We start from the raw sequence: 60,948 nt of genomic DNA, 5'->3' as shown, positions 1-60,948 counted from the left end.
ATTTTTCATATTTGTGAATCTTATGATAAATATAAGCAGTTGACCCTTAAGTTCTCAGATTACTCAAATCTAGTTTTATACTTGTCCAACGTTCATATGGAGTAGATGGAACAAATTTAGAAGGCATCGGTTAAATATATAGATTGTTACTAATAACATATATCCCCAATAAGAAATTAGTAAATTAGCTTGAGTCATCATAAACCTAACCATATCTAGAAGAATTTAATTTTTTTCTTTCAACAACTCCATTTTATTGTAGAGTTACATGGATAGTTAGTTATCCAATAATCCCTTCCTTATTACATATTATCTTAAACTGATCAAATAAATATTCACCTCCACGGGCAGTACGTAAAATTTTAGTCTTACATTCCAATTAATTCTCAAATTTGTTTAAATAACGATTGAAGCAATCTAATATTTCAGATTTATGATAAACCAAATATACATGACCAAAATGTGTGATGCCATCAATAAATATAATGAAATAAGAACTTCTATGTCTAGCCTTCACATTCATTGTACTACAAATATCCAAATAAATTAATTACAATGGTAATTTAGCTCTAATAGCCTTACCAAATAGTTTCCTAGCTGATTTTATAGCAAGATAATACTCACATATAGGCAAGTTAACTTTAGCATAAGTGTCGAGCGGACCCTCTTTGGCTAATCTATTCATTCGTTCTTATCCTATATATCCTAATCTAGCATGCCAAACATCATCATTTACATCAGCATCCCTAGTAAGATCAATGTTTGAAAACAACCATTAATGTCATAATTAATATCTAGTTCTATATCAAGAATCATAAAACTATTTGATATATAACCATATCCTATTAACACAGAGTTAATACTTAATTCGACATAATGACTGTAAAAGTTTATACAATAATCCAAATTAAGAAAACTAATAATGGAAACCAAATACAGTCAAATCTCAGGAGCATACAGGACATCATATAGAAATAAAGTACGCCCACCATGTAGGTTGAGTTTGCAAGTGTTAACTCCTTTGACTTCAATCCTTGCATTATTGCCCACATATATCCATTTGTTGCCAGCTAGTATCTGATGGTACTCCACGTATGTAGCTTGACCATGAGATATATGATTCGTTGCTCTTGAATCTATAATCCACAAAGGATAAGAATCAGCTAACAACACTGAACTAACAACATAATTCTCATGAAAAAAATAAACATGGATCTACCTTTTTTGGTTCAATATATTCCCAAAAAAATAGTATTTCTTGTGACAGTTATAACAAGTTAACTTGCTTTTAGGTTTCTTTCCATACTTCTTTTCTTTCTTCTTGATTGGGTCTTGCTCAGCAGCAGCGCCAACTTCTTTTCCCTTTCCCTTTCCCTTTCCCTTTCCTTTTTTGAATAATTTTTTCTTATTCTTGGATCTTGATGCTCCAACAAAACCTTCAACTATAAAAGCTTATCTAGAAATCCTTATGGATTCAATTCTCTCTGCCTCAAGTTAAACATAGTGTAAAACATCAGTGAAAGTTTTGATACTTTCATTGTATAAAAGGTTTTGTTTCATTGTTTCCCAAGAATCAGGAAGGGAATGGATTAATGCCTTAACTTGTTGTTCATCAATCAATTCATGACCAATAACCTTTAAATATTGAATTATATTTGTTATTTCCCTTATATGTTGGGTCATGGATACATTCGAATACTTTTATAGCTGTCAAACATATATAATTGTTAGCTAAGGAAGTTTACTCAGGCTAACTCCACTATATTTTTCTCTCAGGGCAACCTAAACAATATGAGCTGATGATAATGACTCATACTTAAATACTAGGTTATCTACTATTGAATTAATCAATCTTTCCTTAGCAATGGAGTTCTTTTTTCTTCTATATCTTATAGGCATTAAGATCACGTTATTATTGTGCTGTAGAACAATCAACGGGTTTCTCCCATAAACTTATTTATAGCCTCAAGAACATATTGTATCTTGAGATGTCATATTTTATAGTTATCCCTATATAGTTTATCTCCCTTATTGAGTTCAATTACGATGTTCTTAATTGTCATAATCTATCATAAATAAGCATATTATTCAATGTAATTCATATGTATGTAATTAATGATTGACTCAATGTAAATTTAAGTTGGCTTATAAAATCAAGTGGTAACTTTGTTTCGACTCATCATTCGTATGATCCAATATAATCAACATTGATCAATTATATTATATACATCCCATCAAATGAACTAATCATTTAAAAGAAATAAAATGAACTAATCTTTAAATAAATTAATCATTAAATTAAACATGAACTAATTATTTTTAAGTTTTTCAACATATAACATAATTTTTTCATAAAATAGCACTCTTCCTACATAACAACAGTTTTTACCATATGACTTTCACAAACAAAATAAGCTAATACTGTTTGTAAATAACGATAGTAACAACAACAAAACTTTAATAAACTAGATAAGCTAACACCACTCTCACTAGGGCAAACACTAGTGTAGTGGTCAACATTATCCCTTTCATTCTGGACTTGGTTGAAATAATTTTAGGTAGATCAACTTCAGAATGACCTTGATTCAGATCCACTTCTAGATCCTCCTAAGGCATATAATGTAGTAATTGTAAGTACCCTGAGTAAGTTTTGATGTGATCAATTAGGTTAAATTAGATCTTGTTGTATTTGATCCTTATGTCTAAGTGTGCAGGAACTTAGGAATACAAGAAGTCGAGAGGAAGATGCAGTAGACGAGAAGGACGGCATGGGAAGTGAGTTGATGAGCTTGGTACATCTGAAGGACGAGAAGTTGAAGTGGAAGATTGCTTGAGGAGAAAAGGTCATAGTTGGGTTTGGGTAAGCTCAATTATGGATAGTTGGAGCATCACCCAAGGGACCGGAGTGGAAGACTGGATAAGTCAACACTATATTGACGTGTCTAAGCGCCCGGACTCTCCTGGCACAACAAGGGTGCCTCGGCGAGCCGTTACTGTTGATGATGTGTATGTCCATGTCAACAATACTCCAGACGCCCGGACCCATTCTAGGTGCTCGGGCGAGGATAAAATTTTATCCTCAGACCATTGCGTAGCTGTTACGAGCAGATAAAATGCACCACTAGGGGTGCCTAGATCAGATCTAAGGCCTAGAGTTGTCACATCATCAAATGACTATTTTCGATCAGTGGACTATAAATAAAGTCCTGATCCTCATCATTCAAATAACACATTCTTGTACTTCTCTTGTAATTCTGTTTTAAAGTGCTCGTACTTTCATTGTTGTGAGAGACTTCTCCATCTACATCAAAGGAGAACTTTATTAGTGCTTTCAATGCCTACGATTAACAACCTCTCCGGTTGTAACCAAGTAAAATCTCTGCATCATCATCCGAATTAGAGATTGAAGTCTACACCGGACTTGCACTTATGGCAAGTCGCCAACAAGACGATGAGACTTCATCAGAGATGAGCATCGACGAAGGAGGAGACACTTTAGAAGAAAGCAACGATGAAAGGAGAGTGTCTACCAATGAAATTGACTCGGTAAGTGAGGTACGTTCTCTACCTCCCTCGATAAATTATATAAATTTATTAAAATATTTTCTAAAAGTTCTTGTAAATTAGAAATAGAAAATAAAAAATTAAATAAAGTAAAATTTATAATTAAGATTAACCTAAGTAAAATCATATTGATGGGAAGATTTCGACAAATTAAAAGTTGAAAATGAAAAATTAAATGATCAAATAGAAAAAGTGGAAAATGATCATTCATGCACACATATTCAAAATTCTAAAAATTCTCAAAGACTTAACTGATATTTAGATATCATAGGGACTAAGCTAAAAAAGTGATAAGAAAATATATTCCAAGAAAATTCTTAATTAATCTAATAGGTAGGAATTTATATTGAGTTTTAAAATTATGTTTGGATTAAATTGTCACTAATTTAATGTTTTGCTGGGTTAGAATATTCTTTTTATTTTTGTGCAAACTTTCTTTTAGAATTTTTTATTAAAAAATTTATAATGATAAGACAGTATATAGTATATATTCCGTCCGAATAATTTTTTTTAAAATTTTTTTTACCATTATTTGATTTATTCTGAATTATTTATCAAAAATAATATTTTTATAAGTATAAATTATTGAGATATTATTCTTTAAAATTTTAAATCTTTTGTGAATAAACATTATATTTTAAATATTTAGAAAAAATATCATGAATTTTAGCTATCAGATTGTATTTTTAAAATATTCAACTTCAAAAATTATTATTTCTGATTAAAAAAATTCATACTAATCAAAATAAAAATTTATTTGTCATAAATATTTTTACTCTGATCTTTTTATTTCTGTTTAATGTTGATAAAATTTTTTATAATTTTTTAAAATTAAAAATAATTTTTAAATTATTCTTGACAAATATGATATTTAATTTTTAGAAATTTAGATATTCAAAAATAATTCTTGAAAAATTTTATCAAAATTGGACATTTTTACTTACCCTTAGAAAATGTTTTTGGATTTTTTTTGATATTTACCCCTAATTTTTGATGTGATAAAAGGGGGAGAGAAATTTAGGCGTTAAGGAAATTTAGGGGGTTAAGGGGAGTTAATTAATTTATAACATTTTAGTAGTACTTAATTGTAAAATTCATGTTTTAAATTGTCAATGTATTTTTTTAAATAAATTCTATGTTTATTTTATCCTAACTTTAATTTGGGTTAATACACATAAAAATGGAGAGATTATAAGTGCCCCGGGTAAGTTTTGATATAATCAACCAGGTTAAGTTAGATCTTGTTGTATTTGATCCTTGTGACTAAGTGCAGAAACTTAGGAATACAATAAGTCGAGTGGAAGATGCAGTGGAGGAGAAGGATGACACGGAAAGTGAGTCGACGAGCTCGGTGCATCGGAGGGACGAGAACTTATGGAAGAGTACACTGGTCGAGCGAGAAGGATGCACGTTGCACTTCTGAGGGAAGAGAAGTCAGAGTGGAAGACTGCTCAATGAGAGAAGGTCGGAGTTGGATTTGGGTGAACTCAACTCTGAATGGTCGAAGTATCACCCATGCGAACAGAGTGAAAACCAGACAAGTCAACACTATGTCGACTTATCCAAGCGCTTGGACCATGTCCAAACACTCAGACTCTGGGCGCCCGGACAGGGTCTGGACGCCCCAGACTCCCCTGTCATAGCAGGGGCCCCTCGGCAAGCCGTTGCTGCGGATGACATCGTATGTCCATGTCAGCAACACTCCAGGCACTCGGACCTATTCCAAGCGCCCGGGCGAGGATAAAGTTTTATCCTCAAATCATTGTAAGCAGGTAAATAAACCGCTAGGGGTGCCCAGATCGGGTCCAAGCGCTCGGAGTTGTCATGTCAGCAAAAGACTATTTTTGACCAGTGGGCAATAAATAGAACTTCGGTCATTTTCATTTCAAATAACACACACTCGTACTTTTCTTGTAATTATGTTTTAAAGTGTTTGTACTTTCATTTTTGTAAGAGGTTTCTCCGCCTACGTCAAAGGAAAACTTTGTTAGTGCTTTCAACACCTTAGACTAACAACCTCCTAGTTGTAACTAAGTAAAATCTCTGTCTATTCATTTCTCTTATGTTAACTTATTTTCGTTTAATTAGTGCGTGTTGTCTTTGCTAAAAAGAAAGCAAAAGATTGTAAATTCTAACTTGCAGGAAAATTCACCCCCTTTACCACCTCTCCAATAACTATAGGGTTGATGCACTCATGCACGTAAGAGAGAGGGGGGGATGAATCACGTGATTTTAAAAAACTTTGCTTTTGTTTTAAAATCAAGTACGCAATGGAAAAATTAAACTAAGATGAAAAAACAAAAGCACGTGTTTGATTACTTGTTTCGGAGCCTTTGGCGACTCCTACTCAAGACCTAGTCCCTAGGACCTATTGATGGGAAATCCACTAAATTATCTTCCGGAACCACCGAAAGAGTAATTTGAATACAATAAGAGACATAGGAAAGTGTAACAACCCTACACTTTCCTTTATCAAATAAAGTAATGACTTTTAAAGTGAATGCTACCCAACACGTGAAGAAAAGGATAGATAGTCTAACTGCAGCAATCGGGTGTAGTAGAGTCGCAACGGAGTGATAACACGAAGTTGGAGCAACTAGATAGTTGAGAATAAGCGTAGAGAAGTTATTTTGAGACTCCTGGTCGAAGGCTCTTTTATAGGCATCCTCGGGCGCCTGGACCACCCCGAGCGCCTGGATCGAGACCTATCTGATCCTGCTTTGATGCTGACTTATCCATGTCCGAGCGCCTGGATCTAGTCTGGGCGCCTGGACTCTGACGTATGCTAGCCAATCAGAGTGTGCCACCTCAGCAGCTAGTCGCTTAGTTTGGACCCTTTTAGGGCACCTAAAGTCCTTTTTCTAGCCTGCATTACAAGGTTAACACAATAATGTATAACCTACAAAATCGAGTTAGCACAATAAAAATATAGCATTAATAATTAGATATTGTCTTACCAAGACTAGGATCTAGTCATTGTCTCAATTTAGATTTTCAAAATGGATCTACATTGGACCAATACTTACAATCCCAACTGGGACTCGCCCTCACTAGACCATTCTCTTCTAGTGTCTTACCTTGCTTACCATTTGTAGTTACTTGATTTGCCTCTTGACTCACCATGTCTTCTTGACAGTTGTCAGGTCTGAAGACCCAATTGGACTTTGGCCAGCCGTCAAGTCTCGTAGACCAAACTAGACTTCCTGTCAGATATCGGGTCACTACTTGACTTATTTAGAATTTGTGCTAGTTATCAGATTCTCAGACCTAACTGGATTTCAGCATGGTGTTAGGTCCTCTAGACCCGTAAATTCCTGTATACTTGGTAAAGATATCGGATCACAAAGAACCCAACTTTAACCATTTATCATTTATTAAAACCTGAGTTTGACCATTGGTGTTAATTGCACTAACAATAATTATATGTACAACTCTGCATATATTATGCGTCATTCATAGCACCCTTATACATGGTGTGCAACCTCCTTGGGATGCCCTAGTAATGATTGAATTAAAATCCAGATCCTCTAGTAGTCTAGGATTAGAAACTCTTCCTCCTCGAGTTTCTAGAATAATCGATCAAGTCATCCAATATGTCCCCTGACTTCGTGAATCGAGTTATACTCTATCTCTTGAATCATCTCCCTCAACTCATTTCATCGCACATCGTGACAAGTCATCATGTATATCATTCGTGGCATGCGAAATTGAAAATAATAATGTCAATACAAAACTTACAAACCAATAATAAAACTAGTTCAATTCAATTCACATATATGCATAGAACAAACATATAAAATCTATAAGAAAATAAAAAAAAAAATCTTTATTTGAGGAGCTCCAATTGACTGACACACTAGACTAGTCAATTGAGAAATCAGATCCTAAGCATTAGCTTAGTCCCTTATCCTTATTAGAAATGATCTAATCAGAATGTCTAGTTATTGTTATTTAACCTAAGCTCATTTAATTCAAACTCAGACCTATTAATCAAACAAAAGCTTATTTGATCAATTTTGGCCCATTAGACCGTCTAACCTAATTTTGATCAAATCTGACCTATTAGAACAAATGTGACACATTTGATCATATCCGGAAAGATCCAACCCCTATATATCTAACTGGCCTAATTTTAATTAATCCAGACTCATTCAATTAAACTATCCCAATTAGATTCAATCTGGTCTGAATCAAATTGATCTAAATAAATGAATTAATTTAAATCAGACCAGTTCTAATTTAGGCTAAACTAATCCGATTAAACTAACTAATAATTTGAATCAGATTAAAATACAACTTAATTTGATTCAAATGAACCAAACTGGTCTAATTCAAATGAACCAGATTGTTTCTCTTAACCTTTTTCTTTTGTTTTGATTTTTAAAATCAAACAATTCCTTTTCGACGAAGGAAGAAATTGATTAATTAAAAAATAACATCTTTTCTCTACACTTCTCTGTCGCGACGAACGTGATCCATGACACATGCGTGGTCGCCGACCATGCATGTCGCCCAATCGCCAGCCCACTGAGGTAGTCACTGGCACTTTTCGGTGCCGGACGCCGATAGTCACTGGCTTGACGTGATCACCGATGCCCGCGCCACGCAGAAATCGAGAGAGGCAGTTTCTCGCGTTCGCCGGTCATGGGCACGTCGCTGGCCATAGGCGCGCCACCAGCCACCTGAGATGTCATCGTCTGCCCTAGAATGTCATCGCCGGTGTCCGCCTGTGACGCGAGCCCGGTTGCAGTGGAAATCACGAAGCTATCACAATTTCCCATCCTGACGCGATGCGCCTCTGCAACGACGCTTATTGCGGTGAGCGACACAATCAGTAACTCACAACTCTGTCGCTGGCCTCCCAACAACAACGTTAGATCTCGCGCTACTGTTCAACGCTCGCGATATGTTGAAATCACGATAAAATCATGATTTCTCGGCACACGGGATTTCTTCCGTTCTGATTGCTCTGATACCATTCTAGAATAGAACAGAAATACTATAAAAAAAAAAAAATCTCATACCTTACTCTAGAGAATAAATTGAAGAGAAGAGTTTGTCGTCTAGGAGAAGATCACAATGATCAATGAACCTCCACTCTTGATCCACGAACCAAATTCCAAAAATTAACCAACCTCTTGACTTGTTCTTCTGTCTTTTTCTCTGATTTCCTTGACTTGTTCTTCTGCCTCGCTCCTCATGTGCTAGCCATTGGATTGTTCCAGAGAGATTTTATGATTTCTTTGGATGCTTACTTAGAGGAGTGTTAATGTGTACAGTTAGCGTACAGTACAACAGAAGAGGAATGGACCAGTAAGCTTGCTCTCTCAGTAACATGTGTAGTAACAGCACGTCTGACGTAATAGTCAGGGGTCGATTTTTAGGAATTGACGACCTGGGGTTTATCCCGTCATGTGCCTATGGCCTGTGTACCTGCATGAACCTCCCTCCATATCCGTAAAACCTGCACTAGGGGGGCCGCTAAGGTTGTGGATCTACCTATGTGTAGTAACAGCACGCCCAACAATTGTAGAATTCATAGATGTTGACGATGAAGAAGGCACGAGTTGTTAACTTGAAATTGGAGATTGGACTCTTTCTCGATCATAATCTCGATTTAGAGCTTCGAATTGGTATCTTGAATTGGTTTGCTGCTATGTTCTCCATTTTTATTATAGCAATTTTTGTATTTCTTTCTCCTCTACTTAATCATATATGCAGTCTTGCACTAATGAATATAAAATTAATTTAATTCAATATTTTTTCAAATAATAATAAGTATATTAGAAGACAACGAAACTTTATTTAAAAATTGTTGGCCATTTACATGGTGACACTAACAAAGGTATCAATTTTGTTAGCTTAAATTAAATTAAAATGTTCATCAATTTTTAATTATAAATCTTTTCCTACAAATCTAGAAAAAATATTAAATTATAATATCAACTCATCTGCTTTCAAATTTTGGTTCTTGTTTAGAAATTATAAATTTAATAAAGTGATAAGAAATTGCATATAACTTTGTTAATATAGACACCTTGTCAATGGAGATGGAGAGAAAGATAGTCAAAGAAGAGGAACAACTGAGTAATTATTGTGAATTTGCATCTCACTTTTGCCTCTTAGACGAATCACTTCTTGCCTTTTGTTGACCAATAATTTTTAGTCGCATATATCTATATTTATCTAGGATCATCATATCACTTGGACAATTAAAATTACATCATTTTCAAGCATTAGTTCATATATGACTATATATTAATTTAGTTGAGTTAAACTTTATTGTATTTAAGATTGTTCATTGGTTTGAACTTATTTATTAAAAATCTTATTAATTTGAATTAAAGTTGAATTTATTATCAGACTTCAATTTGAAATATTATTGTAAAATTATATTAAAATAATATATTATTCATAAACTTTATTCTTGATTGTTTAGGAAACAAACTTCATTAGCTTTTAAGCTTATTAATTTAATTTATTTTAAGATATCAAAACAACATAAACATGGTATTCACTTTGTTCATAAACTTAAACTCATATAAGTTTGTCGGATAAACTAACCACACGGGAAAGTCAAAGAATAATTACATCACGCATTTTCTATGTAATTTTAAATTAATTGGAAGACCAGATTGAAAAATCTTCAAAAGTGAAACTCATACTTGCCTGTGAAAGTTTTCATATTTTTTAATCGGGCAAAAGTTAAAAGAGAATTGGCAAGGGAACGCCTTACATTAACTTTTTATCAAAGGATGTCTAGTAAAATTACATAACTGTCATTTATTATCTTATTTATATATCCTGTCTAAATCGGATACATTATAATAGTTATAAAATTATAGGTGCTACACACATGTAGTAATTATGAAATTATAACGATTACAATATAATTTTTTTTAAGACTAGAATTCTTCAGGTATACTGAAAAAATTTTAAAAGATATTTTTTGAACTTAAAACTAAATTATATGAGTTTCACTTTATAATTAATTATAAATATCGGAGTGAACTTTAATTTTATATATTATATATTTTGTAGTTCAATCAAAGTAAAAAATTACGATCTCTCAAACTTTAAAATTTAACATGTTATAAATCTTAAATTTTGATAGAATATATTAAATCGAACTATGTTCAGAGATTTACAATTAATTATAAGGTGGAATTCATAAATGATCCAATTTTAAGTTCAAAAAATATTATTTAAATATTTTTCGGAGACTCTAAATAATTTTAATTTTAATTTTTTTTTATATTATAATAATTATAAAATCGTAATCGCTACAACTGTATATCATTACTGAACCATAGCTGACGAGAGATAGAATAATAATAAAAATAATAATAGAGAATAATTATGTGAGGGTGAAATATCATTTTAATAAAATATCAACATAGATGGCTTCTGTGATCCGGTAAAAAATGACATCCATTTTAATTTTGCCCTTTTTAATTTATCTTCTCAATTTACAAAAATCAGTTTTGAAAATGTAAAATTTGTCTATTCAAATTGAAGATTGAAATTTTATTCAGTAAAATTATTAGTTTTTTTTTTCATTTTCTAAAAACAATCTGTAAAAATATGAAATTTATAAAGCAAATTGTCCATATCATAAACTAAAAATAAATATTTATTAATTTATTTTTTTTCTTCTTCCAGCAGCTAAACACAGACCGAAAACACTCGTCGTTGGAGGGACTATGGAATCATATCCCGCTATCTTGCCGTCCAATGGAAACACGTGGTATATCTTAGCCGTATATCTTCGAGACCACTGCCTCCCGTCAGAGTGAAAAGACTACAAAGTGAGGGCCCCTCTTTTTCCCTTACTTGGACGCCCTCCTACCTCCGCTTTTCTTCTTCCCGTCCCTTGCCCTTACTCTTCCCCGACGCCTTGAGCCATGGGAATGCGGGGCGGCGGAGATCGTAAGCGGAGATGGCGCTTTCCCGTCCATGGAAGCCGCAGCTTCTGTCTGTGGTGATGGCGTGAAGGAATCTGCGCAATCCATCCTGAGTGGGGCGGAGGATCGGGGATGGTAGTCTTGGAGGTGGCTTGCGACTATCTTTCTTGCTTCTAGGTGTGCTTTCCGCCTTTCTGGCGGCTGTCTTCTTTATTTTGGTTTGGAACTGTTCGTTCTTGCCGGATCTCATCAGCTGAGGATTGAATTGGGACGGGAGGAAGGAAAAGAAGGTAAGGATTTTTTGATAGTAGATCTCTAGAATTGTTTTTTGCTATGAGTTGATGAGCATCTTTATTTCTTCTCTTTGATATTTTGGGAGTCAGGTCTGTTAGATTTGTGTTTCGAGATATCATCTTTGTTCTTTTTTGGATTTCTTTGGTATTTGCTAGCATTTACTAGCTCTTCAACATTTCCTCATGCTCCGTATGGGAAAAATAATTGAGTTTTCGTTGGTACTCCTTGACCACTTGATCGATCATCAGAGTTATGATCTCGTAAGTTTCTTGGAGGTAATGGTAAAAGCCTTTTTACATTTCATTTTCGTATGGGTATTGGTGTTTTTTGTTCAGATTTTTTTTTATTCATCGGCAGTTGAAGTAACATTGGTTGTATCTTTTGAGGCAAAAGATAGGAATCAAACGCGGATTAACAGGACAAATCTGTGCCTTGGGGCCGGGAACTTCAACTTTGAAATTGTTTTAATGCACTTCAATATTATTGGGTTAATGTGGTTTTAACAATTTGCACTCAGTATTTGGGTAGGAATATTAGTATTGGGGTAGGAACAGTCACATACTATTGCCACCTAGATCTTATATTCTCTGAAAAATCTCATATATGTTCTCTATTATTTAAGAATTTTTATGGTAGCTACTGAGAATGTAGACAAGATGGACATAAATCCAGGGTTTTTTAGATCTAACTTGTGTTGGATCAACTTCAAAAACATTGATTGATTTATTAAGGAGATTGAACTGCAATAAGTGTTCTCCAGATTAATATTATCTTATTAAAAACAACATGTGTTAAATAATGAACAATAACTTAAATTCATGGTTGGAATCTTCATCATACAACAAAAAACAATTCTCTCTTTGCTCAGCCTCCCTCTTAGACCACTTGTCCCTTTGTTGTTCCTCTAACCTAATGATCTTCATTTACAGTTTCTGCTCTAATATGAATAAGATAAAATGTTTTAACGAACTCCTAAGGTAAAGGCGAATCACTTTGGATTCTAATTTCATGATGATCTACCCAGATGTTGGTTGAATAGAGGAGAGATATTCTTGCTGTTTGCTGTGGAGGGATGGGTAGGGATGCTTGATGACCAACAATGCTAGAAGGAGAGAGGAGATTCAGCATCATCCTTCACTGACTAAGAGAGGCGATGATTTCACTCATCTTTGGATCGAACAATTTCAACCATGCAAGAGAGACTCAATGCTGCTGACCAGTGAGAAAGAGAAAGGTCGGCCAACTGCTGCTTGACAACCCAGAGGAAGAGGCTCCTTGCATTCTTTGATTGCTCACCCAAAGCTGCAGCACATTAGAACTGGGCAAGAATTGATGATTGCTGCTGACAGAGGTGGCAGGAGGAAGCAATTTGGCATGAGGGTGGCACTAAGAAGGAAAAATAGGAGAGAGGCGTTCCTCCTAAAGGGGGTAGGGCATGGTTATGGTGGGCAGGGGATCATGATGCAAAACCTGTTGCGTAGGAGCAACAACGACCTAGATGGGAGATCATCATGACCCGACAAACTGCTCCTGCCATTGCCCATTTCTCCCAAGAATGACAGTCATTGCTGCCTTGATCTCATGGCTTGGTTGAGGTGAAGGTCGGGCAGAGAAAGAGATGGTAAGGTATTAACTGCATGAGATGGGTGGGGTAGGAGGAAGAAGCATAGTACGAAAAATAGGGGCTGTGACGTATGGGTTTAAGAGATGTACCGCCCAACTAGGTTTCATTTAAGTACTGAACTATAGTGGAAGCTATCCAAAAGATTATTGAAAATTTTCTTTAAACTACCCTATAACTACACCGTTATCATTATAAACAAATTAATTCATATTTTAATATTTCTAAATAAATATATTAGATGATGATTCAACTTTTATGTATTATTAAATTTAAGGAGGATAATGTTTTCAATTGTTGTAAGTTATTCCTGCTTTGCCTTCCACTTGTTTGATGATTTATCAACTTTGTCCCATACTTATAATAGGTAGCAATGACTACATTTACTTTTTTTTTCTGAGCAGTCAGCACTTATTAGCATCATGTATGGTCTTCTTCGGTTCAAAATCTAAACACCCTTCCTTCTATTTATTTATTTATGAAATGTTGCTTGTAATTTAATGCAAATTTTTATGTGAGTATTAAGGGGTAGCCCGGTGTGCGAAGTTCTCGTTAGTGTGGGGTCCTGGAGAAGGGTCAAACCATATTGGGTCTATTGTACGCAACCTTATCTTATATTTTGCAAGAGGTTGTTTCCGCGACTTGAACCTATGACCTCAAGGTCACATGACAATAACATTACCTTTGCGTCAAGGCTCTTCTTCTGTATGTGAGTATTAAAATGAAAAAAATGCTAACAACAAAGTTTGGATAATGTTTGTGTTTTGTACACTAGCAAAGCATGCATTTTACCAAGGTATTATTGGCTTGATATGTTTCTAAGTAAAGTTATCTTTTCTCTTTGTTATATGTATCCTAGTGAATATTGGTTTCTTAATAGGGACCAACATTTGCTTTGCTATGGTCTTTATGTGAGGCCTAACTTTTAATCCTTGTATATATGCTATCAATTAAACCTTTAAAATGTGGGGGTTTATTTTTGGAGCCTCTAGAACATTGTACATTGATTTTATACTCCACTTTATATATATATATAACACTAATTTGTTATGGTTAAGTTTTGTGATTACATTTTTTAGGCGGAAAATAATCATAATTTTTGCATAACTTGATCTGGTTTAAGTTTGCATTTTGGAAAAAAAATAATTTGAATACCATATGACATGCTCCTAAAGGGAGCCTTGTCGCAATGGTAAAGTTGCGTGTGACCTAGAGGTCACAGATTCGGGTTCCTACAACCTCTGCCTCTTGCAAAGCAGGGTAAGGCTGCGTACAATATACCCTTCTCCGGGACCTTGCATTGGTGGGAGCTTCGTGCGCAATACTATTTTTTTTATCATATGATATGTTCGCATGCATAGGTAACATGTGGGATTATTCTTGGAAAACAGAAAGAAAAGAAAATTAAGAATAAATTATCTTATATAGGCACATAATTCCATGGTGGGAATGTCTAATTTTGATTTTAAGCACGTGATATACTGTGTCCATCAAGGTTTTAAAATTTGCTAAGCGCTAGTCGGGCGATAGATCAGCGCCTAGCGCCTAGGCGGGGACTAGGCGCCATTAGGCGGATTCCTCGATATCCCTTGTTTTATGTGGACTGTCGACAATGTCATATGCAAATTTGAATGTTGTCTTAAACAATTTCACAGCAATGGAGATCTAACTATGTATGTTGAAATAAATGCATATTTTCCAATATCAAAAAATGAAAAAATAGAAAAGAAAACTAACAATTTTGTGCAAAGGAAATATAATAGACTCGGTAAATACAAGCAAAAGAAACAGTTGAACAGTAGAACATATAGTAAGTCATCATAATCATGTAGTAAACAATAGAATATATATTCAACTCGAATTTTAAAACCTTGCTATAAACTAAAGCAACTTTAGTGGTGGAAAACATTAGAAAATAGTAGCAAGAGTTCAATTCAAGATTACATCATTGTGAACCATTAAACAAAATATAATTGTTCAATAACATAAATCATGCCTTAACAAAATGAGTTCAAAATTACACAACTAATAATATTTCATAGACTCATATAGTCATATTTATTCTACTTCTCCATAATTTTCAAAAATTTGTTCTTCATCGAACGCAAACTCAATATCATTATTATCATCCTCCTCTTCTTCTTCAGATGCAAAATCGTTTTCATGAAGTTCTCTCACTTTAGAACTTCTTCGGGGTTGTAGATTTTCATCTACTCCACTTGCTTCATCAACCATTTGCCAAGTGAGCCCGGAACCTAGTTCAACTTCATCATCTTCCTCACCTCTACAATCCAACCTTATACATTTGAAGCATCTTTTGCAAGAAGGACATCGACATTTTTTTTTCTCTTTTTTGTTTGTTCAACAATCTAGCATTAAATTGGACAAATACTAGCTTGTTCAACCTGTTGACATCCAACCTATTTATTTTCTTTGTATGAATCTAGAAAAAATATAAAGTAAATATTATAGTTAGTACATGAATATAAACGTTAAAAATTATAGCTACTTTAATTAAAGGCCGAAAGTTAAAACTTACTCCTTCAAATGTACTCCAATTTCTTTCACATCCAGATAAACTTGTAGTTAATGAAAGTATCCTTAATGTCACCCTTAGCAAGTTGGGTGTGTGAGCACCGTATGTACTCCACCATGCACATGAATCAAATGCATCATCATTTTTTTCATATGTTTTTGCTGCCAATGTTTTTCCAAATAACCCAGTCTTATCTCTATACTTTGCAAATTCCTTGTTAATAATTGTATCTTATAGATCTAACTCATTGACATGCAAAATTTCCATGCATTCAAAAATTCCTGTCGCAACTTCCTCATGAAGAGCAATAGAACTATCTTTATAGTAAAAATAAGGATTCAACAAAAAGGCATTGATATGCAATGATATATCAAGCCTATCCTTCATTTTGACTTAATAATGACTATGATAGGTTGATAATTTGATTCCACATTGTTCAGTGCTACCTTAATAGCTTCTTTAGCTTGAAGAAGCTTCCCGTATTTAAACCCATCGATGACTTTCTATCTTCATCTACCAATCGAAGAACTCTTACCAAAGGAGCAAATATTTTCAAACAAAGTGTCACACCATTCCAAAAACTCATGCTCATCATTATAGAGTAAGCTGATTTTCCTTAGTTTGATTTTGACCATTTACATTTCTTCCACATATCACTTGTAAATATGACTCTTAAACTAGTTTTTTTTTTCAATTAAACTTTGCAATATGAGGAAATTTGATGCAAGTCTAGTAACTCTTGGTCGGACTATATCTTTCTTCTTCGTGAAACTTCTCATAAATGACAAAGTCTTATGGTGAGCATAGATGAAAATGGTAAAAGACTTGAATTGCTCAATAACCTTTTTATATCGTAGAAGTTTGTCAATACTTTCAAGCATGAGATTATCCGTGTGAGTTGTACATGAACTCAAAAAAAATCCCAGGTCGTTTTTCTCTTATCAATTTAGCTGCAGTCATATTGTTGGTGACATTGTTTGTTACAACCTGAACAATATTCTGAGCTCCTACTTGTTCAACACATTTGTCAACATACTCAAAAATAAGTTCAGCTATATGCACCTCGTCTGAAGACTCCTTAGACTCTAAAAATGTAGTACCCTCCTTTCAATTAACACACAAATTTAAGATGTTTTTTTTATCACTCCATGCATCTTTCATGATTGAGCACCCATTCTTTGCTCATTCTCCTTCATGCTTCAGCAATTATTTTATTCTTTGAACTTCAGCTTTCAACAGTGGCTCCCTAAGTTGATATTGAGTTGGAGGCTTGAATCCTGGTCCAAATTGACCCACTGCCTCTATTAGTTGTTTGAAGCTATCATTATCAACAATATTTAATGGGATTCTATTTTTATAAACCCATCTCCTAACATATTGTTGAACTTGTTGAGTTCTCTCTTTGAAAAGAGTCTTATTTATATTTTTTTGGCGAAGCACTTTACTCCCACTTGAACTTATATTTTCTGGAGCAATTATTGATGCATATCTATCCATGGGGCCAAGTGGAAGAGGTTTTTTAATTCCATCCATCCCTTTAATTTCAAGACCTTCTTCATCTAGAGAAATAGCCACTTCTACTCTACAATTTTGTTCTTCCATTATTTTGTTCTTCTTTCAGTTCCTCCCTTCTAAAATAGCTTTTTTGCACTTATTTTTATCTTCTTGAAATGTTTTTCGACAACCAGATACATTTCCATGTATATTTCCAATGTGCTCCTTGATCTTATACACTCCCCTCGACATTGTCTTTCCATACAACTTGCATTTAATTTTGTTGAGGTTCTTAGGATCAATCAACATCTCAAATTCTCATCCAATGTCATTTGACTTTTTTCTAAGAATCCCGAATTCGAGTTGAGTGACAGATACTGTCGAAGATAGATTGCTTGCCATTATGATAACAGATAACCTGAAAAAAATTATATATAACATAATGAAATTAATTATACCATACGATACAAAATATAGCATTAACAAGTTGGCGAATATTTTTTATATATCTTAATCTAATTAATAAAATTTATTCGATATTTATTAAAAAAAATTAAATTTTAAATATATTTTTTATATTTTTAGATCTGATTTATATAAATTAATAATATTTATTGGAATTTTTTAATTTTTAATTTAATTTTTAAATATGTTATATAAATTAATAATATTTATTAAAAAAATAAATTTTAAATATATTGTTTATATATTTAAATCTGATTATATAAATTAATTATGTTTATTAGAATTTTAAATATAATTTTTATATATTTAAATCTGTTTTATATAAATTAATAATATTTATTATAAAAAATTTAAATTTTAAATATATTTAATGGGATAATTTAATTAGGTTTTATGAAACCTTACTATTGAAATTATCCCAATTAGGAATTGCTTTATTTTATTAAATCCTAAAAAAAGAATTATGCACCGTAACAAAAACCACGCAATGGTGCGGATGCCACTGGATGCCTTGCGGGAGGCGTTCGGCCCCGCCGGAAGTGTTGCCCGACGCGTTCGGCGCGTTCGACGAAGTTCGGCGTTGCTTCCAGCGGCGCCGGTCTAGTGCCATCGAAAGTATCATGAGATGCCGCTCGACGGGTCCTGCGACGCTTCCAGCGACTGCGGATGTCCCGCAACGCATCCAACGCCGCCGGAGACTTGCTGCGACGACCACGCATCAAGAGAAACAAAAAAAGAATTAACAACAGCAATAAAAAAGTAAAAACTTACCGGAAGCGACGAAGCCCGAAGCTGCGACGATGATAGAAGACGAAGAGCCTCTTCATGCAAACAAGCAAATTAGGATTTTAGATTTAGTCATATTAAAAGCCTAAAATATGCCTAAAATATCTGCGCTGAGGCCTGCCAAAGCCGTCGAGGACCGCCTAGGCGGCCCAACCTCCTAGGTCACCCGCCTGGTAGGTTTCTGGCGTGGCTTGCCGCTGCACAACACCTAGGCGGCCGCCTAGGATTTTTTTTCGAACACTGGTGCCCATATTTTATTATAAATTATTTTGACCATATATTTAGCAGACATATCAATTTTGCTTTCTATTAGTTGAATGCAAACATGAACAAATAATATGAGGTACAGTTAGAAATTATATTATAGAATGTCATAGCTTATTAATGAGATGTTACAAATATGCTAATAATGCTGTGAACAAATAGCTTTATATTGATATATACATTTATCATGCAAGATCTTATTTATTTTTGCATACGTTGATAGTAGTGCACATGTTCAATTTTTATTAGCATGCTTATTTTTGTGATGCCAAAATTTTAGATTATATAATACACGGTTAGTATTATCATGTTATTTATTGGTATTTTAATTACCTTATCTGTAGATCAATTGACTTATGAGAATACGGGTCCTTGATCCATTACTTTGCTAATTAGCTAAAGTTATGAGAAATTAAGAAAAAAAAAATATACTGTCTTATCAATGACAAATAGGGATAAAATACTGATTCATTGAGTGGGTTTAGTCTGTAATCGACATTTTAGTAGGCCTTTAGCATCATAATTTCTTTCTTTTATTATCTTATTAGATTTATTTCTTAGTTTGATAGAGGATTGCTGGACAAAGTATAAAAAATTCTAATTAATTAATTAAGGACATTGTATTGTTCTTGACATTGAGGTATAATGTTCACCTCAATGTTAAGAATTAATTAAATAAAAATGATAGATTTAAAATTAATATTTTATGATATTGCATTTCACACTAATGGAAAAGCTTTCACAAAAGAAGACATTCTCTCTAACAAGATCATGAAGCAAAGCCTAAGGAAATTTTCCTCTATCATTTCTTATTTCCCCGATTTCTCTTGATTTTGCTGCTCTGCAGCAAAAGGAATTTCATTATTGTCTTCATGACAGTGCTCATAGGGAGGTGAACAACGATTGTATTGTGAGGAAACTTGATATCATGCACAAGGACCAGTAATTTTCTATAGGATAATATTTATGTTCTTCTGAATTTGTATTTCTGACTATTTTTTGTTCTTGTTTATTGTTATATAACTTTGGTTAGACTATTTATTGGGATATTTTGCACTAACAATTTGTTAATGGCATGTAATGCCAAGTATTCTTGAATTTGTTTTCCCACTGCTTATTAGAGTTTTCATTTAACTTAGAGTGTAGGAATCTGAGAAGACTCTTGGAAGACTTGAATTGTTGGGTTTTAGTACTGTGATATTATTTCCAATCTGCAAACTCAGGGGTGTTTATCCATATGAAATGAACCCTGTGTTATAGCTCAAATGTTAAAATCATTGTGCTATGGAATTCTATTCTTTTACTTGTTATCATCTGCATCTGCCATCGAGATAGGGTATCAACGATGCCACTGCGATGGAGATGGTTTTTGGGCAGTTGAGAACATTTTCCGATGTCAGAAAGTGAGCGATCTTTTGATAGCTGCTGCCTACTTCTCCATTCCACTTGCACTCTTGTATTTTGCTACATGTTCCAACCTCTTCCCGTTCAAATGGATTGTCATCCAGTTTGGTGCCTTCATAGTCTTATGTGGACTGACACACTTGTTGAATGTGTTCACATACGAGCCACACTCATTCCTCTTGATGCTAAGCTTGACCATTTCCAAATTTTTTACAGCACTTGTATCATTTGCCACAGCAATAACGCTCCTGACCTTGATCCCTCAGCTTTTGAGAGTGAAGGTGAGGGAGAACTTCCTGAGAACAAAAGCTCGGGAATTGGACAGGGAGGTTGGCCTAATGAAGAGGCAAGAAGAGGCTAGTTGGCATGTAAGAATGCTTACTCAAGAGATTCGCAAATCACTAGACAGGCATACCATACTATATACGACTATGGTTGAGCTTTCAAAGACATTAGGCCTACAAAATTGTGCAGTGTGGATGCCAGATGAGAATAAAAAGTTGATGTACCTAACTCATGAGCTAAGGTCTAGGAACGCCCTTAATTTATACAATAGCTCTATTCCTTTTGATGACCCTGATATATTAGAAGTTAAAGAAACCATGGGTGTGAAGATTCTAGGTACTGACTCTGTGCTAGGTTCTGCAAGTAGTGGAGACAGGGTTGAGTCTGGAGCAGTGGCCGCAATACGCATGCCAATGTTAAAGGTATCTAATTTCAAAGGTGGAACCCCAGAAGCTGTTAAAACAAGCTATGCAATACTGATTCTGGTCCTCCCCAAGGATACTTCAAGGGATTGGAGCAATCAGGAACTAGATATTGTTGAGGTGGTTGCAGATCAGGTTGCTGTTGCCCTCTCTCATGCTGCAGTTTTAGAGGAGTCACAAATTATGAGAGAGAAGTTGGAGCAACAAAATCGAGATCTGCTTCAGGCAAGACAGAATACTTTACGGGCAAGTGAAGCAAGAAATCAGTTCCAAGTTGCCATGAGCCAGGGAATGAGAAAACCCATCTATTCTATCTTGGGGTTGTTGTCCATGCTGCAACAAGAACAATTAAATCCTGAACAAAGACTGCTTGTTGATACCATCACAAAAAGTGGTAATGTGGTTTCAACATTGGTCAATGATGTGATGGAAATTTCTAGAATAAACAGTGAACATGTATCTTTGGTAATGAGACCCTTCCACCTGCACTCTATGATCAAGGAAGCTGTTACTGCTGCAAGATGTCTTTGCGATTCTCGGGGATTTGGTTTTGGATTTCAAGTGGAAAATGAAGTGCCTGATCAGGTTGTTGGGGATGAGAAGCGAATTTTTCATGTGATACTGCATATGGTTGGTACTATTCTGAATCGGTGTAATACTGGAGGAGGGTCTCTTATAATCCGAGTTTTGAGGTATGATCGGATCAAAGACAAAGAAGAGCAGGAATGGCATGCATGGAAATTGGACTTCTATGACGGTTATGCTTGTGTGAAGTTTGATATTGGATTAAGAAAATTAGAATTTGAAACATTTATCTCATCATCAGTTCAGCGTTCTCAGATCACTGATTCTAAGGGTTTGGAGATGGGCCTTAGCTTTAGAATGTTCAAGAGGCTTGTTCAGGTAATGTTTAAATCTTTTCTTTAGTTTCAAATTCATTTAATATAAGATAATATCCAATTTTGCTTTAGTGGAACCATATTAGTTTAAAGACCCTGAAGATGCTAACCCATTATGTTATGGACACAGCTAGTGTATATTAATTCACGCCTAGTTTGCTGTTTGTCATTTATAGGTTGCTGGGCTACTCCAAAAACTGAAACATTTTGAGTGGGAATTTAGATCTTCTATCTATCCTCAGCCACATAATTGAATTTAATTATTTTTTTCTCATTTGTTGCATTTTGTTACAATAGCCTTGTGTGCAGCTTGGTCATCCAATTTCCTTCAATAACTGATCTAAGAGGATAAGCCTTGCTGCCAACTATGTTAAATCAATTGGCTATATGGTTAATTTCTTGTAAACCTATCGCTGGGTCTAATACATCATATCTTGGGTCTGCCATAACCTGGAATGCTTGCAGCTTGCATCTAGTTATCCAGTTATATTGTCAAGAGAAGTCTGGAGATACTGAGTCACTAACTCATGTTCATTGATTCCTCACTCTAGATATCATTTCAGTTGCATTACTGCATTAGATCTATACCCCTATAATGCTGATGCACCAAAAATATCCTGTCATTGGTTGAGAGAGGGCCTGAATGATTCATGCAAGAAAAATAGAATGAAAATTAGCAGCTCAATGACACTTTCAAAGGGATGAAACTGAAACACTGCACAGAAAGCCACATTAAGTGTGCTTGAGAACCTGGCACATCAAAGAGGAGAACCTTATTGGTAATTTTGATTTGTGGTTCATGCCCTTAGGGTAATGACAGTTAACCCACTAGGGCAACCAACTTATAGTTTAACCAATAACCAGCGATTAGCTTTTTTTACTTCATGTAGTATCTTAACTGTAAGCAGATAAGCAGTTTTAGTCCTTAATAACCAACTTAATTTTGTCTTTTCATATAAAGATGATGCAAGGAAATATCTGGGAATTTAAGAATCCCAAAGGTATCACGGAAAGCTTCACACTCATTCTTCAATTCCAATTGCAACGGTTGACCACAGTACCAGAGAGCAGAGGATCTTTTGAGTTGCATTCTGTATCTTCCACACCCAATTTCAAAGGTCTCAGAGTTCTGCTAGCTGAGAGTGATGATACCAACAGGGCAATTACTCGTAAACTCCTTGAGAAACTGGGTTGCCGTGTGTCATCTGTCAGTTCTGGATTTCAATGCATTAGCTCATTTGGCAACCCCGTCACGCCCTATCAAGTCATAGTATTGGACCTTTGCATGCCCCAAATGGATGGGTTTGAAGTAGCAATGAGAATCAGGAAGTTCAGGAGCAGGTCTTGGCCTTCGATTGTGGCTTTATCTGCAAGCACAGAGGGTGATATATGGGAGAAGTGCCTGCAGTCGGGGATCAATGGCATGGTAAGAAAACCCGTAACATTACAGTCGTTGGGAGATGAACTGTACAGGGTTCTTCACAATTCATAGAGGCTTTCATGCAACTTGGCACTGATGAGGTTCATTCCTGCTCAAATCTCAATTTTCCGCCACCTTCTGTATTCGTTAAGAGTTTTGTAACAGCCAGTGATGTACAATTATGCACTCAAAACGTGTATACAGGAATCAGTTAATGTTTTTTTTTAATTTAGCCAGGGTAAATCATATAATTGGAATTGAACAGTCTTCCAAACTCACTCAAATGATACTCGGTAGATGCCGCTAAACACTTCACTGACTCTCCCTCAATTTTCAATATTGTAATCGATTAGTTCATCGCCCGGCATTTTGTAATATATTTTGTTGTGGTGAATATATTATTAAACTATATTATGGTATAGAAATTAGGTTGTTTTCTTTTCCTTTTTCTGTTTTTTTGGTAATGTATAAGAATATACAATGACCAAAATGACATTGATTGGCAACCCAAAAGAATGTAATGAAAGATATTACGTCATTAGAATGCTTCAATACTGAAAAAATTAAGCCCCGGCACTACGATGCGATGATAAATGATAAAATGGGTTTCCTAGATAATAAGAGTTCGAATCACACCGACATAAATTATACATGAGAAGTGGAATTACTGCGTTATTTATAAAAACCAACTGTGAAAAAAAAAAATAACAACTAAAAGAAATCCCAACCTTCAAAACGTGAAGCAATAAAAAAATTATTAGAAATACCATAAAATCACTCCAATATAGTTTTGGGCTGTCGCTCTTCCAATTGGGCCAGCATCTAACCCGAATACCCAATATGAACATTATTCATTTTCTAATTTTCAAATTTCCTATTTAAAAGAATGGAAATTAAAATAATAATACTTGTGATAACAAATTCTAGTCTTGACATCATTGTATATAAAATCATTTTTTTTAATATGGAAGATGCTTCATATATATCAAAATGAAGAAACTTATCAGGAGAAATATTGAAAAACACGCTCAAAACAAAAAACAAAGAGTCAAGTTTTTATAATCTAAGTGTATGGCCTTCAATTAAATTAGTCATGTAGTGAACGATCCAATCCCACATATCAGCAATCAAGCAAATTTGAAAGTGAGAACGACTCTTCGCCCAACATACTATAGTTGAAATTCGAATTACTTATAAAATTACTTGAATGCCTTATCCTTAGATCATAAACTCTCCTATACTTTGAATTTAATAGAACAGCAAGGACGAGATTTTTTTTTACATCACAGATAAATTGGTAATTTAATCATTTGGCGAAGAACTTAGATAAAGTCTTTCTCAAATAAACACGACATTAGATACTTATTCTGTTAGTGTGTATACTTATGTACTAAAATATTCTTTATATATTTTATGGATAATTATTTCATAAAGGTAAGTATTTATTGTTAATTATTTATTCTCTTTTTTGTACGTATATGATTAATGATAAAGTTCCATAAATTAATAGTTATATTAATTTAAAAATAATCCATGATCGTATAGATATTTTGAGGGGACATAAATATCTAGATCAACGCTAAATATTATTAGGTCGAGATAGATCGAGGGATGAATATTCAAGTTGTACTTGACAGTGCCTTGAGTTTAGAGGTATACTGGACACGACCGGCTTAAGAGGAGACCACATATTAAGAATAATTCATTATTCCTCTTATAAATGAGTGTAAATGATTTTTTAACTTGAGGCCTTTATTTATTTTATGCATAAAGATATGTACTTTGATTTCGTTAAAGGTAGTCTTTAATCAGATTAGGATTAATATGGTTGTTGGGTATATAGCAAAATATAGAGAAAATAGTATTGAGTCAATAGAGGATTTATCATTCTATTGTATTATGAGTTAACATCCTAGCCGCTTGATAGAAATATTAGTGGCTCGAAATCCATGGCTATGGAAGGAATGATTTATCATTCAAGAGAGGTCTATTATATCTTGAAAATCAAGTAAAATAATTAATTTGGTAATGATGCATAATGCACCAAATTAATTGGGATGTAGGCTTAGATGAAGAGATTAAATTACATAGTAATCGGTTCATGGTGATACTTATTCTGTGTATAGATTTATACTGTCTTCATGTATAAAACTTAGAGGATCGTATAAATAGCAAGTAGACATGAACATTATCTATAATTGATTATTTTAGTAGATACTAAAATTAATCAATTATTATTTATGAATTAGAATTAATTAATTCTGAAATATCGGAAGCTAGAATAGATAAAGATCAAATATGAATTTATTTGATTTAAAGAAAGATTAATGGAGAATTTGAATAGTCACAATCATGATTAATGAAGAATTTGAATAGTGAATATCATGATGATTAATGGAGAATTTGAACAACCATCATCATGATGATTAATAGAAAATTTGAATAGTCATACCTCTTCATCTTCCTCGGAGGCTATAAGTAGTCATCCTTGGAAAATTCTCTAGAAGATGAAAGACGAAACTCTCTCTCTACTTCTCCCATGAAGACTTCTTCGCTTTCTTTCATTGAAAGAGATCGATAGTGCTTCAAGATTTTGTCAATCCAAGAGGATAGCACCTAATGGATCGTGTCAGGTTTGTGATCTAGTGCGCATAGATACCGCTAGAGGAGTCATACGTGGGGTTCTCATTTGTTTGTAATTTCATTCACTCTATTGAGGACTACAAGGTATGTTTTATTTCATGTTATTTTATTTAAAACTATATGTACTACGAAGAGATCCATGATTTAAGAGAAAAATTTAATTTTAATATATATATTCCGCTACGTTCTGATTTCAACAATGGTATCAGAGCCAATTCGTGGTTGGATCATATAGTACGAAACTTCTTCTTCAAAATTTATTTAAGAAATTAGTGGTTTGAGAGATTTCAAAGAAATTTTAATTTCTTTATTTCAAGTTATGCCTTAACCATTCATGATAGAAATGAATCTTGTCTAAAAATATGTAAAGTAATATATTTTATAATTTAGATATAAATTTCTTATGACAAAAGTATATTAACATATTAAAATTTTCAATACCTATTTGTCTTAAAAGACTATAAAGATTAATGGAGATAAATCTTGTAGTGAGATTGTGTGAATGCAGAAGAAGTTAATTAATGATGCGATATTTTAATAATTATAAAATCCCTTAAATATATTAAGGTCAAGATTTGTTAAAAGCTCTCTACTAATAACTATAATGATAGTTAGAGTTTTTACATAAGTCGGTACAGTTCAGCCGTATGCTTGTGTCAAAACATCTATAATTTATCATAATTATTAGTGGGTCGACTTAACTCAAATTCATTGACTTGTTTAGCTCAGCTAAGGTCAATTGATTTGATGGAAAAGTGTTGAGAATATAAGACTCGATAAGAATATACCGAAAGTCACATAGATTTGTGATTGACAAGTTAATGTCTACCTGATAAATGTAGCATGTAGGTACAACTCAGTTGTGTGTATACTATATGATTCAGAGTTTTGATTTTACTAGAAATTGTTACCAACTAATTCCCGATTCTAACAGTGGGGGTTGTTGGACTTGAATAAAATAATAGGAGTTATACAAATTCTTTATTAAATATATTCCACAGATACTAAATTTTGCTTTAAATTATTATATTTTAGATGGCAAACACAAATACCTTTTCAGTGCGAAGCATTTTCGAGAAATAGAATACCCTCAGTTATAACTACCTAGATTGGTATAGGAAACTAAAAACCATCATGAGACATGAAAGAAAATTTTATGTGCTTGAAGACGAACCAATGAAGGAGTTTGTGTCCGACGCTTCGGACGAAGATTAGTCATATTATTCTCAATATATGGAAGATGCATTGGATGTGCAATGCATCATACTATCTTCTATGTCTCCCGAGTTGCAGAGAAAACATGAGAACATGAGTTCTAGGGAGATTGATCAGCACTTACGTGAGCTCTTCCAAGAAAGTGCGAGAGTAGAGAGGTATGAAACCTCTCTACTGGTGGAAGGAAACCAGGTTGGGTCTCATGTACTCAAGATGATAGGATACATAGAGAGGCTTGAGACCTTAGGTTCCAAATTGGACCAGGACTGGACTATTGACCTGGTCTTGTCATTACTACCTCCATCATTTTTTCAGTTCATATTAAACTTCAACATGAATAGCATAGACAAGTGTTTGACTAATCTGATGACAATGCTGAAAACTACTAAGAAGGGTATGAAGGTAAATCCTTCACTGCATGTAATGATGATTAGAAAAACAAATAAGCGCCTTAACACTGGGGAGTTTAATCCCAAGGCTAATGTAGTGAATAATCCTAGATATCAAGATCATAAGAAGCTTAAGAGAGGGATGCATGTATCCCAATCTAATGAGAAGGAGGTCATGTGTTTCATATTGTGGCAAGAAAGGTCATTGGAAGAAAAACTGATATATTTTCATATAGTGACAGTAGAGCGGATGCTTTGGGTATCTTTACGATAAAGTACAATCTTTCTATTTTTTCACCATGGGTCATAGATTCTGAAAGTAGTTCTTATATTTGTGTGAACATACAGGGTCTACGTGATTGCAGACGGTTGTCCAAGGGCGAGATGGACTTATGAGTAGCTAATGGAGCAAGAGTTGTTGCGTTAGCTGTAGGAATTTATTTAATAAATTTGCCTAATGGACTTGTTTTAAATTTAGAAAATTACTATTTTGTTTCTAGTTTCTCAAAAAATATCATTTCAATATCGAGTTTGGACACCAAGGGATTTGTTTTTCAATTCAAGGACAAATTATGTTCCTTTTATTTGAACAATATGTTCTATGAGAATGGTTTATTGAATAATAGTATTTATGTTCTTAACTTAGATGAACCAATTTATTGTATTGAAAGTAAGAAATAAAAATTGCATGACTCAAACTTGACATATCTCTGTCATTGTAGACTTGGTCATATAACTGAAAAGCACATCGCTAGATTACTTAGTAATGGGTATTTGGACTCTTTTGAATTAGAGCTCATAGATATATGTGAAGCATGTTTATAAGGGAAAATGACCAAGAAGTCTTTCACCATGATAGGTGAATGGGCAAAGGAACCATTAGAACTCATACATAGTGATATTTGTGGGCCATTACAAGTTCAGACTACAGGAGTGTATACCTACTTCGTGAATTTTACTGATGATTTAAGTAGAAATGGATATATCTACTCAATGTGACATAAATCTAAAACTCTAGACAAGTTTAAGGAGTTTAAGAATGAAGTAGAAAATCAATGTGGCAAGAAAATTAAAGCCCTGATCGAGGTGGTGAGTATTTAAGCTAAGAGTTCATTGATTACCTAAAAGAGTGGGATAATTTTTCAATTTACACTTCCTAGAATGCAAGAGTGAGCGGTGTTTTAGAAAGGAGAAATCACATACTCATGAATATGGTTAGATCAATGATGAGTCATATAAGTCTTCCAATATTGTTTTGGGGCTATGTCTTAGAAATAATGGCATACACACTTAACCGAGTTCTAATCAAATTAGTAAATAAGACTCCTTATGAGTTATGGTTTGGAAAAAAAATCAAATTTGTCTTACCTTAAGATATGAGGTTGTGATGCTTACATGAAAAATGAAAATTCTAATAAGCTTGTAGTAAGATCCATAAAATGTATGTTTGTAGGTTATCCCAAAGCTTAATGGGATACTATTTTTATTTCTCAAGTGAACACAAAGTTATTGTTGCTCAATATACTACTTTCTTAGAAAAAGTGTTTATTTCTAAAGAAAGTAGTGGGAGTAAAGTAAATCTTGAAGACATTGCAAAATCTACAAATAGGTTGGAAGATAAACAGTTAGATGATGAGACTGTCATAAGTACAAGTGTCTCCTTCATCCGAGACTGCTCAAGAAATGCGAGATCAATGTAAGTCTACAAGAATACATCGACAGTCAAATAGATATGGTTGGTTGATAACCCAAGATGAGGAAGTGCTACTTATTAAAAATGATAAACCGTTGACTTACGAGGAAGCTGTTGGTGCAACCTTAGGTCAAGGTTGACCTGGTTGACCCGACTCGAGTTGACCTGACTCGAGTTGTATTTTGATGTTTGACGAGAATAGTGAAGTTGTATTTTGATGTTTGACAAGAATAGGAACTTGGGAGTGTGGGTGCAACCTTTGGTCAAGGTTGACCTGGTTGACCCGACTTGAGTTGACCTGATTCGGGAAAAGTCCAAGTATGGAGACTTGGCACGGGAAAAGTCCAAGTATGGAGACTTGGCACGGAAAAGTCCAAGCAGGGAGCTTGGCACGGGAAAAGACCAAGCAGGGAGCTTAGCACGGGGAAAAGTCCAAGTATGGAAGCTTGGCATGGGAAGTCAAAGAGGGCTCGGTAGCTCGTTCTCTGGACCGGACGTGGAAGTCGGAGAGGGCTCGGCAGCTCGTTCTCCGGACTAGGTCAGAGAGGGCTCGGGAGCTCGTTCTCTGGACCGGACGAAGTCGGAGAGGGCTCGGTAGCTCGTTCTCCGGACTAGGTCAGAGAGGGCTCGGGAGCTCGTTCTCTGGACCAGACGAAGTCGGAGAGGGCTCGGTAGCTCGTTCTCCGGACTAGGTCAGAGAGGGCTCGAGAGCTCGTTCTCTAGACCGGACGTGGAAGTCGGAGAGGGCTCGGTAGCTCGTTCTCCGGACTAGGTCAGAGAGGGCTCGGGAGCTCGTTCTTTGGACCGGACGAAGTCGGAGAGGGCTCGGTAGCTCGTTCTCCGGACTAGGTCAGAGAGGGCTCGGGAGCTCGTTCTCTGGACCAGACAGAGTTGGAGAGGGCTCGATAGCTCGTTCTCCGGACTAGGTCAGAGAGGGCTCGGTAGCTCGTTCTCTGGACCGGATGAGGAAGTCGGAGAGGGCTCGGTAGCTCGTTCTCCGGACTAGATCAGAGAGGGCTCGGTAGCTCGTTCTCTAGACCGGGAAGGCTGGGAAATTGGATCGGTCTGCAGACCGATCCAGTGATACTATGGGTTATCTGATCGGTCTGGTGACCGATCAGTAACCAAACAGTGGCTCACTGTAAGGTATCTGATCGGTCACCAGACCGATCAGGAAACGATCAGGAGGCAGAAAAAGGTAGGGGGATCGGTCTGTGGACCGATCCACCTATAGCCTGATCGGTCCACAGACCGATCAGGCTTCGAAGCCAACTCTCACAGAGAGTTGGTTGATCTGTCTGGGGACCGATCAGCCTAGGGCCTGATCGGTCCACAGATCGATCAGGAGACTCCTAGACCGATCAGGGATGTCCTGGACCGATCAGGCTATGACCTGATCGGTCCAGGCCTAGCCGTTGAGACACAACGGCTAGATTTCTGTGTTGTTCTTTGTCTTCTTCACAGGTGCAGCAGGTGCAGGATATATATCGAGGTCGAGGGCCTCTACAGTAACAGTTCTTGCTCTTCCTCCTTACTGTGATTTGAGCTTTGCTGAGCTCCTCTTCACTGAAGCTTCGTGTGAGCTTCCCTCGATTGGTTGATCAGCTGCTGTTGGCATCATCTGTGAAGTTGCTGCTTCATCAACGGACTCCAGTCGACGAGAAGAAGGCAAGCAAACTTGGTAGAGTGTATTTACATTCATATTATCCATTGTTTCTTGCTTTATTTCTTGTACTCCTTTATTGCTGTTGCAAAAGAGATTGTGGCGAGGTTTCTCCACCCAGAAGGAGTTCTTATTAGCCGGTTTTCCGGGGTCTCATCCACCGACGGATTGATAGGATTCGTCCACCTTACGGACACGCCGAGGAGTAGGAGTATCATCTCCGAACCTCGTTACATCATCGTGTTTGAGGTTTGATCTTCTCCACTTTCGTTTCTACATTGTATTTCCGCTGCGCTAACCTAAATTGTAGGAAGAAACGATAATTTGAGGTCGGCTATTCACACCCCCTCTCTAGCCGCTATCCGAAGGTCCTAACAGAAGCAATTGCTGCAAATGATTCTGAGAAATGATTAGAAGCCATAAAATCTGAAATGAGCTCCATGTACACCAACCAAGTTTAGGAGTTGCTTGATGTGTAGATTAGGGTAAAATCCATAGTGTGCAAATAGATCTTCAAGAAAAAGATTGACATGGATGAGAACATAAGTACCTATAAAGTAAGACTGTGACAAAGGGTTTCAATCAATGTCAAGGAATTAACTATGATGAAACATTTTCGTCCGTTGCAATGCTTAAGTCCATTAGCATTTTGCTAGCTATAACAACTTACAAAGATTATGAGATTTGAAAAATGGATATAAAAACTACTTTCCTAAATGGAAGGTTATAGGAGGATGTATATATAGTACAATCTCCCAGTTTTATAACATCCAAGAACGCTAATAAATTATGTAAGCTTAAGAGATCTATTTATGAACTAAAACAAGCATCTCAGAGTTGGAATATGTGATTTGACGAAATCGTTAAAGATTTTTCTTTTGTCAAGAATCTAGAAGAACCTTGCGTTTACAAAAATATTAGTGGAAGCAAAATTATGTTAATAGTGTTGTTTGTTGATATTATACTTCTTGTAGGCAATGACATTCCTAGCCTAGAATCTACCAAGATTTGGTTGGGAGAGTGTTTCTCAAAGAAAGATTTGGAGATGTAATCTATGTCTTAGATATTAGAATATACCGAGATAGATAAAACAGGTTACTAGGGTCGAGTTAAAGTACATACTTTGATAAAATGCTGAATAGATTCGGTATGCAGGACTCCAAGAGAGGATATTTACTAGTGTCATATGGTGTACATCTTTTTAAGGTTGTGTCCAGAAATGCAAGAGGAGAGAAGTAGAATGAATAAGATACCTTATGTTTTAGCTATAGGGTCTATAATGTATGTTATGATATGCACTCGTCCAGATGTTTCATATGCATTAAGCATGACGAGTAGATATTAGTCAGATCCTGGAGAGGGTCATTGGACTGCAGTAAAGACTATCATTAAATATCTTAAAAGAACAAAGAACATGTTCTTGATTTTCGGAGGAGACGAGGAATTGGTCGTTAAATAATATACTGGCACCAATTTTTAGACAGGTCAAGATGATATGAAATCACAACAAGGTTATGTATTTTTTTGAATGGTGTAGTTGTTTGCTGGAGGAGTTCCAAGTAGGAGACAATTGCAGATTTAATAGCTGAGTCCGAGTACATAGAAGCTTCAGAGACAGCAAAGGAAGCTGTGTGGATCAAGAACTTCATAGCAGAGCTTGAAGTGATTCTTAGCATTGTTGATTCAGTTGTGCTATACTGTGACAATAATAAGGTCATAGTGCAGGTAAAGGAGCCAAGGTCTCACCAATGATCCAAGCATGTACTGAGGAAGTATCACCTCCTTAGAGAGATTGTTTAGAGGGTGACATGTTGGTTAGAAAAGTAGATACCAGTGAGAACATCGCTGACCCACTTACAAAGGCCTTACCTCTATAAAAACATGAAACCCATGTTAGGAGCTAGGACTGAAAGTCTATAGTGTTTGGTAATAGTGTAAGTGGGAGATTGATAGTGTGTGCACTTATGTGCCAAGACACTCCTTATGTATTTTGTGGATAATTATTTCATAAAGGCAAGTATTTATTATTAATTATTTACTTTTTATATATATATGATTAATGATAAAGTTTCACATATTAATGGTTTTATTAATCTAAAAAATAGCCCATAATTGGATAAATATCTAGAGGGGACATAGATATCTAGATCAACACTGAGTTATGATTAGGCCGAGATAGACCGAGGGATGGATATCCAAGTTATACTTATGGTGCCTTGAGTTTAGAGGTACACTAGACATGACCCGCTTAAAAGGAGACCACATATTAAGCATCATTGGTCATTTCTCTTGTGAACGAGTGTAAATGATCTTTTGACTTGAAACCTTCATTTACTTTATTCGTGAAGTTATGTACTTTGATGTCATTCAAAGTAGTCTTTAATTATATTATGATTAATATAGTTGTTAAGTGTATAGCAAAGCGCAAAGAAAATATTGTTGAGTCAATAGAGGATTCATCGCTCTCTTGAATTATGAGTTAACATCCTGACCGCTTGATATAGATATTAGAGACTCAAAATCCATGGCTATGGGAGAAGTGATTTATCATTCAAGAGGGGTCTATTATATCTTGGAAATCAAGTAAAAAAATTAACTTGGTAATCATGCATAATGTACCGAATTAATTAGAATGTAAGCTTAGATGAAGAGATTGAATTACACAATAATCGGTTCATGGTGGCTTATTATTTATGACTAATATTTTATCACTTTGGATGACTAAAAATTGTTGTCACTGCCTTCATGTATAAGACCTAGATGGTCGCACACATAACACGTAGATATGAACATTATCTATAATTGATTATTTTAGTGGATACTAAAATTAATTAATTATTATTTCTAAATTAGAATTAATTACATTATTATTTAATTCTTAAAAATCGGAAGTTAGAATAGATCAAGATTAAGAGGGTGTTTGGCTAAACTTATTAAAAACAGCTTATAAGTTCATACAGCTTATAAGTTGTTTTAGGAGCTTATAAGTTGTTAGATCTTATTTTAAAAATAAGTTGTTAAAGTGTTTGGGTGAACTTATTACAATCAACTTAAAGATATTGATGTGTTTGGTATTATAAGATCTTTTTATTAATAAAATTACCAAAAAGGGTATAATACTATTAATAGAGGGTTTTGAGATTTTTATTAATAGAGGGTTTTGGGCAAATTTCTGCACCGAGGGAGAGAAAATTAGAAAGAGGCGTTGGCGGAGAAGATGACACAACGTTGGAAGAAAAGTCGGCGGAGATAAAAAGATATTAGGCTTATAAAAATTTATGGAGGATAAGATGGGGATTTATGAAATTATATAAGGATATTTTAGATAAATAAATTATTAAAATAAGATCTTTTTTTAAAAAGTAGGGTCTTCCATACTTTTTTAAAAACAGCTTATAAGCTCCAAAACAACTTATTTTGACAGCTTATAAGTTGTTTGAAAAAAAATTTACCAAACAAATTTGAAGAGTTAAAAGCTCCAAAACAACTTATAAGCTGTTTTAGAGAGCTTATAAGCTTAGCCAAACACCCTCTAAATATGAATTTATTTGATCAAAGGAAAGATTAATGCAGAATTCGAATAGTCACAATCATGATGATTAATAGAGCATTCGAATAGTTACAATCATGATGATTAATGGAGAATTTGAACAACCATCATCATAATGATTAATAAAGAATTTGAAGTCATACCTTTTCATCTTCCTCGGAGGTAGTCATCCTTGAAAAATTTTCTGAAAGATGAAAGATGGAACTCTCTCGCCACTTCTCTGGCGAAGACTTCTTCTTCGCTTTCTTCCATCGAAAGGGATCGATAGTGCTTCCAAGGTTTTGTCAATCTAAGATGCCAGCACCTAACGAATTGTATCAAGTTTGTGATCTAGTGGGCGTGGATACCATTAGAGTAGTCACACCAGGGCTAGCTTTAGGCATAGGCCATTAAGGCTTATGCTTAGAGCCCCAATTTTATTGGGGCCCATTATTTTTAATATATTAAATATATTTTTATGTGTTTTTAAAAGAGAATAATAAAAAGAATATGGTCGATAAAAGATTGACAATCTCATTCTTTAAAAATTAGGGTCATTATTTTTAATATATTAAATATATTTTTATAATAGGGCCCACATGATTAAAGATTTACATGATCTCAATCTATCGAAGGTTTGGATTTCGTAAAGATTTCATTATGATTCCAATGGATAGAGTCATAAATGAGCTATTTTTTTAAATAAAATAAATTTATTTTTAATTATGGATATTATTTTATAAGATCTAATCTATTCTTCTTCAATATCTCTCAATCCTAGCCTTCTCTTGCTATGTTTCTCTTATGCTTTTCCTTTGATCAATAAGAACATGAATTGAAATTTTTTTATCTTATCCATATAATGTAAAATAAAAATGCTAGTCTTTTTTTAGTCTCCCCTCTTCCCCTTTTCTAACTCTCCTTCTATGTGCTTCTCTTCCTCGTTGAGATTGGAGAAGAGAAACAACACCTAACACTAACACGGTGATTTGATTGGTGTTGATACTATGCTCTTTGCTTAATAAAATTCAAATGTTGATGCATTCATCTATATTGTGTCTTATTGAAATGAAATATTTTATTATTTTTGAGCAATAACGAGTTAGATATCTTTATTATTTTGTTTCCTTGATAGACATTAAGTTTAACTTTTATTTAGATATATTTACAGTCATAAATTGTTCGATTTTCCCTTTGTTTCTATTCTATCATTTATAACTATTCTAGTTTAGATGTTGAAAAATATGGGTTGTTTTTTTTTTCTTTTGCTTTGCGTCTAAAAGGCTCCCATTTAGTTCTTGATAAATGATAATGGCTGGTTTGGTCTCACTGTGATTTTTATTTTCTAAGACTTGTATTGAGTTTTGTCATTTTATACATATATTTTTTATTTATTTATTTTTTTGTGCTTTGCAGGTGATAATGAGTTGAGCATGGGAATATGATTTTTTTTTTCTATTGTTATCCTATTTGATTGTTCTTATTTCCTCAATTTTATTTCTTTTTATAAGGGTTATTTTCTTTGTAAACTTATTATCTATTTGAGGTATATTATTATATCAAATAATAATACTCTGTTTAATACTGTAAAGTCTATACTAATCTGAATTAGTTTATCAAAACTTGAATATGAAAATTTAATTAATAATTTTACATCTCAAAAAGTGAAAAAATTAAATTTTATAAAAAATATTTTTAAATTAATATTTTAATTTGTTAAAAAAAACTTAAATCACCATTTTCGATCCCAAATCTAAATGAAAAAGGATGAACAAATTTTTTTTTAACAATGTCAAAGGTCTAAATTTTTTGTTTCTGCCTAGGGCCTTAAATAAGCTTGAGCCAACCCTGAGTCACACGTGGGGCTCTCATTTATTTGTGATTTCATTCACTTTATCTAGGACTATGAGGTATGTTTTATTTCATGATATTTTATTTAAAACTAGTGTGATCGTGCACACGCGTTGCGTGTGTAATATAATAATATATAAATTATTTGAGGCCCAACAATAAACTATTGTAATGGACTTCCCTATGAAAAAAATTATTTTAATTTAATATTATACTTATCTTAGTAAAAGAAACTAAGAAAAATATATTTTTTAACATTATCGGCTTAAAATATTTATAGAAACTTCTTTAATCATAGTGTTATCAATTCTAAGATGTGGGACTAAAGAGAATTTTATTTTTTTTATATAAAACAACCAGAGAAAATTAATGATGAGAAAAATTTATAATAATACGTCGTAGTTGAGTCTCGAACTCTAGATCACTGATTGTTTCGCTTGTGGAATTACTAATAAACCTTGAAATTATTTTTAGTGTGAATAGAAAAAAGGACAGTAACGTAAATTCATTTTAAGCTTCACCAAAGTTAGTTAGTAAAGGGGGGAGATTTTTAATAAAATAGTAAGATTATATGTACTATAAAAATATCTATAATTTAAGAGAAAAATCTAATTTTAATATATGTATTCTAACATAATCATCTCAGGCGATAAAATTTTTTATAGAGATTCTGCCCATTCCTTTGACCTTTCTAAACTAAAGAAGGAAACAATTTCATTTTACCAATAAAAAATAATTACAATTTCCTTTTAAAAAAGTCTTCATATATTTTCAATTCACTCTTATATTATCACACTTTTTTAGTCCGACTAATTTTAGGATGTTCGATTTAGTCTCATAAAAATAAGTTGGCTAATTTTAGGATAATCGATTCAGTCTCATAAAAAATTTTCCATCAACTTAACATTCTTAGGTCAACTATCCATTAAGAGAAATTCATTTATTAATTCGGCAAAGCTGAGACTCTATCCTTAGATACTTGGAAAACTGAGAAGACGTTCTTCGACTACACCATTGCCCCTAGGGAAAACAATTACATTATATATTTTTTTTTAGTTAGCACCAGATATTCAGCTACCATTAAGATGTTTGGGAAACTAAAAAGACACCCTACCGCTGCACCATTGCCTTGAGGCTATATACTTTTTCTTTAGTTGACATTAGGTATCCGGCTTAAGTTGACTATACTGGGAGTGACAGGCTTAGCATCATGGAAGTTTTTCACCGTCCGCCAGGGTAAATCAGGAAAAGCTCACAACTGGTGACCATCAACCCAACGTTCTCAGGTCAACCGCTCATTAAGGAAAATTCATCCGTTAATTCGTTGAGGTTAACATCGACTAATCCTGGGGCGACTGACCCGATCCCACAAAAGTTTTCCACTAGTTATCAAGGTAATGTGAACGATCTATCAACCTAGCATTCTTAAGTCAATCGCCCATTAAGAAAAATTCATTCATTAATTTGTCGAAGCTAAGACTCGATCCTTGTATGCTTAAGAAACTGAGAATGTATCGTACCGCTGCACCATTACTCTTTTTTTAATTGATACCAAGTATTCATCTTATGATGATTAATCATGGGGATGACCGGTTTGGCTCTACGGAAGTTCCCCACCAGCCACTAGGATAAATCGAAAATGCTAACAACAAGTGACCTATTAGTCTAACATTCTTAGATCAACTACCCATTAAAAAAATTCATCCATTAATTTATTAAAATTAAGATAGATTTTTGAATACATGAGAAATTAAAAAGATACTCTGTCAGTCCACCATGATCCAAAGCAAAATAATTCATTATTGTCCTTTTCTTCCAGAGCATCCATTTTTCCCTTTTTTTATTCCGTGTATCCAACTATCCATTGCTCTTTTCTTCGATCATACATGGCTATGGTGTATCAAATATTCCACATATCCTATTTTCACTAAATAAATTTAACCCATGCTTTAAATAAGCATGAAACAAATCACATCGATGAATTCATCACACCTTATCTTCAATGCCCAACGATATCATCAACCTCTAGAAATTGAGTCTCTCCTCCACTTCTTGGTAAGCCGACTTCCAAAAATTGTCCTGGAAATCCAAGCAATCAGTGTCCTCACTTCCAAAAGGGAACAATAAATCCTCACTGATCATTTCCAAGTTAGGGCCAACATGGTTCATGCAATGTTCCACATCCATCAATGAGGGTGTGATCATCTCTGCCTCCCCTAAAGCTTGATCGACGAAGCCATGGAAGTGTTGACTTTCGTGAGGTTGAAATGTGTTGCAGGGGTTGACTTGTTGCGGATGATGAGGAGGAAGATTGACAGCAGCGGCAGCACTGAGCCCCTGTGATGTTTGTGCTTCAAGGGAGGCAACTTGAGCTTGCAGATTAAGAATCTACAAAAGCATTGGTAATTCTGAGAGGTTATTAAAAAAGAAAAAAAAAATCTTTTCATAGTTTGAGAGGGATTACTACTCACTTGTTGTTGAAGGGTGAAGATGTGGGCGACGCAGCCATAGATCGGATTTTGGAGCCTGGCTTGAGCCTCATAGGAGATCGTGACGGCGGCCTCAGAGCGATCGGCCAACGGCAGGTGCATGAGGAGCTTGGCAACGTTGCTGGCCCCAAACACCTTGTGGACGGCTGCAAAGTGGGCAGCGCCGTGCTCGTGGAGGAAGTAGGGGGCGAAGACGCAGCCGGCCACGCACTTCCGCCGGAGAAACTTGCAGGCACCGCAGGGAGACCCGAAGCCGGCCATGATGATCAACACCGCGAGAGTTTGAAAATTTGAAGTGGTGATGTGTGGCAGTGCAGTGTAGTGACTTGCGAGCTACCTAGCGATATGTGCATTGTCTGGCTTTGGCTTTGGTTTTTAAACACTGAATTGTGAGGAATTTGGTTGGTAATTTAATGGGCCATTGTCTTAGTAATGGCCGACCAGTTCTGATTATTCTAATCTAACTCATTTATGAAGTCCCAAATTAATTGCAAGACGCATGCACGAGCCATCACAAAGCCAATAATTGTCCGCTTATTTACTGCTTTAATTTGTTTCTTATCAACCGTTTAAACCTGTGGGCAGTTCAACAAATTGACTTTCTACATTGACAAAACTTCACTTTCTTCTCGTGTTTTTTCTTTCAATTTACAAACTCTAAGTTGGATCATGCGGTGAGAGGATGATGATGATTGTTGATTAGTTTAAAAGTCTCTTTTGCGTGCTGCTACACAAACCCTCAAGCTGTTGCCTTCCTCCACAAACAATATATGTTGATGTTGTCACCATTTCATAAATTAATCAACAAAAACTTGTCCTTTGATATTGAAGTGGTTAATGATATTTACAGGTCTGAGTCGTCTGACGAGGATCCAGCTGTTTTCATCTACTAATTACATAGCCAAGGTCAGTTACAGTGTAGTAGTAGCTTCCAAGTAATGCTAGTAAACTCTTGATGACTAAAGTTCTGACACTAAATTCAAAGCTGTATTCTGCTTCTACGTTCTTAGATTCTGTCTAAATCTGTATCTCGACGGCAATCTAAAATGCGTCTGGTCGGTGAGTGTGAGATTTGATAACGATGATCCACAGCTCGACCTCTCCTTTTCCCCTCCCTTGTTCTGTGTGTGTACAATATGAGATATCTCGCGATACTCCTGCAAGAAATATATCACTGGATTAATTCAATGAATATGGCAGGTTCTGGTCAAATTTGTCAGTATCTGTGGCTCGCATCAAACTCAAACCATGACCGGTCAAGCCGACAGGAGGTTGACATGTGGACCCAACACACGTGTGTTCTTATAAATCTAACAGAAAAATGCCAGAAGCCTTCGTGTAGGGGAGACAGGGGAGGGCACAGGAGTGGCATTGCCTGGTGGTGAAACGACATGGCCATATCCCTTGGGTTTCAAGGCAGCCAAACCACGTTGGTTTCTAATATTCAGTATCGAATTGGTGTATCTATTGGAATTGGATGGAACAGAGGCAGGCAGATTTTCTAAAGATGGAGTAGGCATGGTAACCTACTGAAGCTAGCAAACGTTTTGATGCCTAAAAGATTGAGAAAGGCATGGGACTGGTCTTGTTTTGGGGCATGCATAACAGTTGGATTGGATTTGGAGGACATGACTTTGTCAACCATCGTCATGTCAGCTGAGAGTTGAACGTTGACTAGGCACAGTGCCGTGAAGGGAGGAGTTTGCAAGTGTTGTCGTCTTGTGATTATGGATATTATCATATTAGTGTTAGTTCTTGCATCATGAAGCTGCAACAGGAAGTGATTCAACAGTTTCATTGGATCTAAAATTTTAAGAACGATGAAAATAATTTTTTTTTTCAAACAAAGCAAGTGTGGAGTATAGTAAATGCCTTGTTGTAAGGTCTAGAAAACAGAATTTGAATCAAATGTTAGCTAAATAACGTCTGCTATAAACACAAACATCACACCAACAAGAGGTCCAAAGAGGTATCTGATATACATACTGTTCCTTGCTAATCACTGCTGAGATGTGAGTCGGAAACAATGAGCTTAACTTCCATTGAGAATACAGAGTCCAGCATATTTGCACAACCAAAATTTTGGTTGCAATCTTATAACTCTGTGTGAGGAGAAAATCGAGAACTTAATCGAGAAACAAGCCAATGGTTATTGTAAACAAGAAAGAATAATCAGGATTTAACTTAATTTTGAAAAAAAAAATGTTTTGTTATTGTAATGTTGGCAAAATTGATGAGATGAAATTGGGATTAATAGTTATGGATTAATAGCTATTCTTTATTTTTTTTTTTTTCTCCCTGCTTGTGTTTCTTCGTCAACAGGACTATCTCCGTAATTATTTTTTTCTTTTTTGTTTTTTCTGAAAGTCGGCTCTGCCATTGTTTTCAGATTGACCCATTGCGCTCTTTGGCTGGAATGGGTCAATCTGAACGGATCAAAAAAGACATGGAGATCTGAAAAGTAAAATAAATGTACGATATTATAGTAAAATAATAATTATGCTCGATGTCTCTTACAGTTTATTTCTATATTATGTAAAGAAAAATAAATCACAAGATTAACCTATAATCAATCATCAAGTGATAAATTTTTACCTAAGTCATACCTCCGCGAAAATTAATCTGTCTCATTATAGTAAATCCACTATACTTAAGTAAACTGGGCACCCATAGGGATAAAAAATAAATGCACGATAGTAGAAGCATCAAGAGGAGAGGCATTTACATAAAATATCAGCAGCTTGTAGCCTAATTCTTCCTCAATTGTTTTCCTCCTTGAATCTTGTTTATCATGGTTAAAGGCCCAAAATATCTTGTCTATTTTTCTGCATCTTGCGACCTTCTATCCTCTTTCCTGTAACTAGTTTCTGCATATGGCTGAGCATGTTTTGTGTGGCTACTATTAGACATTCTCCTCTCATCCCTTTGGAGAACTGTGTAACAGCAGCTCGTGCATTAGCAATGGCCCCACTAATTAGAGAGGTGTTTAATTCAAATTATTATATATAATCTTAGTTATATGATTATCAGATAATAAGATTATGAGAATTAAAACATAATCTAATATTATTTAATTCAATCTATATAATATAACAAAAATTTATTTATTTAAAAATTTAACATATAACTGAGTTTGATATTTTCTTTTATTATCTTATATTACAAAATCAATCATACATATTATTAATATTATTATTTAAATAAAATATCAATATATTTTTATTTAAGTTTTATAATTTAAAATGAAATTCTCATTATAAAAATTTTAAGAATATTTTTGTCATAAAGTATAAATATCAAAGGATATTTTTGACAAAAAAATTCGTTAACCAGGATCAAGAAAAACCTCATTTTTATAATGTTTTTCAATTTCGAATTACATGTCCCTTTTCCTTACGTGTCCAGCATAGATCATTAATAAAAAATTGTCGATTACCTAAACTAAATAGGATTTTCATTGATAACCTTAAATGAATAATCAAGGTTAATAATCCTAACCAAATGCACCCTAGGAGTGTTTTTGCCAATATAGGTGCTTTGGAGTCACTAAGTGAAATGCAAGGGACTTCAATGAAAATTATATCAAGCCCAACGTGGGATTTCAATCGATTTCGGCCGAAATCCATGAATCAACCTAGAGAGTTCCGATTACACCTATTTCAGGTCCTATGGATTCCTTGGGTTGCAAGGAGCTCAAATATGTTCTTCATTGTTTATTTTGACTTCTTCGGAGGTATAATTTTATATTAAGCCCAACATATATGAGATATCAACCGATTCTTTCAATAACATTTTAATACATTCGGAGAAATCAAAATAAACAATGGATATCATATTTGAACTCATCGCAAGCTCAAAAATCCGCAATACCTGAAATGACTGCAAACAAAGCTTTCTAGGTCAATCAGTGGGTTTCGGTTAAAATCCACTGATTGATCTAGAGAACTCTGATTGCACCCATTTCTGATCTTGTGGATTTCTTAGGTTGTAAAGAGTTTAAATACGCTATCCATTGTTTATTTCGGATTCTCCAGATGTGTTAAAATGCTATTTGAAAAATTGATTGAAATCCGACATTGAGTCTGATATAAAATCTCATTTCCAGAAAAGTCAAAATAAACAATGGAGGACATATTTGAACTTCTTGCAACCTTAAGAATTAATAGGACCAGAAATGGACGTAATTAGAACTGTCTAGGTCGATTAATAGATTTCGACAGCAATCTCACATTGGGCCTGATATAAAATCCCACATTCAGAGAAGCCGAAATAAATAATGGAGGGCAGATTTGGACTTCTTGCAACCTCAGGAATCTAAAGGACTTGAAATAGATGTAATCGGAGCTCTCTAGGTCGATTAATAGATTTTAATCAAAATTTATCAAAATTCCATGTTGGGCCTGATATAAAATCTCACCTTCGGAGAAGCCGAAATAAACAATGGCAGATATATTTGGACTCCTTGTAACCTCAGGAATCCACATGACCGGAAATGAGTGCAATTGGAGCTCACTAGGTTGATTAATAGATTTCGACCGAAATCCCACGTTGGGCCTGATATGCCCAACGTGAGATTTCGACCAATTTCAGTCGAAATTCATTAATCAACCTAGAGAAGTCCGATTGCACACATTTCAAGATACTTGAGGTTAAAAGGAGTCCAAAATGCCCTCCATTGTTTATTTCGACTTCTTCGCCCTCCGTTATTTATTTCTACTTCTCTGGAGGTAGGATTTTATATCAAGCCCAACGTATGTGAGATATCAACTGATTCTTTCAATAATATTTTAATACCTCCGGAGAAGTCGAAATAAACAATGAATAACATATTTGAACTGCTTGTAACCTCAGAAATCTACAGTACCTTAAATGGGTACAATCGGAGCTCTCTAGGTCAATTAGTGGATTTTGACCAAAACCATTGATTGACCAAAACCACTGATTGACTTAAAGAACTTCGATTACACTCATTTCAAATCATATAGATTTCTAAGGTGATAATGAATTCAAATATACTATCCATTACAATTTTTAGTCTTCCTTGGTCAAGGTGTTTTGAAAGAAATAAATTTAAGTCAAATAAATCGATAGATGAGAGAGAGATTAGCTTTCCACGAGTAAAGAGAGGGGAGGTGGAGAGAGAGAGAGAGAGAGAGATTGAGGTTGCATGCAAGTGAGTGTAGATAGAATTTTTTTTTTTTTTTATCAAAGGTGGAGTTGGTTGGAGTTGGTTGTTTTATTTTGGTTTAAAAAAAAAAATTTATTTTAAATTTGAAGTTTTATTTTGGTATCAGAGCCAGTCGTTCTCTGGATTTTTTATGTGCACATCTTCTAGTAAAACTCTTGAATATTTAGATCTTGCTTTACAACCTAGAAATATAATCACTTTAGATCATCATAAACATACTTGTTACATAAGAAGTAAACAACTTGGCCATAACTTACACTCTGAGCAACCCCACTTAAACACGTTAACTGATTTACTCTTAAGTTTCGCTATTTCTGTAGAAACTAATCATCAAACTTTGTTATCAAAGTTAGAACATCTTCTTACATTATCCCTTCAATTACAAAAGGTTGTAGCTGAAGTTTTACGTAATCTTGATTATTTAAAACAATCAAGAAACTTAAAACCTGTATCTGAACCAGAATCTCAACAAGTACTATCACAATCCAAAGAGTTAATAGTCAGTAATAAAATTCAACTAAACGAAAAATTAGATAAAATACTTAAACAATTAGATGAACTTAAATATAAATGAACAAATTAAAATATGAAAATACATACTATGAAGACGCTTTAGATTATACTAAACAGTTTTCTGCTACAAAAGAAGACGGGTATTGTACTATTAATCTTCCTGGAAAAGGCGATCAAATCCAAATACAACAAAATAATACTATACTTGCTTTACTTACTTCTCTTCATTATAGACTTACTGTAATAGAAGCTAAACTATTACAATTAGAAAAGAACTCAACAAGTTCTGTAAAAGCTAGTGAAGTACAAGAAGCTTTTTCAAAGCTTACCAAAGATCTTAGCAATTTATCTTTGGGGAAAATTATTCCAAAAACACCACCAGTTACTTCTAAATTTTTAACATATAAAATAGATGAGTCTGACAAAGACTGAACCGTTCCCTGGTACTTCTAGATCTATAAGATCTATGGAAGCAAATACTTCCTCTTCTTGGTTGGATGCTCTTACTAAAAGAAATAGTACTTCCTCTTTAGGTCCTCTTAGGTTAGAAGAAGTAATAGATGTGGATAAGGATTTAACAATCTTTTCTAATGAACAATTAAATACATTAAATCCAAAAAAACTTTATAGTCAAGGGATTTTAAACTTTTCTACTTCTGTCTATCGACATCATAGACAAGAAGCTCTTCACCTTCCTGATGGAGGAGAAGTAAAACTTGGTCTCATGACAGAAGAAGCTGCTAAAAGTCTCTATCTGAGAAAACATAATTATATACATCTTGGTCTTATTGTTTTTGGACTTAGAGGTTTAACTCGAGCAAAATTAGGAGGTAAAGTTTTATTAGTACTACATGACACACGTTTCTCTGATACAGAGAAAGCTATTATAGGCTTAATAGAAGTAGATATGAATGCTAATTTAGGAATAACTTACTTATGTCCTAATTTTAATATGACTATTCGGGATTTTGTAAAACATATACAAATACATATCCAAGCCAAAGGTTATGGGCAATTTCAAGGGGATAATTTACAACTTGATATTATCTTTTTAGGAAAAACTATGAACCATATGCATAATCACTTCAAAATTTCAGTTACTGATATGATAGAAGCTTTAACCACAAAAGGGATACACTTTTTAAAACCAAGAGAGTACACGTCTGAAACCTTAGCAGGTTTAGAATGGAATATTAATTTACACAATCATGATGCTACTCTTAAACCTACTACATCCCTAATGTATAAAGACAGTAATAATCAACTTTCTGTACGATTTTCTGGATATCAACCCACTTCAATGGTACCTGAAATAGAAACAGAAGAAGAATTAGTACCTCATGTAACTCTAATGTATCAAACTCAAACCATATCTTTAAAAACACACTTAGAAAAACAAAAACAAATACTTACAAATTTATATACCCAACAATTAAAACTTCTTCAAACTAAGAAAGAAGTATCACTACAATTTATGAATCCAGCAGAATCTTCTGCTACTTCAAAACCATATGATGTTAGATTACCAGAAAGTACCATGAAAACCATGGACTATGGACAAGGCCATCCACCCAGAACTAGAATAGTTCCTTATACTAATAATAATCCATTAGTAAGAACTACTGGAAAACGTAGACCTCCAGAAATGACTTTCTTTGGAAAAGACGCTGTACTACTTAATATTACAGAATGTGATCCACAATTATATGATACCTACTTAGAACAATGGATAGTATCTGTTAAAAGAGACTATCAAGCTAAACATGAAATGGATATTGAATCAGGAGAAGTCATGATTAGAGTAGGAGAAAATTACTTAGGAGATGTTGCTAGGGCAGCTTGGGAAGACTTTAAGACTCATTTTCCATTGGAAATTGCTAGAATTGCTTCACAAGGAAATAATATACTTAATTTTTTTTATGCTATACATAGATTATTAACTGCTAGAGATGCTAATACTGGTTTAGATATTAGACAAAAAGAAGCTATGAGAGACTTAGAACAATTACAGCTTTTTAATTGGAATTATATTAAGCCTTTTTGTAATGACTTTTTGGCTCTTACAGCAGTATCAGGTAACTATTGTAATCCTGAATTAGGAGAAAGACTTTTTAGTAAGTTACCCGGGGAATTAGGAAAAGAAATTCATAAATCTTGGATGGACTTACAAGTACCACCATTATATGATAATATTGGTGTACGAATACAACATATTTTAACTACATTAAAAACAAAATGTACTTATATCCAAATTCAGAAACAACTTAAAAACCAACAATATGGTTTTTGCAATGAAATATATACTCCACAACAATATGGTACACAACAACAGCAAACTAGAAAAAGACATTATAAACAACAGAAAAGATTACCTCCTCCTAAACCAAAATATAAACCAAAAAGAACATATTACCTAAGAAAAAGCAAAGAACAAAAACCCTTTTTAAATAAGGAAAAACATGTAAGGAAATTTAAGCCTAAGAAAACTTATGCTAATACTATTACTTGTTTTGCCTGTCATAAACCAGGACATCTATCTTCAGCCTGTCCAGAAAGAAAAAATTTATATAGTAGAGAAGCTGAAGTAGTAGAAAATACAAACTTAGATTTAATTGACATTCAAGATGATGTTTCTAGTACTTCTTCTATCTATTCTATCTTATCTGTGTTAGATCTTAAAGATTTACCAGCCCCTACACCAAAAGATTATACTTTACTGAACTCCTTTTTAGATACTCCTTATGTGTCTGAATCGGAGGAAGAAGAATATTTCTCAGATCCTTTATTTACTGATACTCTTCAAGACTTTCAACATTTAACTCTCATGTATCATCATTTTATCCCACAAAATCTTACTGATCTTAGATCTGATCAAAGGACTTGTACTCATGATTGGCAATTAAAACAAGGATCTGATCATATTCCTTGTTTTGCTTGTGGCTATTATCCCTCCTTACAACAAAGAGGTACTTGTAAACTGTGCCATAAGCAATGTTGTAATTTATGTCTCAATACGTTGTTCCAAATTATTATTCCACCTACACAACACATTCGTAAAAGTACTAGAAATACTTTACTTGAATCTCGAGTTTCTATTCTAGAAACACGACTTAATTTATTAGAAACAGAATTAGCTTTATTAAGAGAAGGTCCTGAGCCTTCTGAAGAACCTAGTCCTTCAACTTATTTCCAAGATCCATATTTAGATAAAGGTAAGAGTCCTTTAATAAAGGAAACTCCTCCCAATCCCGAATTTGTCTTTGTACAAACACCCAGTATATGTAATACTGGAATTACTATAGATATACGAGTTCAATGTACTTTAAATATTCATGGGCATGAACTTACTTTACATGCCTTCTTAGATAGTGGCGCAACTACGTCTACTATAGATGAAACACTTTTATTATCAATTGTACCCCCTTCTCTTATTAAAACTACTAATACCCCACTTTTAAGTACTCAATTTGATGGACAACAGTTAAGTTGCCATAAATTTGTTAAAAATGTTCATCTTCGTTTCTTTACTAATTGCGGAACTTTCAGTCCTCCTTTAACTTTATCCCAACTATGGATTAGACCTATGCCTCATAAATCTATTCCTTTTATTTTGGGCCTTAATTTCTTAATTTCTCCCGATCGTGCCTTGTTATTAACTAAAGACTATGCTGTCTTTCTTTCTACTCCTATTATTTCTCCCATTCTTTCTGCCTACCCATCAGAGGTTAGCTCTGGGAATCGTGGTGGCACCCTCCCTGCACCAGCTGAATCTTGTAATCCTACGTCTAGTTCTTCACATTGTCCATGTACTCCTAAAATACCTAAAACTCCTAAGGTAACATTATCACTACTACAGGAAAACTAGCAATACTTGGCCCTGAGAGCCCATATAACTCAGATAATGATTCTGAGCCGGAAACTTATTATAAAGATAGCTTTAAACCATCCTATTTAAATACCCTTCTTAGTAAAAAAGATGACTTAGATAATGTTATTTCTAGATTAGAAAAACTTGAAATTATTGGTGAAAATCCAATAAAATACTGGGAAAAAGATAAAGTCTATTGTAAACTTAATATTATTAACCCTGATTTAACTATAAAATCTCAAGACTTAAAATATTCAAACTGGGAAACTGAAGAATGTAGAATGCATATTACTCAACTCCTGGCTTTACAAGCTATACAAAGATCTGATTCTAGACATAGAAGCCCAGCTTTTATTGTTAACAAAGGATCAGAGCAAAAGAGAGGACAATCAAGAATGGTTTTCAATTATAAAAGACTTAATGATAATTGCCATGAAGATGGATATAAAATACCTGATAAAGACCAACTTATAAATAAAATACAAAAATCTAAATGGTACTCAAAATTTGACATGAAGTCTGGTTTTTGGCAAGTCAAAATGCATCCGGACTCTATTCCCTGGACAACTTTTTCTTGTCCAGAAGGACATTTTGAATGGTTAGTTATGCCATTTGGTCTGAAAATAGCACCCCAAATATTTCAACGTAAAATGGATGATATTTTTAGACCCGTCACAGATTTTACTTGTGTCTATATAGATGATATTTTAGTATTCTCTAAAACAAAGGATGAACACTATGCTCACTTACATATGGTGTTCAATCTATTTGAAAAACATGGACTTATTGTATCTCGAAGAAAAATGAAACTCGCAGTTCCGTATATTGAGTTTTTAGGAAGCCTTATTGGACAAAGAAAAATAACTCTTCAATCTCATATCACTAGTAAAATTTTGGATTTTCCAGATAAAATGGAAGATATTAAAACTCTTAGATCCTTTTTAGGACTACTAAATTATGCTAGACCATATCTGAAAGATATTGGAAAAATCAGTGGCCCATTATATAATAAGACTTCACAAACAGGACAACGTTACTTTAACCAACAAGATATTGATTTAGTCAAACAAATCAAAGTAATGGTACAACAATTACCTCACTTAACTTTACCATTAGATACAGATTATTTAGTAATTGAAACAGACGGATGTGAAACGGGATGGGGAGGAGCCTTATATAGTAAACGCTCTAAATATGACCCTAAAACAGCTGAACAACTCTGTAGATATGCTTCTGGGAAATATAAAGAAAAAGGAAGACTTACTTCTTTAGATTTCGAATTACTAGCAGTAATATACTGTTTAGAAGCTTTCTTGTTATTTATTTGTAATAAACCAGAAATTACTATTAGAACTGACTGTGAGGCTACTGTCAAATATAGCCAGCAAACAAAAGAAGTAAGAAAAGGTTTAGGATCTAAAAGATGGCTTAAATTTACTGATGCCATTTTACATAAAGGACTAAAAATCCATTGGGAACATATAAAAGGGAGTGCTAATACTCTTGCTGATACTTTGTCCAGATTACTTACTTAATTTCTGATTCATTGACAGTTATGGATTTTCAAAAACGAGTACGTACTTATGGATACCAAAAGACTATGAAGTTTGGTAATCAGGAACTTCCACAATTTACTCGCAAAGGAGATACTTTTGATTTTCCATACAGAAATCAACTTGACAATGTACAACAATGCTTAATTGATAATATCTGGAACATCCCTACTTCACCTGGAGTATCTAGTCAAAAGATAGCAATTATCAATGCTCTTTTTAACTACTTCTCCACAACCATACAAAAACCACTTGGGAAGAAGTTTACTTGCTATGTCATTTTCTCAGGACCATATGCTGGTCTTTACTCTACTTGGGACGAAGTGAAAAGTCTACTTCCAGAAGAAGATAAACCTTCTTATAAAGGCTTCTATTCTCTGAATGAAGCCTATGACTTATTACGAGAAAAATTAGGTCCAAACTTTATAATTAGCCCAGTACTTCAGTCTCATACCAGTAAACTTCAAGAAGAAAAGACTTATTTGATGGCTGCTACTTCTTCAGAACAAAAAGATAAAGACATATTATCTGTTCCACTTAAACCTCTGAATTACCAATCTTTAGAGATACTTCAAGGACAAAAGAAGAAAGATAATCTCTTTTCTTTCACAGCACTTCCAGAAGATATTACTTTATACTTAAGAATATTAGGAGATACATCCTCCTATAAAACTTTCTTGGAATTATCAGATGCACTTAATTGGTTTCATCAAAATCCTACTATGGGGATTATGATTACTTATACTGAAGAATACTCTGATAAACTTCCCTGTACAAATCAATTTCCTCAATGTACTCAGCCTATAGAATTAGGCTGCAGATGTCAATTGTTATACTCAATAAGACAAGCTAATCTACAACTTGAAAATTTTCAACAAAAAAACTACAGAGGCAGACTTATTACACCAGACTCCCTAATGACTTATGGATTATTACATCAAATTTGGATCCAAGAATTAGACTCAATTCCTTTATTATCACCAACTCTTGGAAGACTTACTCAACATTTACTTGAAGAAAGAGAAACCTTCGTTCTTACTACTTTTGATAGTTCACCTCCTGAATGGCTTCCTACACAGACTGAACCAGCCAGACATTTAATTAAACTTGATGTTCAAGGACTTAATATTCAGTTAACAGCTTTTGAAGATTACTCTTCCCATCCAGACAAAGAATGGTTGTCACCAAAACCACTGTCAGAACAACTTAAACACTGGAGAGCTTCTCTCCAAGGAAGTTCTTGGTTATGTGATCCATATAATGATCCTACAGAATATATGCTAGCAGGGGAAACTTTTACAGAAAAAATTTACTGGCCTACTAAATGTGGCACAATTCATTTTCCATTCCCTTATACAACGCAGCATCAAAATCTCTGTCAATTCTACCAAAAGAAAAATGCTGCCTGGATAAAACAAAAGACTCCTTCCATTGCTTCAACTACCACAACACTTCCAATGGGCTCGGTTGAAGAAGCCAATTTAATCAACATGATGGAAATCTAAAAAGCCTGATGCAAGCAATGATGTCATCCAAAATGAGGATAACTTCAGATGATGCAAGCAATGACGACAACAATAAACTTGACGGAAGCAATGACTTCAGAAATTAAATGACATATGTGCTGACTTCATCTTATAAGCCACGTTGCATTTCTAGTCTCTTCCTCCCTCCTCTATAAATAGATGCCTTCTTCTCAGAGCAGAGGCATCGAAGCAAGTGTAAACATTTGTATCTGCAAGTCTGTAAGCTCCTTGTAAGCAGTTTAGTCTGTAAGTCTTTCTTTTTAAATTTTCAAGTGTGTTGTAAATTAGCAATACTATAATATAAGTGTGCTGTTTTTATTATATGGCTGAGTAATCCTTGTCTCCCTCTAAACCTTTTTGGTTCTTAGTTGCTGTTTAATAACAATAGTCCTCAGTCCTTCTCAGAGGCTTTCCTCTGTAACTAGCTAAGAGAGAAGACGGAGTATAGTCCTTGGTTCTGTAAAACCTGTGCTGGTGAAGTAAGGCAACATAGTTTGAATACTATCATAAGACCTGAATAACCGGGGTAAGAAACCAAGAACTATCAACAACTAAAAAAACCAAAATAAAACTTCAAACTTCAAACTTCAAACTTCAAACTTAAACTTCTAATGGGGGAGGTTTTTTTTTTTTTATTTTTTTTTATTTTTATCAAAGGTGGAGTTGGTTGGAGTTGGTTGTTGGATATAGAACTCACTCTAAACCTTAGGTAGTTAGATGTTGTTTTGAACTCACCAGTGAGCCTCACCTAGTAGAGAGCCTCTAGAGTTGTTGATAGTTCTTGGTTTCTTACCCCGGTTATTCAGGTCTTATGATAGTATTCAAACTATGTTGCCTTACTTCACCAGCACAGGTTTTACAGAACCAAGGACTATACTCCGTCTTCTCTCTTAGCTAGTTACAGAGGAAAGCCTCTGAGAAGGACTGAGGACTATTGTTATTAAACAGCAACTAAGAACCAAAAAGGTTTAGAGGGAGACAAGGATTACTCAGCCATATAATAAAAACAGCACACTTATATTATAGTATTGCTAATTTACAACACACTTGAAAATTTAAAAAGAAAGACTTACAGACTAAACTGCTTACAAGGAGCTTACAGACTTGCAAATACAAATGTTTACACTTGCTTCGATGCCTCTGCTCTGAGAAGAAGGCATCTATTTATAGAGGAGGGAGGAAGAGACTAGAAATGCAACGTGGCTTATAAGATGAAGTCAGCACATATGTCATTTAATTTCTGAAGTCATTGCTTCCGTCAAGTTTATTGTTGTCGTCATTGCTTGCATCATCTGAAGTTATCCTCATTTTGGATGACATCATTGCTTGCATCAGGCTTTTTAGATTTCCATCATGTTGATTAAATTGGCTTCTTCAACCGAGCCCATTGGAAGTGTTGTGGTAGTTGAAGCAATGGAAGGAGTCTTTTGTTTTATCCAGGCAGCATTTTTCTTTTGGTAGAATTGACAGAGATTTTGATGCTGCGTTGTATAAGGGAATGGAAAATGAACTGTGCCACATTTAGTAGGCCAGTAAATTTTTTCTGTAAAAGTTTCCCCTGCTAGCATATATTCTGTAGGATCATTATATGGATCACATAACCAAGAACTTCCTTGGAGAGAAGCTCTCCAGTATTTAAGTTGTTCTGACAGTGGTTTTGGTGACAACCATTCTTTGTCTGGATGGGAAGAGTAATCTTCAAAAGCTGTTAACTGAATATTAAGTCCTTGAACATCAAGTTTAATTAAATGTCTGGCTGGTTCAGTCTGTGTAGGAAGCCATTCAGGAGGTGAACTATCAAAAGTAGCAAGAACGAAGGTTTCTCTTTCTTCAAGTAAATGTTGAGTAAGTCTTCCAAGAGTTGGTGATAATAAAGGAATTGAGTCTAATTCTTGGATCCAAATTTGATGTAATAATCCATAAGTCATTAGGGAGTCTGGTGTAATAAGTCTGCCTCTGTAGTTTTTTTGTTGAAATTTTTCAAGTTGTAGATTAGCTTGTCTTATTGAGTATAACAATTGACATCTGCAGCCTAATTCTATAGGCTGAGTACATTGAGGAAATTGATTTGTACAGGGAAGTTTATCAGAGTATTCTTCAGTATAAGTAATCATAATCCCCATAGTAGGATTTTGATGAAACCAATTAAGTGCATCTGATAATTCCAAGAAAGTTTTATAGGAGGATGTATCTCCTAGTATTCTTAAGTATAAAGTAATATCTTCTGGAAGTGCTGTGAAAGAAAAGAGATTATCTTTCTTCTTTTGTCCTTGAAGTATCTCTAAAGATTGGTAATTCAGAGGTTTAAGTGGAACAGATAATATGTCTTTATCTTTTTGTTCTGAAGAAGTAGCAGCCATCAAATAAGTCTTTTCTTCTTGAAGTTTACTGGTATGAGACTGAAGTACTGGGTTAATTATAAAGTTTGGACCTAATTTTTCTCGTAATAAGTCATAGGCTTCATTCAGAGAATAGAAGCCTTTATAAGAAGGTTTATCTTCTTCTGGAAGTAGACTTTTCACTTCGTCCCAAGTAGAGTAAAGACCAGCATATGGTCCTGAGAAAATGGCATAGCAAGTAAACTTCTTCCCAAGTGGTTTTTGTATGGTTGTGGAGAAGTAGTTAAAAAGAGCATTGATAATTGCTATCTTTTGACTAGATACTCCAGGTGAAGTAGGGATGTTCCAGATATTATCAATTAAGCATTGCTGTACATTGTCAAGTTGATTTCTGTATGGAAAATCAAAAGTATCTCCTTTGCGAGTAAATTGTGGAAGTTCCTGATTACCAAACTTCATAGTCTTTTGGTATCCATAAGTACGTACTCGTTTTTGAAAATCCATAACTGTCAATGAATCAGAAATTAAGTAAGTAATCTGGACAAAGTATCAGCAAGAATATTAGCACTCCCTTTTATATGTTCCCAATGGATTTTTAGTCTTTTATGTAAAATGACATCAGTAAATTTAAGCCATCTTTTAGATCCTAAACCTTTTCTTACTTCTTTTGTTTGCTGGCTATATTTGACAATAGCCTCACAGTCAGTTCTAATAGTAATTTCTGGTTTATTACAAATAAATAACAAGAAAGCTTCTAAACAGTATATTACTGCTAGTAATTCGAAATCTAAAGAAGTAAGTCTTCCTTTTTCTTTATATTTCCCAGAAGCATATCTACAGAGTTGTTCAGCTGTTTTAGGGTCATATTTAGAGCGTTTACTATATAAGGCTCCTCCCCATCCCGTTTCACATCCGTCTGTTTCAATTACTAAATAATCTGTATCTAATGGTAAAGTTAAGTGAGGTAATTGTTGTACCATTACTTTGATTTGTTTGACTAAATCAATATCTTGTTGGTTAAAGTAACGTTGTCCTGTTTGTGAAGTCTTATTATATAATGGGCCACTGATTTTTCCAATATCTTTCAGATATGGTCTAGCATAATTTAGTAGTCCTAAAAAGGATCTAAGAGTTTTAATTTCTTCCATTTTATCTGGAAAATCCAAAATTTTACTAGTGATATGAGATTGAAGAGTTATTTTTCCTTGTCCAATAAGGCTTCCTAAAAACTCAATATACGGAATTGCGAGTTTCATTTTTCTTCGAGATACAATAAGTCCATGTTTTTCAAATAGATTGAACACCATATGTAAGTGAGCATAGTGTTCATCCTTTGTTTTAGAGAATACTAAAATATCATTTATATAGACACAAGTAAAATCTGTGACGGGTCTAAAAATATCATCCATTTTACGTTGAAATATTTGGGGTGCTATTTTCAGACCAAATGGCATAACTAACCATTCAAAATGTCCTTCTGGACAAGAAAAAGTTGTCCAGGGAATAGAGTCCGGATGCATTTTGACTTGCCAAAAATCAGACTTCATGTCAAATTTTGAGTACCATTTAGATTTTTGTATTTTATTTATAAGTTGGTCTTTATCAGGTATTTTATATCCATCTTCATGGCAATTATCATTAAGTCTTTTATAATTGAAAACCATTCTTGATTGTCCTCTCTTTTGCTCTGATCCTTTGTTAACAATAAAAGCTGGGCTTCTATGTCTAGAATCAGATCTTTGTATAGCTTGTAAAGCCAGGAGTTGAGTAATATGCATTCTACATTCTTCAGTTTCCCAGTTTGAATATTTTAAGTCTTGAGATTTTATAGTTAAATCAGGATTAATAATATTAAGTTTACAATAGACTTTATCTTTTTCCCAGTATTTTATTGGATTTTCACCAATAATTTCAAGTTTTTCTAATCTAGAAATAACATTATCTAAGTCATCTTTTTTACTAAGAAGGGTATTTAAATAGGATGGTTTAAAGCTATCTTTATAATAAGTTTCCGGCTCAGAATCATTATCTGAGTTATATGGGCTCTCAGGGCCAAGTATTGCTAGTTTTCCTGTAGTAGTGATAATGTTACCTTAGGAGTTTTAGGTATTTTAGGAGTACATGGACAATGTGAAAAACTAGACGTAGGATTACAAAATTCAGCTGGTGCAGGGAGGGTGCCACCACGAGTCCCAGAGCTAACCTCTGATGGGGGGGGGATTGATGTTGCATACAGTTGAGAGTAGAGAGAGAGAGAGAGAGAGAGAGAGGGGTTGGAGAAGAGAGTTGCATACAGTTTAGAGTAGAGAGAGGGGGGTGGAGAGAAGAGAAAGATATTGAGATTGCATGCAGTTGACAGGAGAGGTAGAATGAAAAAATCAGATAAATTAATATGTCTTTTGGTAATTATCAAATTATAATATGCTTTTGATAAATTCAGAAAAGGGTAAATTGTCACTGTTTCTAAGTTATACTCCCCTTGAAATCCACGCATTTCAAACGGGACAACTTAACTTCTGCAGAAATAAGAGTAATTCACATAAGATGAAGTGGAAATGTATTTGGAATCTGATAATCATTCTAGCATTCTAGTACATAATACTAATATCTAGAACTTGTATGCATGTAACCATAAAATCACTGAGAACTAAGAAAATAATATAATGCATGTTATAACAATTGAAGACACAAAAAATTTGAACAATTTGAAGCATAAGCAGTCTGATTATTATTCTATCCATGAAATGGTGCCAAGTACCTGCGGATTTTCACACAACCAGCAAAAGTTTGTTCAGCCTTCAAGCCTCACCTACAATAAAAAGTAGAAGTAACTAAGCACACAACAAAGATAAAATCATATGAAATACAACAGGTTGACTAAAAAATGTCTGAAAATAAGGAATAAAGTTCCTACCGACTCTGGTACTTACTCCCAGGTCACAAGTTCTTCATATCTAACACAGCCCGCCACTTCAACACAACCTACATAATAAATATTTATATAAATACATACATTAAACAACACAAATATCGTCAAATTTCTCCAAAAAAGTTAGTTCCTACATCAGAATCTTTTAAAGAAATGCACAGTTTTTGAAAGTGATTCAAAAGAGAATATAACTATTTAGCATCCTCTACGAATCAAAATGATAATCATAAGAAAAGTAAATGCACAATCTCAAAAAAAAAAGTAAAATTCTACAAAAACTTGTTCAAATGGAAAAATACATAGAATCATTTCATGCAAAGAAAAATGATTCATTTGTGGGATGGATTCCTAAACCCTATAATGGATGATTTTGTCCAGAAATTTAATTCTACTATCAATGGATGTGCAACCAGGACATATTGCTGGGAAAAGAAATTCTGGTGGTAAAAAGCTTTTGTGAAGCTATATAGTGAATAAAGAACGAAGAAACCAAAAGGATAAATTTGATAGAATAAGTTAAAACCTCAAAAGTCCATTTGGGACCTGCACCAAGAAATTGACAAAAAAACCTAAAATGTCCATTGAGAAGATATTGGGCCTATCATTAGGACCACATAAATTGCTCAAAAAAATACAATTACCAAGAAATTAACCTGAATAAAGAAGCAGGAAGTGATAGCGATTATGGGGACATGTGTCTTAACAACCACTCAGTTTGTATATCTCCAATATGTTATTGACTATTAAACTGATGCACTTAACTTGTTTGCAGGTAACTGTCAACCAGATTCAGATTGTGTTCAAGTAGCAAAACAAATTCCGGCTCTGGCTCAGGTTGGGTAAGATTTGCAGGAATACTATAAAAAAATGTCTACATGCAATTAGTTGCAAGTGTGAGCAATCATTATTTATTACACACTTTAGGGTTGAGGTGGGATAGCATCATAGCAAACAGATAAAGTAAGGTTTGATTTAGATTTGACTAGTATCAAATAACAAGCAGTCGGGAATAATTATCCTTGCTTAACATTCTAGAAAATTCTAGAAGTGTCCAATAGATCTCAAAGTCCTTTTATAAAGAAACAAAAGTTACTTTGCATTTACCTTCTATCTCATATCTTTCTAATCACTTATCTGAAATAAAGAAAGTAGTTAATGGTTGATTCTGTTAACTGTGCATGAATAGACCAATATCACAGAAATAACAAATAATTCGATCTCTGTGCCACTTACTTATTCGGTAAGATGGCATACACAAAAGAATCACTATCTACAGATTGAATCACAATGTTTAATTTAATCACAAGTTGAACCATGCTGAAATAGCAATGGAGAGAATCATTAAGCAAAAAAACTTAGCCTGCTCATATAGAGCATAAAAGTAGACAGCCATTGAAGACATACCAAACAATCTTGATACGGGATAGTGATCAGGAAACTTGACGTGACTGACTCCATTCACAGCATATATCTCCTTGCAGAAATCCTCCATTGCTGTGATAGTTTCAGGATCTAGAATTTTTGAAGCAGCATGTATCCAAAAGACGATCTTGGAAATATAACCAAACATCAATGACCCAAACTCCATAAGGGGGGAAAAGATGCTTTTGATTAACTAATATTTCAAAACTGTTCGTAATGAAGAATAGATCAACATAAAGAGCAACTGAAACCCTAAAGCAAAAAATATGAGTTTTCTTAGGCAAATTCGAGTATAAAATAGTGTAACAAAAAAACAAGACAAACCGAGATCAACCGATTGAGCATTTCCCGTCACATAAAGTTCGTATTCCAAAAATTACTGTGAAAAATACAAAAAGGTTTAAACTTTTCCTAAGAAAAACAATCCTTTTGTGTATTTCACTAAATAATATTGTGCAGTTCGAATTGAAAATTGGATTAGCAACAATCTTGCACACACATGAAAGCGAATAGCGCCGGACTACGAGAGAGAATCTAGAGAAGCACTGACTGAAAGAAAGAAAAAAGAGGAATACCAGCGAAAGGCGCCGACCACGATCTTCCTTCCACTCGCTTGATGCCATGGACGAGGAGCGAAGCCCAGGGCTGATGCAATGTCAGGTGTAATTTCCCTTCCCTCTGCCGCCGACGACACCGCCTCCCTTAAATCCAACCCTAGAACCGCGAGCACCAACATCCCCAACTCTGAATCCCGAAGTAGAAGCCCGGTCTCCGCCGTCCCCTCCGCCGAACCAGACCAAGAACCGCGGTCTCCTCCGCCAGGGCGAGGGCCGAGGCAGTGATCTTTGTCTACGACTCCGCTGTATCCCCTCATAGCTCGACTATTCGAGCAGGATTGACCCCGGTAGAATAAAAAATAAAATAAAATTCATTATAATCCAAAGAGCACCAATTACGTCATATCTTTTATTTTTAAAATAACTTTTACTCTAGGATTTATAATAATTTTAAAACAAAATTACTTTTAACAATTTTAATTAAAATTATTAGTATAATAATAATAAAAATATTTTAAAATGAAACATAAGATATGATGTATTTTATTTTTTTCCAAAATAAAATTCTCTTTTGATAATGAAAATAAGAGATGACCTTTTAATTTTTGCAAAAAAAAAAGAAAAAGAAAATACCATTGATCTTAATTTATACGTTGCCACCGGTAATAATAAATTATTAATATTTGCATAATGAATGAGTTATTACAAAGGTATGCAACATCTAATTTGCGTTTCTAATTTAGACATGTCTTGAGATTTATTTAAATATTTTTTTCTTTACAAATCTATTTTTTTTACATAAAAGAAACATGTTTATTTTAATCCAGTCACTTTTCCTTTTATCTAAATAGATGGTTACACTGCACTGATTTTATTTGGTAAGACTTCCAAAATTCTTCATGCATACAGGCGGTGGACAACAATGGTTATTTTTCTAGTCAGTTTCTTTATCTAAAATATATAATTTAAGATAAAAAATTATTTTATTAAATTTAAATATTTATTTTTCAATATACGATATATCAATTTTTCTATTTCTTCTCTCTTTTATAATGTTTAGAGAATGAAATCTATTATTTAAATTTAGAGAAGTAATGTTCATAAATACTTAATTTAAGGAATAGATAAGATAGCTAATGTAAAGATTTTCTAGTTATTCTATCTAAAATTTAAAATAAAATTTTTTAAATAGGATATCTGATATGAATATTCTTACAAATTTAAATTTTAAATAAAGGGTGGATTGTGACCCTTAAATTTGCCTCCCTATCCTTATAATAGATATCATGAAATGAACTTTATTGAACTCTATCTTATCCTATCGCCATGCTGAACCACCAAGTTGACAAGTACCACCAATACACAATTAAGTCATGAGAAAATTTAACTAATAGAAATAATCACCTTATAGATAGTATCAATCTTTTTTTTTTTTCTTTTAATGCTATTTAGGATTTAGGGGTTTAGGGTTTTAGAGTTGTGGTGTAGGATTTTAAGGTTTAGGATTTTATGATTTAGGGTTTATGGTTTAGAGTTTACGGTTTAGGATTTAAGGTTTAGGATTTTAAGATTTAAGCTATAGGGTTTTGGTGTAATGACAATAATGGAAATAATCTCTAATTGATTTCAATCAATTGAAATTTATTATATTTGACACACAATCAAGATCGACATGAATCAAATAGGAAAAATAATATTTCCAAGTCTATTATATTAATTTCTACAAGGTGTTCATGGTTTTAGGTTTTAGGGTTTAGAGTTTAGAGTTTAGGATTCAGGGTTTAAAGTTTAGGATTTAGGGTTTAAGATTTAGGATTTATTTAGGATTTAAGGTTTATTAGTTTAGAGTCTAGGGTTTTAGAGTTTATAGTTTTGGGGTTTAGGGTTTTAAGGTTTTAGTATTTAGGGTTTAGGGTTATAGGGTTTTAACATTTATGGTATATGGTTTAGGGGTTAAGGATTAAGAGTTAGGGGTTGAGGATTTAGGGTTTATGATTTAGGTTCAAGGTTTAGGATTTAGTATTTTTAGGGTTTAGGGTTTTAGAGTTTAGGGTTTGAGGATTTAGGGTTTAGAATTCTTGGTTTATAGTTTAGGGTTCAAGGTTTAGGATTTAGTGTTTTAGGGTTTTAGAGTTCAAACTTTAGAATTTTAGGGTTTCTGATTTGAAATTTAGGATTTAATATTTTTTTTTAAATTAAAAAGGCCATATATGAAAAAATTAG

The 60,948-nt window shown here is 34.2% G+C and overlaps 2 protein-coding genes across 2 annotated transcripts; one reads left to right on the top strand and one right to left on the bottom strand.

Moving 5' to 3' along the window:
- The first annotated feature begins 11,396 nt into the window (after positions 1 to 11,396).
- Positions 11,397 to 23,767, top strand: LOC122052901 (ethylene receptor 2-like). Its single transcript, XM_042614641.1, has 3 exons — positions 11,397 to 11,758; positions 20,068 to 21,942; positions 22,900 to 23,767. Exons 2-3 carry the CDS (start codon positions 20,194 to 20,196, stop codon positions 23,428 to 23,430), a joined length of 2,280 nt encoding a protein of 759 aa, XP_042470575.1. The 5' UTR covers positions 11,397 to 11,758; positions 20,068 to 20,193; the 3' UTR covers positions 23,431 to 23,767.
- Positions 23,768 to 38,132: 14,365 nt separating this feature from the next.
- On the bottom strand, positions 38,133 to 39,174 carry LOC122054153 (LOB domain-containing protein CRL1-like). The gene is made up of 2 exons (XM_042615969.1): positions 38,813 to 39,174; positions 38,133 to 38,729 (listed from the first exon to the last, which is right to left on the bottom strand). The coding sequence occupies exons 1-2, from the start codon at positions 39,089 to 39,091 to the stop codon at positions 38,367 to 38,369; spliced, it is 642 nt and encodes a 213-aa protein (XP_042471903.1). The 5' UTR covers positions 39,092 to 39,174; the 3' UTR covers positions 38,133 to 38,366.
- Between the last annotated feature and the right edge of the window lie 21,774 nt (positions 39,175 to 60,948).

Source organism: Zingiber officinale, chromosome 3A (assembly GCF_018446385.1).
Source record: "Zingiber officinale cultivar Zhangliang chromosome 3A, Zo_v1.1, whole genome shotgun sequence".
Lineage (NCBI taxonomy): Eukaryota > Viridiplantae > Streptophyta > Magnoliopsida > Zingiberales > Zingiberaceae > Zingiber > Zingiber officinale.
This window is presented reverse-complemented; position numbering and strand designations above follow the sequence as displayed.

Bases quoted from the DNA above. Each gene is read 5' to 3' on its own strand.
- LOC122052901 (XM_042614641.1), top strand. From the start codon at position 20,194: ATGTTAAAATCATTGTGCTATGGAATTCTATTCTTTTACTTGTTATCA. The intron at 21,943-22,899 runs GTAATGTTTAAA...TTTCATATAAAG, and splicing joins TGTTCAAGAGGCTTGTTCAG to ATGATGCAAGGAAATATCTG.
- LOC122054153 (XM_042615969.1), bottom strand. From the start codon at position 39,091: ATGGCCGGCTTCGGGTCTCCCTGCGGTGCCTGCAAGTTTCTCCGGCGG. The intron at 38,730-38,812 runs GTGAGTAGTAAT...ATGCTTTTGTAG, and splicing joins TCTTCACCCTTCAACAACAA to ATTCTTAATCTGCAAGCTCA.